General features: G+C 32.1%; 3 protein-coding genes and 1 long non-coding RNA gene across 4 annotated transcripts; 1 reads left to right on the forward strand and 3 right to left on the reverse strand.

Moving 5' to 3' along the window:
- Window positions 1–19,820: 19,820 nt before the first annotated feature.
- Window positions 19,821–29,930, reverse strand: LOC114374702. The gene is made up of 5 exons (XR_003658612.1): window positions 29,574–29,930; window positions 25,873–26,006; window positions 20,704–20,993; window positions 20,393–20,605; window positions 19,821–20,299 (listed from the first exon to the last, which is right to left on the reverse strand). It is a non-coding gene; the product is annotated as an uncharacterized LOC114374702 (long non-coding RNA).
- Window positions 29,931–40,703: 10,773 nt separating this feature from the next.
- On the forward strand, window positions 40,704–44,949 carry LOC114374701 (receptor protein kinase TMK1-like). Its single transcript, XM_028332374.1, has 2 exons — window positions 40,704–43,564; window positions 44,155–44,949. Exons 1-2 carry the CDS (start codon window positions 41,164–41,166, stop codon window positions 44,658–44,660), a joined length of 2,907 nt encoding a protein of 968 aa, XP_028188175.1. The 5' UTR covers window positions 40,704–41,163; the 3' UTR covers window positions 44,661–44,949.
- A 5,434-nt stretch (window positions 44,950–50,383) lies between these two features.
- On the reverse strand, window positions 50,384–53,771 carry LOC114376216 (apoptosis-inducing factor homolog A-like). Its single transcript, XM_028334208.1, has 4 exons — window positions 53,592–53,771; window positions 52,742–52,998; window positions 51,752–52,203; window positions 50,384–50,928 (listed from the first exon to the last, which is right to left on the reverse strand). The coding sequence occupies exons 1-4, from the start codon at window positions 53,687–53,689 to the stop codon at window positions 50,653–50,655; spliced, it is 1,083 nt and encodes a 360-aa protein (XP_028190009.1). The 5' UTR covers window positions 53,690–53,771; the 3' UTR covers window positions 50,384–50,652.
- Window positions 53,772–56,629: 2,858 nt separating this feature from the next.
- LOC114373450 (apoptosis-inducing factor homolog A-like) lies at window positions 56,630–59,756 on the reverse strand. The gene is made up of 5 exons (XM_028330913.1): window positions 59,738–59,756; window positions 59,501–59,654; window positions 58,815–59,071; window positions 57,783–58,234; window positions 56,630–57,198 (listed from the first exon to the last, which is right to left on the reverse strand). Exons 2-5 carry the CDS (start codon window positions 59,602–59,604, stop codon window positions 56,932–56,934), a joined length of 1,080 nt encoding a protein of 359 aa, XP_028186714.1. The 5' UTR covers window positions 59,605–59,654; window positions 59,738–59,756; the 3' UTR covers window positions 56,630–56,931.
- Window positions 59,757–72,089: the final 12,333 nt, after the last annotated feature.

Raw genomic sequence — 72,089 nt, forward strand, 5'->3', positions numbered from 1 at the left:
AGTCTACTTCATATAAAAATAATAACAAAATATGTATAAATAACATACTAATTAAACATTTTAACAATATAATAAAACAAAATAGTAAATCATAATGTTCAGAATATTTAAATAGCCAAGTCTAGTAATAATACATCACTACCAGATAATAACTTGCAGAGGTTATAGTAGTGGTAGATCATTCTCATCGAGAGTTTGATGTTATTAGAGAACAAAGGTTTGATATTATTAAAGGTGAGAATTTTGTATTTGAGAATAATATACTAAATGAAGGTATGATGAATGCTATAAAGACAAAAAACTAAAAAACATTACTTACATTTTGGTCTAATTTTTTTAACTTGCTAACTCGTTAACTCGGTGTTAAACTCGAGAGTCTACTGAGTTTACTTAGAGTTTACCCAGAGTCTACTAAAAAAAGAGTTTACTAAAGAGTCAAATCGCAAAAGACAAGTAGACTCGTAAACTCGTAAGAGTTAACGCGTTAATTCGAGAGTTTGATAATCATACTTGCATTGTAATAAGAAAAATAGCTAGCATTTTTTTTACCCAGTACATCAATGCGAAATATCCACCATCTTTATCTTTGTCAAAAATATGGTTGGTCACTTTTAATGGCGTCTCATCCTCCACTCATATGATTTTCATCCTTAATGCTCAAAGCTGAGATATTATTTAAGAAAATCAAGTCCAGTATCATTCAAATTAATAATTTATTGGTGAATAACTAGCGAGCATCCTCAATGATATATTTTAATTTAAATAAAATAAAATTATTGATATTTTAGTTTAGTAAAAATGTTTTATTGGATTAAATACGAATATATTTTAAAAGTAATATTTTAAAATGAAGATAAAATTATAAAAAAAATATATTTTTTGGGTGAACAAAAAAATTGTTTAAACCAAGGCATATCTTTTTTATTAATATGGTGTGTGAAGATTATAACTTTAATAATCAAATTTAAACTATAAGTACTTAAGATTATAAAATTATAAAATTTAATTTATTTAAAATGATAGATAAATATTTTGGTTAGTAAATGATAGATATGATTTGATATATTATATTAAAATTTGAAATTCAAATTGAATTTAAATAATTATTTTTTTGAAGAATAAAAGATTATAAGTAAACAAAATTAAATACAAATTTGTTCAATCAACTGATAAGAAAAAGTAAATTTGCACATTTTTGTTTGCTGACATTTATAGTAATTACTTTATTTATATATATATATATATATATATATATATATATATATATATATATATTATTCTTTAAATTTAATTTCGTTTCGATTTTTTTAAATTTAAAAATATAAATATATATTTTTTAATTCTTTGGTTATGTTGAAAATATTTGATTTTGTCTCAGGTTTTATGGTTCATTTTAAAGTAAAAAGTAAATTATTTAAGAAATACATAAATATGAATGCGACTTGTGCTTATGCACGTGCTAATAGGAAAATTAACAGATTGAAGCTAAAGTAAAGGTCGGTTTTAGAGTTAGACACACCAAGACTAGTTCTGTTGCCCGCTTCACCTGTTGTGCTTGAATCTGAACTGAAGTTTGGCACTTGCTATTTACAGCTCCAATTTTGCTTAGTACACCCAACAGCCACCTTTTTATATTTAAATTGTCCATTATATCCTTTTTCCTTAAAGAGACACACCCCTTGAAAAACCTCTTTTATTTTCTGAAAATATCTTTTCAAAATAATATATACCTATATCAGTTTCAAAAATACATTTTTAGAATAGGTATATATTATTCAAGAAAAGAAAATTTATCTTTGAACCTATTCTCATTTTCATTTTATCTTTGTTATTATATACATGTAATATATACTTCATTATATAATGAATATGAGGTACAAAATTAGGGTTTAAAGAAAAATAAATAGAGGATGATAGAAATATTTTAGAGAGTTTGAATATCACTAATGATACGATCAAAATAAGACTAAAAACCATAGAAATGTAAGATGAACATTCATTTTTATAATACTAGAAATATCTTTTTGGAATAATATATACTCATTTTAGAAATGTATTTCTAGAACAATGTATCATAGTTCTAGAAATATATTTCCAAAATAGGTATATATTATTCTGAAAAGAAATTTCTAGAAAAAAAAAGTTTTCAAGGGGTGTATCTCTTTAAGGAAAAAGGTATAATGGACAATTAAAATATAAAAAGGGGAAGCAGGGGTGTTCTTAGCCAAAATGGAGGTGTAAACTGTAAGTAACCTAATCTTTCAACTAAAATGCAAAGAGGCTCAAAGTTAAAAAATCCACGACAAGAAGCGAAAACAATTCAATGCTACTACCTAATAAGAGATAAGAGAGGCATGAAGTGTTGATAAAAAAAAACACACCAGAGACATGAAAGTACAAACTACAAACTAGACAACTTGCTTGTTCACGGACAGAATCTAGGACAAAATCCAACAAATATCCATCCAACTAAGAATACGAAAAAGGAACGGTAGACCTTTAAAAGAGCAAGCTACACCAAGGATTATGGGTGTTTATTATATGTCCCCTCTTATTATGTTGGCTCGGTTTGAAGGGAGTTTTGACAGATTTGAGTTTATGAAATTAGACTTGGTGCTTTTTGAGAATGAGTTCAAGTTGTCTTTTAGGTTGTTCTAACTCAATCCATTGTTATATATTATTTTAAGAAAATATTTTTTTCATACAAATATGTAAAACTAATACAATTTCTTAACTTAATGAATAATATTTTATTTATATTGTAAAATACCTTAATTGTATTTTTGTATTTTTAAAATTTTACGATTTAATTACGTATAATCTTAAGATTGACATATTATATCAATAAAATCAGGTTGACTCAATTTTTTCCCATATAATTGTATCAAAATTTTCAAAATATGGACTGTATCGAAATTTCAGAGTCAAGTATAAACCCAAGTAAACGTGTCCCACAAACACTTCTACCAAGGACCGACCACAAGAAAGTACAAACTAAAAAGTATTGCATTTGAAATTGGGTTTAAGTCCTTGTTTGTGAGCTATATATATCTTAAAAGAAAAGGGCTTGATTTAAAACCCAAAAATGGCTCACCGATGTTGCCCTTCAGATAGCGGGCTGCATAGTTCCAAGACAATTGTTATTTGTACCTCCCTTTTTTATTATCTAAAATACCCTTTTATTCACACCTCCCCTAATTTTTATTCAAACTTTTTGCCCGTGCGTTACTAACGGCCAAGGCAAGGATAAACTCTCACACGTCAACTCTAGCGAACATACTATGCAATCAACACCCACACCTTCCTTGTATTTGAACAACCCCACACAATACAATAACATCACAAGACAATCATCAAAAACTATACAAAAATCTGCAAACAATAATAAAGTATATATGCTTGTTATCAAGTTCCCTTGTTTCATTTACAAAAGATTATAAATATTATTAGTAATATTTATTTGTTAGAGAAGTTCCAATTGTGTTGGTATCAAGTAGCAGAAATCTATAAGAAAAACAAAGGGAAAAATTGAAACAAGAGTGAGGTGATTCTAGAAAAGGTAGCACAAACAAAATGAGAAAGCGAGAGCTCTCATCATTGTTCAAAATTGTCTCCGCCTCCGTCTCTCTAATCTTGATTGTGTATGTGTCTGTCTCACTCTGAACCCTAAACCTTATATATGTGTGCTTGACAATCTTCATACTGAGTGTGTGAGAGTTCATCCTTAACTTCACCATTAGTAACGTGCAACGACAAATATTTGGATAATTGGGGGAGGTATGAATAAAAAAGGGCATTTTAGATCATGAAAAAAAAGGGGTATTTTGATTAATTAAGAGAGGTGTGAATAACATTTGTTGTTCCCAAAGTTCTCCAGCCCTAGGAATTGCAAGACGTTGCTAGGTCCACCAGTATTATTGCTTGTCTACCCAGTAATAAAATTTAATTTCGAAAATGCCCTTATTGCTTTCTTCTTCCTTTTAAGTTGCTTTTTTTACACTAACGTTTTCATTCCTTCGGTTTCTCAATTTTCTCTTGGTTTTCAATGTTGTGAGAGGTGCATTGTGCCGCTTTGGTCGAAGTGAAAGTGTTATGGAGGTACGTCGGTGGTGGTTGATTTGATTGTTAACGAAGATACGTCGGAGGTACGTCGTCATTATTTTTTTTGTTTGTGTAACATACGGATTAAAGAATCCGTAAGTTATATAAAACTTACGGATTGATGAATACGTAAGTTTTATTATAAGTCATACGGATTAGTTAATTCCTGTGAATTATATGGATTTAAAAAAAAATTAAAATTAAAATAAATATTAAAATTTTAAATTATAAATATGTTAGTATGATTGTTAAAAATAATAAATTAATGTGTAAAAAAATTTATTTGTTTATTTCAAATGTAATTCGTATTATTATTTTGAATATTTTTAAAAAAGTGTATATTGATAATTAATTTGTAATTAGTTATTTTTATATTTTGGAAATGGTATTAATTGTAAGATAATTTACTCTTGTAATTTATGGATAATTTATTTGAGTTGTTGTGGTCTAAAGTTGATTGTTTTGTGTGGTCATAATTTCATGATTTAGAATTAAGTTCAATAAAATAATTTATTTTACTACATAATTTTTTTTATGTATTATATGGTTATGAATCATAAGTAGAAAAAATTGATGTTATTGGTTTTTAATATATAAGGTTATCAATTTTAATATTTTTTAATATTATATGCAATCAAAAATTACATAGGGTTTTGTGTGATAATATATGTATGGTGCGGTTAGAGGTTATTTGTTTGTGATATTCAAACTTTTGAATGTGTTGTTAAGATGAACGAAGATCAATAAATGTATGACATTATAATGTCTGGAGAAGTTGATATGAATGAACAAAATGAAGATGAAGCTGGTGTGAATGAAGAACATATTGATTGTTCTAATGTGTTCAATACTTCTCAAATATTAATATGATTTATTGTTCTTAAATTAATAAAATGAATATCCCATTGAAGACTAAACTTGTGTGGATTGCATTGTAGGTGTTTGCTACCCGAGATGATGTTTTGCAGTGGACTCAATCTGTTGCTTATGAAATTGAATTTGTGGCGGTGATTATGAGGTCAGACATAAACGCTGGTATGAGAGGAGAGGAAGGACTTCATTTGTCTTAATTGGTTGTAAAAAGAGTGGTCAGTATAGGTCTAGGAAGAAAATTTTTGTAAGAAGAGATACTGACAATAGGAAATGTAGGTGTCCCTTTAAGCTTCATGGGAAACCAGTGGTTAGAGGCCAATGATGGATGGTGAAGTTGATGTGTGTGAGTCACAATCATGAAATGACAAAGTCATTAGTTGGACATCCATACGTTGGTCGATTGACTAAGGATGAAAAAATAATTATTACTGATATGACAAAGTCAATGGTAAAACCAAGAAATATTTTACTAACGCTGAAGGAGCACAATGCTAATAGTTGTACAACAATCAAACAAATATACAATGCAAGAAGTGCATACCGTTCTTCCATAAGAGGCAATGATACTGAAATGCAACATCTAATGAAGCTTTTTGAACGAGATCAGTATATTCATTGACATAGTTTAAAGGATAAAGATGTTGTACATGATATCTTCTAGTGTCATCCTAATGTAATGGAGTTATGCAATGCCTGTAATTTGGTATTTTTGATAGATAGTACCTATAAAACAAACAAACACAGGCTCTCGTTACTTGACTTTGTTGGTGTCATACCAACGAGGATGACATTCTCTGTTGGTTTTGCCTATTTGGAGGGAGAACGTCTAAATAATGTGGTCTGGGCTCTAGAACGATTTCAAGGTCTTTTTCTAAGATGTGATGCCCTCTCTGGAGTTATTGTTATCGACAGAGGCCTATCATTGATGAATGCAATGAAAAATGTATTCTCTGAGTGTATCAACTTGTTGTGTAGGTTTCACATTGATAAGAATGTCAAGGCAAAATGTAAATCCCTAATTGGTCAAAAAAATGCATGGGATTATATCATGAATGCCTGAAGGAGTTTGGTTGATTGTCCTTTTAAGCATCAATTTGATGATTGCCTTAAGAAGTTTGAAATTGCTTGTTCACCATCGCCAATGCTTGTTGACTATGTCAACCAAACATGGATAATTCCCCACAAAGAAAAATTTCTTAAAGCCTAGACAAATAAGGTGATGCACTTAGGAAACACAACAACAAACAGGTATAAAAATTTTCATTTTTTATTAGGGTTTAGGAATTAATGGATTTTAATTCTTGTATTTGTTTATTGTTTTTTGTGTATTTCAAATGCAGGGTTGAATTTACTCATTGAGCTTTAAAAAGACTATTACAGAATAGCCTTGAAGACCTATGTAGTGTTTGGGAAGCCATGAACAACATGATTACGCTGCAACACACTAAAATTAAGGCATCCTTTGAGACAAGTACACATGTGGTTGGACATGTTTTTAAAGTTACCTTATGCAAGAGGCTACTTGGCTTGGTATCAAGGTATGCTTTAAATAAGATTTTTGTTGAGTTTGAGCGTGTACATTATGCTGGCAAAACCCTTTCTCGTTGTGGATGTGTCATGAGAACTACTCACGATCTTCCATGTGCATGTGAGCTATCCAAATATGTTCTTGGTACCATACCACTTGAGACAATCCATATGTTTTGGCACAGGCTAAGTTTTTCAGACCAAGAGTTATCTAAGCCCCAAGTGACCATAACCGAAGAGATGAAAACCATATCCAAGTGATTTGAAGAGCTTGATGTTTGTGGCAAAGTTACTCTAAAGAGTAAACTCCGGGAAATTGCCTACCCTGATCTAAACTTTATGTGTCCTCCTCCAGAAAAGGTCAACACCAAAGGTGCTCAGAAGAAACTGATGACCAAATATCAAAGATCAACAAAGCGTGATCTGTCTTACTGGGAATATGTTAATGTTTTACATTCTGTGCAAAATAGTAATTCTTCAGTCAAATGTAGTACATCATTATCTGACCAGGCAATTCTGAGAAGGATTATGCTGATGTTGGATCAATTTCATCCATTCATTCACGATTTCATTGAAAACATTGTCGATGTCAAAGTTGACGGTAACTATGGATATCGTGCGATTGCTGCCTTATTAGGTATGGGTGAAGATTCATGGTCGTTGGTTCGCAACCATTTGCTTAAAGAACTTGCAAAATGGTCTGATGAGTATATCAACCTCCTTGGTGGCATAGACAAATTTGAGGAATTAAAAAGGTCCCTACTTGTTGATGGATTATCCATGGTATGTAATTTATGTTTTGTTTTTTATTTAAATTTTAGTTTAAATAAATGTAATTCATATAACTTGTTCATGCAGGTTACTATGGATAAGTGGATGGATATAACCAACATGAGATATGTCATTGCATCAAGGTATAATGTTATCCTTGTATTGTTGTCTTTGCAACAAAGCATGACGTTTTTTCGTCTTAGAAGTCAGCCACCAACAGATTCTTTTGTGCATCGCGTAATATGTATTGGTCACATCTATGACAATCATTTTGTTTAGGTATATTCATTATAATCATGTTTTTAAATTTATGAAATTAATTTTGTTATCATAACTTGAAATTGTTTATGCATATGTAACAGGTTTATTTAAGAGATTGTTGTCCTTTACCGCCTCTAACTTTGTTATGGTCTAGGAATTGTCATCCTTAAGCAAAGCAGTGACCAACTCCATATATTACTAGAATGCAACAATACAAAAATTTGATGATGTTGAAAAGAGACTATGTTGATTTAAGTGAACAGTGAACATTTAGGTACCTATGACATTGTGATGTACTACAATAATACATAGTTGTTTCATTGGAAATTCATATAATTATGTATTATACCTTACGCTGAAATGGTTTAAGGTTACTATAATACTTAGGGTTTAGTGTTGCGTGCATTGTTAGAGTTAACTATGACATGAAAACCAAGGTTTAGTAGAACATCAAAAACTAGGGATTTTGCAAACTAGGGTTTAGTGTTATGCTTTAGGGTTAATTCGAAAGTTATTAAAAAAAAATTAACGTGTGGAAAATAAGGTTTGTGGTTTAACTTACGTGTGTTGATCTAAGTGGTTGTTAAATAACTTACATTTGTCAATAGTAATATAAAAAAATTCAAATAAAATTGCTAAAAGAAAAATGTTGTCAAATAAAATAAAATGATAAACATAGTCTATAAATTTTTCTAAAAAATTCTAAATGTCTTCATGTGTGATCTGTGCGTCGCCTTCGTCGCGACCGCACATATACATTGCGATCCACAGTGACACTTCTAGTGATCCTTAGGCAGTCTTGCATGACATTGTATGTTTCTACGCCTTCAGTCACTATCATTAGGTTGAGCAACCACTCCAACCTTTCACCTATTGCTCGACAAGCCTCCTGTGACATTCACAGCAACGGATAAGGTATAATCATATTGCATATTTAAATTAAATGAAATTAAGCGTAAGATGAATATATATGTTACCACTGCATGTCTAGGCTACTCCACATCAGAAGGTGCATGTGCTGGTGCTTCCTCCATAGCTGCTGTCGCCATCGGGTACTAAGGCACATCTGGTTCGACATATGTGTCATCTTGCACGACATGTGGATGTCTGTGTGGATCTCCGGGATGTGTCGGCCTCATGGATGGATGCAAAATCATGAAGAAGCAATCCATGTAATCCGGTGCACATTGTCGAGGCACAACACAAATCTGGTCCACTGGTAGTAAGAGAAATACATCCATCTGTCGTCAATATCTTCCAAGCATAATCTTGAACCTGAAGAGTGTGGAGGAATCATTTGAACATACCCAAATTCTGCACAACCCTCTCTGGTTGGTGTATGACAACAACAGGACCTCATCGGATATGTCCAGAAAAACATGAAATTAGGTCAAAGTCTCTAAGTGCACGGTGGTCACAGTAAGGCATCCAGCAAACATCACCAGTTTTCAGTCAATCTAGACACTTGCAATATGTCAACGCTTGTAATGCCTTCGTAAAGGCCTTTGTAGAGGTCCAGCAGTAGGCACGTGGTGACCTTTCATCATAGTCTTCATCCGTAAAAGCCTCAACAATAGATGGAAAATGGTCATAAATCCAACACTACACAAATTTTTCAAAACAAAAAATATATCAAATCAACACATTAGAAAAATATTAAAAAATATTAAATAGCATTCAATGACAATTACCTGTAATAGTGTGATATATCCAGTAAGTTGTCTGCCGCCGCTCTTACAAGTATCATTCAAATTATCGTACATATGCACTAGGGCAGCAACTCCCTTTGCGTAGCTTCCACTTTGACTGAGGTCTCGAAAGGCATCCAAGAACACCACATGCACGTGTGTTATGTAACGACCCGCCTCGTCGCTACGGTATCCACACTCTAATATTCGATGATTTCAATTTTTTTTATATAAAAAGAACTTCCTTAATTTTTGATTATGAAAATAGAAGTGATTTTGTCACAACATAAATTCATCCAACAACACGTCATTACTTAAGTGAAAATGCATAATTACATAGAAACAATAATTCGGTACACGTCATACACATAACGAAAATTAAATCTGTTCATAGATATAATTAAAATCCCAGTTTTACATCTTTAACTCAACAAAATAAAACTTAAAAACCAACTACGGAGGAGTTGATTACAAAACACAACTCTCTCCCAAAATAACGCCAACGTCATCAAGTCGGCTCGGCGGCTCCTCATTAGAATCTTACTCCCTGCACCCTGTCACTGTCATTCTGCTCCCACGAACAAGGTTCGTGATCATCACAGGTATCAACCACATGATACAAAATTGCAAAGGTGAGTTTATTATAAAAAGAACCAATACCAATTCCAAATAACCATAATTAGCAAGGAGCATAGGCAAACATGATGAGCATACACAACAATCATTATTTAACACTCATATCCAACAAATATTCATCATTCACATCCAACAATTACTCATGATCCATCCATGGACCCAATCAAGACTGCACATAATGATGCATGCACCTGACTCAACACTCAGATGCAATGTGATACGTACCAACAACAACCAAATCTCAGGAAATAGCCTAAGCGTGTCCACATGACATTCTCACTTAGGGAACTGTGCTGAGTTTGTCGAGACCACCCGGTTGTGCACGTAACAGCCCCCCTCCCATAGGTGATCAGCCTGGGAGCCCAAAGGTGTTCCCTACTAGGTGACAAACCCCCTAGTACAAAGTACACTTGACCACAGTTACTCTATTTCCTGTGTCGTATGAGCTATGATCACGGCCAAAAGTAAGTGCCAAAGACCATGGACCAATTAAAGTGCCTAAGCATCCCCTCAGAAATGCTTAGATTCTCTAACCACGCTAGTTACCCACGTCTGGGCCATCTGACAAGGTCAGTGCACTCTACCCCCCATGACATACACTCCATATGACTTATGATTGTGGCCAAAAGCTAGTGCCAAAGACCCTGGAAGGTCAATGCACAGTGCCCCCCACGAACATACACAACATGCACATGCCAATGCATTTCCAACATCAATCAACATTCCATTTCCATGTCATTCACAACATAAATATCATCTCATCTCAATGACGTTATCAACAACAACAACAACCTCATTTTATATTCACATATTCATCAATAATAACAATTCATGTTGACATAGTCTTTATTAACAACGTCATCTCAAATCAATATCATCATAATTATCATTATCATCACATATCAATTAAAATCCTTAATAGCGACATCAACAACAAATCGCATTTCGCACACACACACACACACACACACACACACACATATATATTGTGTGTGTGTGTGTGTGTGTGTGTATCACATCCCATTAGTTAAAATGTAATTTTTTTTGAAGAAAAATCAGCATGCAACAAGGATAGGCAAATATCCTCATAGCTAGGTTCCCTGACCCTAACCATGGTGTTAAAATGGTAAATTTTATAATAAACTCCCCTTACCTATCGTGAGGTACCCTGCGGATTCCTCGTCGCGTCACTTGAAGATTCCTTTTTGTCCTTGCTCGCCGATTCCACGCAAGCTTCTACCATGCCAAAATGAAGGAGACTTAGTATGGATTTCAGAAAACATAACTAGTAACAGTGCTCTGGGTCAAACACCCACATCACTACATGAAAGAGCTGAGAGCATTTCGGGTTTTACAAAGGAACATCATTTGGAAATTCCGACCACGCCAATGTGACCAGGGTTTAGTGTAGGTTACGAAAATAACATGCATTTCATGAAAGGATAACGTTTACAAAGTCTCTTTCTCTAAGGTTTTTCAAAGGAAGCATAAGACATGCAATGGCGGTTCCAAAGTCAGGAAAGATTCAAAGACAAGATGAAACTAACAAGAAACAAGCGTAGAACCATGGTTATCTCGAAAGAAAACGAAAGGTCAGATTAGGGTTTCGTTCTCTACCGAAACCGCAAGCCAAGTTGGAAGATTCTGCTTCGGTTGAAAGGTTCCTCTCGGTGTGGGGTTTCAATGGAGAACAAAGATGGTTTGTGGTGGCTAATGGTGGCTGTGGGTGATGGAGAAAATGCTTTGAACTTTAGAAATGGCTTTGGAAGAAAGAAAGAAGAAGAAATGACGTTTTTCCTAAGCTACACGAAAGCAAAGGCTGAAGTGCTTAAATAAGAAATGCTCTCGGGAACGGAAGCATCGAGCACACTCCGGACATATTCTCAAAGATCCTGACGGTCAGATCATGGATAAGTGTCTTGTGAAGCTGCAGACCAAATTTTGAGAAGATCCAACGGTTAACAAAGGCTGGGCAGCATTTTTATCGAGGCAACTTCATGTAGCTTCCTCAAGAAGCTTCATTAAGAGGCTTCTTCAAGAAGCTTCCCCATGGCTTCTTTGAGAAGCTTTCTCAAGAGGCTTCTTTGAGAAGCTAGATCCTTATCTACCCACACCCTTCTATTAACTAAATTAACCTCCTTGAATATAATTACGGATAAAAATAATATAACAAATAATCAAACATCAAACATAATTACTAATATATATATATATATATATATATATATATATATATATATATATATATATATATATATATATATATATATATATATATATATATATATATCAGGGTGCTACATGTTACACTTTTGTTAGCAAAAAAAATGCAACCTAGCAAATGCAGCAGATAAGCTTGAGCTGTTACAGTCCAATGTCCGGCCTCACATTTGGTATGATAAATCTCTTGTAGCCATGATAGTTGTACATATGCCCCATGACACTATATTGTCTTAGCTCTGGCTTCATCTCCACTGACTTCAAGTAACTCCACTAACATCAACACTGTTTCGTTGACATAAAGAGTCTCGAAGGTGTGGAATGCGCCTATGATGGGCAAATGAAGCAAAGAGGCCACATCATCGAGGGTGATGGTGACCTCTCCTACTGGAAGATGGAATCTGCTAGTTTCCTTATGCCACCTCTCCATAAAAGTCGATATAAGTCCCTGATCGCTAGTGTCCAATGAACATGCAATCAAAGGACTTAATCCTGTGACAGCGACTAACCCTTCGATCTCAGCAGTAGGCCTCCCGAATTTCTGAACCTCCCTTCCATGGGAGGATAGCTTCAATTCAGGACATTCCTAAAAAAAATTAAATAATTTTAATAATTTAATAAATACTTATCGAAATAGAATTTATTTAAAACTATAAATATCTCTCCATTCCAAACAATGACTCCAACATGATCAGCATAGGCAATCAGAACTGATATGTCACGCGACCTGCCTGAAAAACCCTAGCCATCAACAACTGCTTCTTTAGGCTGTTGGAAGACCTCTTCAGTTGTGTCATCCACGTGAGGATGTTCCTTAGCAACAACGACAACTTCCTGTTGTCTACATGCGGATGCTATGAGCCTTCATCGTTGGGAAGCTTCATCTAAATCTCGATTATCTTCTCTCTTCAGGGTTCTTCCTATAACTTTGCCTAAAGTATGACCTAAACTTCTAGTTCTAACCATAATATGCAAATTTAGACATACATACAAGCTTACGTTAAAATTCAAACAATACTTCAATCAATTACAATAAAATCATTCGTAAATAAAAAAATTATTTGTATTTAAAAAACAAACAATAGCTATTTTAAAAAAATAAAATTAATATATTTACAATTAAAAAATAACTATTTAAAAACATAAAATAATAGCTTTTTCAAAACAAAAATGAAAATAATCTATTTTTTATTAAAATATATTAACTATTTCAAAACAAAATTCTAAATAATATATATCTATATATAATTAAAAAAATACAATAACTATTTAAAAACACAATTCAAAATGAATTATTTTTGTTTAAAAAACAAACAATAGCTATTTAAAAACAAAAATAAAATTAATATATTTACAATTATAAAAAATAACTATTTAAAAACATAAAACAATTGCTTTTTCAAAACAAAAATGAAAATAATGTATTTTTTATTAAAATATATTTATAATTAAAAAATAAAATAACTATTTAAAATGTAATTCAAAATAATATTTTTTATTTAAAAAATAAAAAATAGCTATTTAAAAAAATGAAATTAATATACTTACAATTTTAAAAAAATTACTTTCTAAAAACATAATTCAAAATCAAATTATTTTATTTAAAAAAAATATATATATTTAAAAATAAAAATAAAATTTATATATTTACAATTAAAAAAATAACTATTCAAAAACATAATTAAAAATAAACTATTTTTATTAAAATATAAACAAAACCTATTTAAAACAAAAATAAAATTAATATATTGCAATTAAAAATAATTCACTATTTAAAAACGTAATTCAAAATAAACTTTTTTTATTTAAAAAACAAACAATATCTATTTAAAAACATAATTGTGAATAATCTATTTTTATTTTTTAAAATAAACAATAACTATTTACAAACAAAAAATAAATTAATATATTTATATTTAATAAACAAAATAACTATTTAAAAACAAAAATCAAAATAATACTTTTTATAAATAAAAAAACATTTACTATTTAAACAAATAAATAAAATTAATTTATTAATAATTTTAAAAAAATTACAGATTACATAATCCGTATGAATTATACGGATTACGTAATTCGTATAACACGTACGGATTAGGTAATCCGTATATGTTATACGAATTAAGTCATCCTTATAACCCATAATCTATATACATTATACGGATTACTTTATCCATATAATGCATACGGATTATGTAGTCCATATCTCGTTACACAGATACAAAGGCGCTAGTGAACAAGGAAAACAAAAAAGAAACTTACCTCGACAATGGAATACCACGACAATGGTGTGGACGACCTCAACGGAGCCAATGGAGGCTGGTAATGGTGGCAACACGGAAAGAAAGACGCAAACACAAAGGAGGACAAAGATGCGAGGAAGATGAGAGAGAGAGGGATTTTAAAATTTAAGTGAAGGATATTTTTGCTACTTCACTTAAATGGGTGGTGCACAAATAATAATGCTACCTACACCTAGCAACAACCGACAATGCAAGATGTTGAAGCCCATGGAATTTTGAGAGCATTGCTTTCAAAATAAAATAAAATAAAAACTTTGGGCCAATCTTATAAGAGTACTTGTGTAAAGAAATGTCATTAAAAAGTTGTAGTTATATTTGGTTTTTTTACTTGCTGCTTTTCTAAATAAACCTATCTTACTTCGCCATTTGCTGCCATTTTAAACTATTTTTGACATAGTTATGTATATTCCATAAAAATAAAGAAGACATTTGTTATATATATATATATATATATATGAAGTGAAATATTATTTTAGTTTCAACAAGACTGATTGTCTTATAATTTATTTGACTTGTCTATTTTTTCAAACGACATCATATTATTAATCATTTTTAGGTTTTAATACATAGGTAATCCTTATATTGGTTATTATTGGTGTAATTAATTTTTAACACTCAAATTTTACTATTTTTATTTATTTCATTAGACGATTTATTTTTTATCTGATAAAATAATGTAGACTTTACTAAAAAATATATAATTAAATAAAAATTCATGTTGTAATATCTACGTAAGATATATCTATAATGTATTTTCTTACATGTTCAGAAAACTTTTGCGACACGATATCGTAACTTTTTTTTTATAAATAAAATTAAAAATACAGTTAATAATTAAATTTATAATTTTATTTTCAGTATTATTTTTTTAAAAAAAACTTTCAATGATAAAATTAAAATATAATACAGTAAAATTTATACACAATTGAGAAAAAATATTTAAATAGTATTGTATACCAATGTATATTTTTGCTGCACTTAGATTTAATATATATTTTTTAATTTATTAAAAAATAACATACTATTTATTCAAAATTGTTAGAAAAATTAATAGCCACCAAACAAATCTAAAATTCTGGAAATGATTAAAAGTAAAAATATAAAAAAAATTCAATGGAAAAGAATGCCTTAAAATAATTAAAAAGTTAAAATTTTAAAAATATCGGTATTTTTTTTTCAAAATGTATAAACAAATAACATATAAGTTCTTCAATATAAAATATTAGACTCAGAAGAAAACGAACCTATAGCTAGCAGCCACCATTTTTCTAGTGGCAAAGTAGACAAGATTTGTCCATATGAATCATCGAAGATATGTCATATGTTTCAATAATTAATCATGTCTAATAATGGTCCTTTGGACTCTTTTGCTTCGGAAAAGGATTATCTCAAGGTCTCCACCACGTTTTATGTAGTAAGTTATAATTGTAAATATGATGATGAACATGTGAGAAAGACAAGGTAGTCCAAACTTCAATATTAACAGAAATTATTATGGCATGTTACATATATATATATATATAGTATGGGGTATCTTTTTGTAACACTCCAAAAAATAATTCAATAATTATTTAGATAAAGATATCTAAATACTTTTTTATAAAGAAAAAGATAAATTAAATTGTTTTAAAATATTATATTAGATTGGTTAAAGATAATTATAATTAAAGATAATAAAAATAATAGATAAAGAAAGATCGGTTAAACAAATTTTAAATATGTACAATTTTTACACAATTCTTTTTCCTAAAATCATACACATAATTGGTCTCTTTTGATATTAGTGGGTTGCTGAGGAACTGAGAAAAAGAAAAAAAATGAAGAAATTCTTTCGACGTAATTGGTAGAAGAGAAAAAGAATAATGAAGAGCATGAATTTCTTACTTCAAGAGATGAGTAAAATTATACTATTTAGAGTTCACAAAATACACATGATACCCTACATGACACTCCAAAATACATGTCTATCTTCTATGTCAGTCTTATCATAGGAGCATGAACGTCACGTTTAGGAGTTGGGCTCCGCAACTAACAGATAATCTCTAATATTTTATTATTTGAGTCATGTCCACCTTGACGTGTCTTAACTTTGAATTTTGATAAGTACAAAAATAATATTTTTTTCCTAAACTTCCATGATATAGTTTTTAAAGAAAGTGTTATGTATTCTTTCATAAAAAAATTCCTTAGGCATAATTATTAGCAAATAAATTATACAAGGCCTGCTATGGGGAAATTTAATTTTCTGCATATTAGTAAATTGCACTGACGACACTGCTTTCTTTTCTTGTGTTCGAATGCAAAAATTTGGAAGACAGAGATACGCGTTACGATGTTTTAGGTGACAAATAGAATAATGAAGGAAAATTCGTGTGGCACTAATTCAATTGAAATTGTTAAATGAGCTTTTAAATATAAAATTTATGGGTACTGAACTCCTTTCCTTTTGAAACATTGTGCTACTTATATATATATATATATATATATATATATATATATATATATATATATATGGATGCATTTAGTCTAATATTAGAATGTATTTGTAAGCTAAAGTACATTTAGATTCACAGTAGCAAGGAAAAATTGCACAAATAGTATATATACGTTTATGTAAATTGAATTTATTTTATGATATTTTCTTTTCAGTGCCTTCTATTTGAATGATTGAATATGGTTTGTTTTTAAATGATATCTCCATTTAAGATAATGATAAAATTTATGAGACACTTTCATTTGAAATAATGACAAAATTTATCATACTTATCTATAGTTGGGATGAGAAAAATATTATGAATATCTTCATCTATGATAAGAATGACAATGTAATGTTATTACGTGAAATATGAATTTAATTATAATTATTTTAGTTTGATTAGTATTCTAGTGTAAGACGTTAAATGTGGTCACTTTGGTTATATTTTTTGTTTATTTAGTTTAGATACTAGTATTTTAAGGATAACTTTTTTACTTATATAAAAATTTATTTATTTAATTTTATTTATTATACAAGAGATATTTTCATACTATTCTAACTTTGAGATTTTATAATAAGAGAGTAAGGGAGGAAGCCATAATCTAGCATAACCTTTCCAAATTAAATATTAGCAAAACCTAAACCTCTGTCGCATAGTCTCCTTTTAAGAAATGATTACGTAAAGTTCTTCAATACTACAGCATTTTTAGTGAAAGAATATATTTTAGATTTTTGGATCATTTTATTGGGTTTCATAATGTCACATAAAATGCAAGAACTTTTGTCATTTTTTTATTTTAATAATAGAACCCAATTTGGGTTCTTAAATTTTACTTACATATAAAAAAAAATCTTTTTGAAAAGAGATAAGTTCTTGGGAGGTTTTTCCCCGAAATCCAACTCCAGCATGAAAAACTATTAAGCAAAAACAATGATAGATCTGATGGACAGAGGTCTTAAACTGAGGAACTCAACTCAAAAATCCCATTAAAAATGCTCTAATATAAAAAAAATTAGAATATTAGAATTAATTATGAACGGAAGAAATAAGTGATTAAAAAACTCGATATTTGTTTCATTTTTTTTTGGATCAGTAAATATTAGTAGTTAATTGTTAGATTTTTGTTAGTGGGAGGAGTTAAATCCATAATCTTTTCCTTTCTTCCTTCTTCTTTTACCATCAAATCAATCATATAACTCCATTTGTTTCATTGTTGATGTCAACAAAGCTCTATATATTTAGTTACATAGTTACTTATGATACATCCGTATGTGCTATTAGTTTAAACTGAAGGGAAGGAATGTTATTCTTGACAATAAATTGGTAATATAGAAAGAGAATATTAGGTAGTAGTCTATGATCTTGTAATTGGACACACTTATATATAATTGTCAAGGAAGGAGGCATCATGTCACATATTCAACATAATATGTCTACATGCAACGATCTTAACCTAACATTTGTTGTATAAGTTAGAGAAGCCATTGAAAATTCTCAAAATGGCAAAATGTCAAAAATTGATGTTGAATTTTAAGCTATTTCGGACAACTTTTGTTAGGAGTGTTTATTAGTTTGGATCAACCTAACGATCCAAACTAAACTAATTAAATTGGTTTGAATTTCTTGCTAGTTCAAGTCTAACCCGAACCAAACCAATTAGAACTGAGGAATTGGTTCGGGTATCAGATTGGGAATTTTTAAATCTGAACAAACCCGAACCAAATCAAATATATATTATTAATTTTTTTAAGAAATATTAAAGTTACTTATATTTTATGTTATTTTGTATATCTCTTTTGCATTTTATGTCTATCACACACACTCACATAGACTCACTTTGATACTTTCATTTTTCTTTCTCACAATCTAAAAGGATGCCACACATGCACACTAACAAAGCCTCCTCCATCTAGTGTTCTGCCTCTTAATGACGACAGTCATTGACGTCGTTGAGCCTTCTCTGAACCTTCACCTAATTGGCATTGGTAGTACAAATTTGACCTAGACCTCCTAACAATGGATTTGATTAATTTGGTATATGTCACACAGGATTATCTATTTGATTAATTTGGTATATGTCACACAGGATTATCAGTTAATTTTAGGATAAAATTGTTATTTTATATTTTTTTTCAAAATAATTTTTTTTATATTTTGATTGGGTATTCAATGATCCCAAGTGAACCAACCCATTCAACATTGATTCAGTTTGTTTTGGATTAGGTAAAAAAAAAAAACATCTAAAATCCAAATCAATCGATTCAAATTTCATTTTCTTTCACCCCTACCTTTCTTTGACCGAGAAACTAAGGTAGCTATTATGAGCATAGGTCTTTTCAAGGCCTCTCTGCAAGACAAATCCATCCATCTTTTTCAAGTGTAATTGGCATATTGTGGGAAGCTCTATCTGCCATCTTGACAAACCTTCGAGGAAAAGTTTGTATAAAATCAAGGATAAACCATTATTTTAGTATTTTGAAAGTAGAAAACACTAATTGTGACATTAGCTTATGAAAATAAGGAAGTTTAAAATAAGTTTTTATATTATCATTTTTGTTTCTAAACTTAACAATTTGTTATTATTTTAATTCCTAAACTTAATTAATTATTGTCACTTTAGGCCTTAAAAATATGTTAATATTAGCATTTAGTTCGTACTGACTTTTTTAATATTTGGACTAAAGTGAGTGACACATTAAACTTTTAGATACCTTTTTCGAATTTTATTACTTTCAAGAACTAAAGTCACAACATCTCACACTTTTTTGTCCAATTTGGATATTAACCCTAAAATCAAAGACATCAATAGCATCATTGTAGTTCTAATTTCGAAAATGTCTAACCCGACGCCTATCCCAATATTGGTCTATCAATTTCTTTGACATTCTGTACAAAGAATATCACTAAGCTAATGCCTCTCATCTCAAGAAGGTTATGGACTGCTTCGTTTTGGAGAGACATAGTTTGATTAATAACATTATCTATCCAAGAATTTTTTACACGATGCATGCATATTAAGAAGAGCAAGAAAGGCTTCAATTCGTTGCTATTAAAGTTGATATGAAAATAACTTATGATAGAATTAGATGGGACTTTGTGATTGAAACCATTAAAGAGGTGGGCTTGGACACTTACTTTTATGATGTGGTCATGAATTGTATGAACTTAGCTTCATGCAGTAGTTAATATTCAATGGGGGAGAAAACAGTCATTCTATCTGCCCATATCGCTTAGTGCATGCCAACTTCCACTTAACATGTCTTTCAATGGGAGATGGAGGGTCCTTAATTTGTGGTGTATTCTCAGTCATCATTGTGTCATGTTGTCTTTTCTTCATTTTCTCGTCTAATAGCTTCTTTTCAAGCAAATCATATCCCCCGCAAGAAAATAAATGGGGACAGTCATTGTATTTTTGAATTTCCTGCATCATCTTCCTGATTCCCTGTCATGTACCATATAGTATTCGAATCAAACAAATTAAATTGCCTTTATAATGAGAAATACACATTAGAATTCAAACACATGAACATCTAACCTGCCAGTTAGGGGTTTTGCGACTTGTGGAAAATTCCTCTCGAGTTTGTGGATCTAGGCCATATTTGATTGAAGGATCATGTTTATGTTGTCCCTCAGAGTTAGCATAGATAAATTTAGTGGTGAGGGATGATTTAAACTGCCTCCATCTAGTGGCCATAGTGGACATGACCTTTTTCTTTGCATTCGACGCTTTTAGGATATCAAATTTCGCCTACAAGACAAATTGTTTAGTAATACTTGCATAATTTGAAAGATTTCCACTTTTTTGACCACATAAAGAAAATACCAGTTCATCATAACGTCACTTACCAAAATGTCATCCCATACTAGGTCCTTTAGTGAGTCTGGTACATCTTTCCAAGTGTTATGTACAATTGGAATTTTTTTCTCTAGCTACGACCCCTAGATAGCTGTGGAATTTCTCTTTATGTGGGCCCAATCTTCTACCAGTTGCAGCATCAACGTTTACAGTTGGTCTAAGCTGATCTAAGGTTCATAGAGTCAACCTCCTTAGCTGTGTGGATTGTCTAGTATTCCTAGACATGACCTCTGACTGCATATCTGACTGCAGAGGGGATGCTGGTGGTGTTCCCATGATCCTGTCAAATAAAACAAATATGTTAACAACAAGGACTTACAAATACCATATACTTAGGTAAATTGAAATATGAACATTAATAAATTACAAACCACAAAAGGAATAAGCTTTTTACATTACTCTCATACGGTTAAGTTAAGTCACAATGTTTTCCCATAGTCCTTCATCATGATCATTACGATTTACGTGTACATCATCAGCGTAGTGTGACTCATTGATAGAAGGCATTTTTGTCGAAAAAGGTGGTGTCTCACAAATGTCAATTGTGGAATCATCATGTGAGTCATTTAAACCACTTGGTCTTCCTTGTAGAACCACTGAATATCTTGAATCGCAAGGATTTTGGACGTAAAACACTTGTCTTACTTGTTGGGTCATAATGAAAGGTTCGTCCTAATAAGCCACCTAATTTAGGTCTACTAAGGTAAATCTGAATTCATCTTGACAGACACCGGTATTGCCATTGACCCACTTACACTTAAACACAAGCGCTCTAAATTCACTATAATCAAGTTCCCAGATTTCTTAACCTTTTTTGCACCATTTTAAATATTGATTAGTCTTAATTGTCAAATTTATTAGGCAGTTTTATTATTTGGGTCCATTCAACTAATTTGATGTTTTTAATCTAATTTCAGGAATTAATGAAGCATTGGGCTTGAATCTAGCATTGGGCTTGGACTTGAAGAGGGCAGACTAATTTATTCTACAAAATTAGATCTTATCTTATCTAGATATTATTTAGATTTGATCTCATCTAGATATTATTTCATCTAGATATTATCTTATCTTATCTAGATTTGATTTGATTTTACTTATGGGCTTGGATTTAAAACAGATTTGTAAGCTTTGGGGCTGAAAAAACTATATAACAGCACCAAGATTCTAGTTTAGCTCTCTCTCTTCTATTTTTCGTTTTTAGTTTTAGTCTCTCTTCTCTTTCTCTTTTATTTTCATTTTTTTACAATTCCAGTTCAGACTTTTAGTTTTATCAATAAAATTTCGTTCTCTATTTGATTAATGGAAGGCTAAGTCCGCAGCGTTGTTTTCTCTTGAGGATTAAACACAGTTCTCTTTGAGGTTCTATTATTATTGTTAAATTCTGTTCAATTTTTCCTTTTCACTAATTACTCTGAATTTGTTGCTATTAATTCATGCATGCTTAGTGCTTGATTAATTGTCTTTGCGCTTAATTTGCATTCATGCTTAATGATCGTTTATGAGTAATTGGTGTGTGTGATGCTTAATCACATAATGAATGCTCTATGTTAAATTTCGCTTAGTAATTTAATTTAGGGTTAGATTAAGTGGTTGAACTGATAAAGGATAAATTCTCGCAACCTAGGATAAGAGACTTGTTTGTGAATCAAGGGGAAGCAACGTATTTTAATTCTGATAATTTCTAATTCAATTTTACTCGCTGTTTAATTTACAAAAGCAAACACCCCCCCCCCCCAATTTGTTACTATTTCCTTCTATCTGTTATGAACATTTGGTGTATCATTACTCGTTGGGAAATGACCTAGGATCACTTCCTAGTTACTACATTTTAATATTTATTTGATTTGGATACGGCCTCGATCAAAGGTATGGATGCTTGAATCAGATTGTTGTTTGATGCACTAGAAAAGTGATCGAAATCAGCATCAACAGTCACACCACTATTCTGCATTGAGCTTTTGTCATCTTGGGACTTGGTGTAGAAGGAATAATTGTTGATATCATACCCTTTCCAAGTCGGTACATTCAGATTTGGCCCAACAACTAACAATCTTAATGTTTTGGAAGCACCGTCATCAGCAAATATTGTTTCTCTGAACTAGATAATGAAAGCTCTATTATGCTCTTGCAAAATCCTCATCATGTTCATTTTTGGGTTCATTGCGGTGAGCTTTTTTTTGTGAGCATCTATGTATGGAATGACATCTGCTGTATTGTTTAATACATATAGATGCGCTTGTGAAACCTTGTGTCGAGTTATTGTTACAACATTGTATCCTCGTGTACCCTTACCCCCCAGTGTTCGACCATGACGAGTTTCAGGAAGGTTGACGGATTTACCACCTTCAATGTACTGGGAGCAAAACTTGATACACTCTTCAGCAAGATACCTTTCGACAATCGAAGCTTCCGGTCGGTGTTAATTCTTGGTATACCCCTTTAACACTTTCATGTAATGCTCAATTGGATACATCCACCGTAAAAAAAATAGGACCATGCATTCGGATTTCCCGCACTAGATGAACAATTAAATGAACCATTGTGTCGAAAAATGATGGAGGAAAATACATCTCCATTTGACCAAGGACAATGGCAGCCTCGTTCTCCAATTCATCTAATCTTCCAGGATCAATGACTTTGCTACAGATAGCATTAAAAACAAAGCACAGACAAGTTATGGCAACCCGAACTTTGTCAGGCAAGATTCCCCGAATCGCTACAGGCAATAGTTGTTGCATTAATATATGACAATCATTAGATTTCAAGCCAACCAATTTCAAATCATTGACAAACACAAGATTCTTGATATTTGAAGAGTATCCTTGTGGGACTTTTACATTATGCAAACAATGACAAAAACTCCTCTTCTCGTTTGTTGACATTGTGTGACATGCCGGGGGTAGATATGTTCGCGGACCTTGTGAGATTGGATGCAACTACTCTTGTATACCCATTTCAACCAAGTCCTGGCGACACTTCAAACCATCCTTTGTTTTGCCTTTAATGTTAAGAAGGGTTCCAATTAAACTATCATAAACATTTTTCTCCACATGCATGACGTCTATACAATGTCTAACATCAAGATCAGACCAATATGGAAGATCAAAGAATATGGACCTTTTCTTCCATATGTTTGTCTCAGTTGTAGATTTTTTTTGTGTCTTTCCAAAGATAGTTATGATATCCTTGACACGATCATAAACTTCTTTGTCATCTAATGGTTATGGCGCAGTTTCATTTTCCTGAGATCCATTAAAAGCTTTCTTCAATCGTCGATACAGATGATACTGTTTGAGAAATCTTCAGTGCCTTGTGTATACTGTCTTCTTTCCATGTTTTAGTTGGAAGAAGCTAGTATTTTTCTCACATATAGAACATGTGTGATGGCCTTTCACACTATAACCACTTAAATTGCCATATGCTGGATAGTCATTAATGATACAGAAAACCATTGCACGCAACCTAAACGTCTGTCGTAGATTACCATCCCACACATCAACCCCGTCCCACAATTTTGTCAAGTCTTCGATCAACGGAGTCAGATAGACATCAATGTCATTCCTTAGCTGTCTTGGACCCGCTATCATCATGCAAAGCATTATGTATTTTTGCTTCATGGACAACCAAGGAGGGAGGTTGTAAAACATTAGCAAAACAAGCCATGAACTGTAATTGGTGCTTAAGTTACCAAAAGGATTTATTCCATCCGAAGAAAGACTAAGCCTTAGATTTCTTGCCTCATTCCCAAAATTAAGATACAAATAATCAAATTCCTTCCATTACGGACTATTAGCCGGATGTCGGAGCAATCCATCACTTTTTCTCCCTTCTGCATGCCACGTCAAGTGTTTTGCATCATGTCCATTAGCAAACAATCGCTTAAACCTTGGTATTATTGGAAGATACCAATAGACCTTTGCTGGATGACTCTTGTTTGCGGTTGCATCATCATTGCATTCGTCATTGTTGACCTTGTAGCGTGATACACCATATGTATTGCAATTGCGTATTTCTGCAAACTGATTTCTATACAAAATGCAATCATTTGGACATGCATGGATTTTCTGGTACTCCATTCCCACTAGACATAAAATCTTCTTCGCCTCGTATTGATTCTTCGACAACAGGTTATCTTGAGGAAGTAATTTTTTCAATAGAATAAGCAATTCAATAAAGCTTTTGTCACTCCAACCAAATTGTGCCTTCAAGTTGACCAAACCTAACACCGCTGACAACCTTGTGAAAGCTGTGCACCCAGGATACAAAGGCATTTTTGAATCATTTTCTATTTTCTGATACAGAGGTGCACGTGCTTGTTGAAATCCGTCTTGCCCCAGATCGCAAATCATGTCTTCTATACGGTATCCCATGCCTACATTAACTGACTCAGTGTGAGAGACTAATGGCTTGTCTGGTAATTCCCCATGCCATACCCATTTTGTGTAATTTGGAATGATCCTGTGACATATAAGATGTGATCTTATGTCATGTATTGACTAGTGTCTCCCATTCCCATATTTCACACATGGACAGAAAAATTTACCACGCAAAGATGGTGCATTCAGTTCACTAAATTGGAGGAATTGTTCAACCCCATTCACATACTCGTCATTGATGCGTGATGCTTGCATCCAACTTTGATCTATGTTTTCCCTTTGCTGTAAGACTTTATCAAGTTATCTAACATGCATGTAAACCTCACTTTTTTCATTAAAGGTGTGGCCCTATCTCTTTCAAGAAGACTTTTTTTTTTATAGTAGATTCAATACTACATGTTAATTGTCTTTTCATCTCGTGTACTACATGTTAATAGTACACGAGATGAAAGTGGTGGCATGTCTTCATCCATCACTTTCAACTATGCACTCGGAGAACAAAGTGAAATGAAGTATACCGAAATGTTAACAAATTTAAGAAAAGACAATTAACATATACATATTAATCTACTATAAAAAAAAATGAGTCTTCTCAAACTGTCCAAATGGACAATTCAAGATTCCATATATCGATTAATGCAAACTTTCTGTATTAATCGTTGTATAGAATCTCAAACGGGAAACTAAGGTTCACTCACAATGCACATAATTGCTTATATAATAAAAAATTCATATATAAAAAACCATGTAATTATCATTGGTGTGAGTCAAACAAATACATACCTCAAAAATACGATCAATAACAACAGCTATGAGTAGGATCAAAGCAGTGGCAAACCAGACACAACAGTCTAGAGTGAAGTCCGACACTTGTGAAACAAGAATTTACTTCGTAAGTTTTTGTCTCAACCTAGTACCTACAACCAAAAAACACATTCTTAGATATTCAAACGCATTCTCAGTAATTCAAGTTGGATTCTAGTTGTTTGAAAAAAAAACATAAAAATGGAAGCAACAAAATTAATAAGGGGCCTTAAGTTTCAAGAAATGACATGTGTGTAGCGCAATGCAATGATGTAACATAAGTATGAATGAGGAATAATGAAGAGGAAATGGACATTTGGGTGTACAACACAACCTTCCAAAAGTGCAGATGTACTGTAGTGAAACATGAGGAAATGGGATAAAGTAAGCTAGTCTGCGCCCATCACTTTCCTCTTCCAGCTTTGCATTCATTCATTTATTTTTCCTCACACAAATTACCTTTGCCATGAAGCTGCACTCACTAACCCAACCTCTTCCCAAACCCCAAACAGAAAAAAATACAACACCTTTAATTACTCTCTTCCTAAATTTTTTTTTGCACCTCACCCCCTCTTATGTGGTGCATTTGTCACAACCAACATATGAATGTTGTTTGACAAATTATTTTAACTTAAATAAACATATTTGGAAAAATAGTTTTCATTCAATAAATTTAGCATGTTTTTGTCCTGTTGAAGTTTCAGAGGTTAAATTCTTCAGAGTTTGTCAGTAAAATATGTTTACTAGTATTACTGCTGCTCCCTGTTGGTTTCAATTTTTCTACAGTTGTATCATTGGGCTTTGGCCACCTGCGGCCTCAAGTTCAATATATTTTTCTTTGGGCACCCTCGACCATGACAATATCAGTTTCCCATTCACTAAAATAGAATGCTCAGACTGTGGCTTATTACCCATTAGCAATTGTGATGATCCATGTAAGCTCAAAATGATCCAATTACACAAAAATGGAGTATTGTTTCAGCTTGTACGCGTTGCTCAGCTTTTCAGTAGTCCTACTACTCCTTTCACAACTTTTCAATTTACAGACAAAAATCTGTATGATCTTCTACAGAACAAAAGTTGTGAAGCATTTTTTAACAATTATACTCTTCCTTTTCCTCACAGCTTTGACTTTGCTTCTTTTCATTTCAAATACAACACAGCTCTGTTTAGGTGCAACCGCAGCCTACATGTCAGCCCTCCCACAAGCATGTATCATTATACAAAGTGCCCTGATTACGATCTCTACTACAATAACATCACCACACCTGAAGATGCGTCTTTGACAACATATACAAAGGTCCTGCTTCCAATTAAAGACGTGTCTGACGCTAACAACCCATTCACATTCGTAACTACAGATATCTTGACTAAAGTAGAATTAACTGATGAATGTGCAGCTTGCCACTATCGTAGAGGAGGGCAGTGTCAACTTGACAGTAGAGAGATATTTTGTTGTAGCAATGCTACACTACAACAAAATCTCGGTAAACACCCATGAATGCAATGCACTAACACTTGTTTCTTTTATTAGTTTTTCACATTTTAGGTTCTTAAATGTTTCCTTCACAATTTGTGAAATTGTCTACTTTTGTGTCAATGCCCTAGCCCAGTTCCTTCTCGTACATCCTAAACAGAATCAAAATAGCTCAAGTGACATTGATGTGCCTAATTTGTGTTCTCTCCTTGTCTTAAAATTTCAAATCTACAATTTACTACACTGCCAAGGTTTGAGTTGCTTTGATTGATTGTCTAATGTCTAATATTATTGGTGCAACTCTCATAATTAGCATGCCATATTTTTCTCTGCATAACTTTATCTTCACATTTCAAATCTGTTTTGTTTGCTTTTGGTTTCTTCTAATTGTTGCAGTTATAAAAAAAAAAGGTCCAGTTTGAAACTGTGTATAGGTAATCTACTGTTTACATAACTTGATATTCCTTTTGAACATATGACTTCAAAATCACTAATCCTCAGTGTGTTGAATTCAGAGGGTCTGCTGATTTCTTTTCTTTTAATTCCCTAATTTCCCCCCTCAAAAAACATGAGAACTTCTTTAAAAAAAGTGTATAACTCTACTATGTCTCTATCAATGGTCATTGTTATCTATCATGAAAGTAGCAGCAGTCATGCACTCTGTTATTTCTCATAGTATCTTCAACCGATATTTTCTCTTGGCCCATTTCCACTGATTTAGGTATTGGAAACCCAACCATGTTGGAAATTAGATTGTTGTTTCTCTTTGTACTCTACAAACTAAAATATGCTACCTCAGGCGGACAATTGGAGTCAAGAGATTCTTATTCTGATTCCTCCTGAAATCATCATCGAGAAACTAGTAGCGAGTACTTTGGAGTTCCACTTTTCTTGTATGAGCAGCTTAAAGAAGCAACAAATAAATTCGACCATATTAAAGAACTTAGTGATAGAGGCTTAGGTACTGTCTACCATGCTAGGATACTTAAACACTACAGTATTAGTTGACAGTTTGACACACAACATTACTCTCTATTGTTCAAGAAATTATTGTATGGTTTGGAACTACTACATGCTCATTGGTCCTAGTCAATCTTCACGTATCCATGGTCTGGAACTACTATGTGTCTATGGTTTGGTCAATTTCTATAACACACATACCAGTGTATACACTATGCAAGTTAAGAAGAACTCTCACTTACCATAATTAGTATGCTCAAACTCAACTAATAATGGAGAAACCAGAAAGCTGAATTCACCTGCCTCCTTGAAATTAGATAGAACACGATAATGTAGTGACCCCACAACCCCAATGAGTAGCTCCACTATGATATTTACTCAGGAAAAGAAAGGGGACACATTGGCTTTCTCAAGGTCTAAAGCTTAAATAGCACTATAATAGCTTGTTTGTATCCTTTCAACTCTACATGGACCACCGAATTTGTATGGTTCATGCATTCAAATTCCTAGATTACTTTTTACTTTATTCCAATAATAAAAACCAATAGCTTATACACCCACTTTTGAGTGCCTTCTCTGTGTATATATATAGTAGCTAATTTGCAGTGTTTTTAAAACTATTTTTCGTTTCCAACATGTTCTTTTCTAACCTGATAATGCTATTGTAAATGTTCAACTTTATACTACTGGATGCCTTCAGTATTTAAGTATACAAGAAAGTCTATTCTCAAAACATTACTAAACTCAAAAAAGGATACAATTCTTATTTCCTAACACGCACATTCTTCTCCTAAATGTGTCAACCCCAACCTGTTTGCCATTCAAAGCAAATCATCCCCAATTGATCCACAACAAACAAAAATGAACAAAGGAAAAAAAAAACCATTGTAGCTCTACGTATAAGTCCAGAGACAAAAGTTTCATTAGCAACTAGGATAAAATGACTGCCATATGTTTGTTCATTAATTATTTCAAAGGATACGAAGCTGGTACAATTTCATGTTCATACGAAGTTGGGCACAAATGTACAAGCACAAGAAATTAAAATGCTAAGAATAAAAGTCGTAACCCTTATGATTTTAACTTATTTTTCTTGAAATCCTTTTCACATACATTCAAACATGACTTTGTGAGGGCCACTCAAGAATTCCACAAAAAATTATAACATTCCAACTTAAGTGAACCCTTAATCAACTAACTTCTTCAAGACCAAATAAGAAAAGAAAAAGATTGAGAAGCTTACCTTCACAAACACTTGCAGGGCACGATAACTAAAGGGCATGATGCGCCGAGGTTATGGTGGTGCGAACAACACGCGACACGAAGGTCAGGGATGCGCGACAATGTAGGGTTCCTTTTGCAGAGTTCATGGTGGTGCGAGGAAGAGTCAGGCCAACACGCAACACCAGTTGAATGCAGAATTTTCAGAGAGGGATTTGGAGGTACGTTCAATGAGCGCGCAACAGGGGAGATTAACATTCAAACAGAATGTTAACGACGGTATATATGTAAACCCGTCTTTGTATCTCGCTATTTCTACGATGGTGTTAGAAGTAAACGTCGTTGTAGACGTCACGCGTCGTAAAAATGTAATATTTACATAAATGTCACTGCTCAGTCTATTACGACGGGTTTGTTGCGACCGACCTCGAAGGTGCATCATAAAAATGACTTTTTTTAATAGTTTTATATTTTCCTCTTTCTTTGTTTGGTTTAGAATAGATAATTAAATAGAGTAAATAGAAATAGAAGATAATTTCAAAAAACAGAAATAAAATGATTTATTGTGTTATATGATTTAAGCGAAACACTTGAAAATATTGTGTTAAAAGAAGTTGATTTTTTGTCTTAAAAATCAATTTTTTCCCTCTAAAACCCAAAGAAAATCGATTTTTGGGTCTAAAAAATCAATTTTTTTTACAAAAAAAATTAATTTTACTGCAATTGAAAAAAAATTATAACTTTACTTCCAATAAAATCACACGAATCAAAAGTATCATCCCTATTTTTGTCTTCAGTAACTTATTTCACACTTTTGAACCAAACACAACTAATTAAGTGTTACATAACATACTAGATGTTGAACAAACATTTTCCTTTTAAAATCAACACAGCACTTAAACATGATCCTCCACCTACCTTGCGAACGGTCACTTCACATGGCTCCACAAAGAAAAATGTAAAGATATGTTACTTATAAAAATGCCTTGCCGACACTGCTACGTACATGAAAATGGCTTTTCACTTTTAATCCATAAATAAACTAACCTAATTTTTCTTAAATTTTAGTTAAATTAGTTTTAAACTATTAACTATATCAAAATATAAAAAACATTAATATTATTACGGTAATCAAAGTAAAATAGAGTTCAAAGAAGGATTTAAAGTTCGAGAGTCTTGTGGAAAAAAAGACATAATTAAAAGAAAAAAATCTTATTAAAGAATAAATACTATGTTTTTCTTAACAGAAGTTAAATATCATAAAAAATAATTAATACTTCACACCTATGATATGCTAACATATTAAAAACTCTATAATATATATATATATATATATATATATATATATATATTATAGTTGCAAATTGACATTAATTTTACTTATAAACTAAATAATTAAATATTTCTCAACTTACAATCATGTAATGGGATTTCAAAAATTAATTTGCACTTCATTAATTTTAATTAAGGAATAACCAGCTAGCACTTTTGTGCGACTACTATTGTTGTTAACCAACAGTTGCGAGGTTATATATAGTTCATTCTAATGGAAATTTTGTATCAAAGATAACGTAGCCGATTATTCTGCAATGCCAGCAAGTCTTTTTCTTCTGTGTGATTCCAAAGTGGCAACTAAGTAAAGAGAATTGGCAGTTGAGGAGGAATCAGGATCTGTGAGGTTGGCGACTTGACGTTGCTACTTCTGTTTTTGTCCCCTTATCCTCCAATTAGCCCTATGTTTTCTATGGGGGTTGGGGAAGCAAGGGAAAAGTTATCATCACTTTGATGCTTGTCATTTCACAAAAATATTGGTCAAAAGAAAGATCCAATCATAACTCTAACAACACTAACAAAAAAAGGGGATGAAAGGGCATTTTTGTGACAACCCCCAGGCACTTTTTGGTGGTGTGGAGTAGTTTTAACTTAATTGAGAGCATACTTGAGAATTTATTATAAAATTAGGTTTGAGATAAAAAATAATTTTATCATCGGATTAAGATTTTTGTTCTAGTTTTAATTTGTTGTATTTGCATTGAAATATGATCACAGCATTCTTACTTATAAACTAAACATTCACTAAGTGAACCGAAGATAAGTTACTCTAAAGTTTAATCAATCCCATATTTTTTTTTTGTTTTTTCAGTTATGTTTCTCCATCTACATCTTATATTCTTTTAATCAGTATCGGCCAAATCAACCTTATATATACTGTAATGTTATCATCTTCTATGGTTCATGATCAAATTTGGTTGGACAAAAAGCAGGACCGAAAGAAAGTTTTAATAGCCTTTGGTAGTGTGAGTATTATCACATTTGTGTTAAATTTTTTAAAATTAAACAATAATAAAAAATAATCAAATGATTTATATTTTAATATATTTTAAAATATTTATATTAACTTGATTTTAATATATATGAAAAAGATAATAAATAATTTTATATTAATATGAAATTTTGCATGCTTAATTTATGTTAAAAAAAATTTAATCCAACAATAATTTTATAAAAATATTATACACTTAAAATTTATAAAATAATATAATAATTATCAAAATTATATTAATATAATTTTATTCCTCCTCTCTTTATTTATATATATATATACTCACGCGCGCGCGCATGTCTCGTTTGGCAAGGAGCATACTGCATCGATCAGTGCTAAAGCGGCCACTCATACCATTTGGATATACTTGGTCTATTTTGGACAGGGAATTTCCAAATCCAATTACAATTTGATTTAATTGTCACAGCTTGGATTGTAATATTGTACTATATATACTCATAATGACATCAAATTAATTATCATTTTATTCGGAATAGGATTAAACAAACTACGGTTATGCAAATGCTAGATGAGATCCCTTTAAGTAATTAATTAAATTAAATACATACCTAAAGTTACTTGGAATGCCAAAGTAAAGTTGAAGTAATTAAGCAGTAACACGTTGAAGTAAACTTTCACTACGTGATTTATAATTTGGAAATCCTACATATGATTTTTCCAACCTCCAAAAGTTGCAATAAAGATTTGTGTAAATATGGGGAGCCTCAAGCATTCCTCTTTTATTGTTTTGGCGCCAAAACATTTCTTTCATTTTCCATAATTGTATCGTATCGTTGTGTAATCGCTTTCTGTAAGCATGCGTATGTATGTATGTCTTTATTCTTAGGGAGTAGAAATAGAGTAGGACTGAATTAAGCTTTTAATATTTGAACATCATTTCATTTGTACGTCTTGTAAATTTAAGGCTCAAGTATGGTTATTTACTTTATATGAATCATTTTGTAAGGTTTGATTTGGCTGTAAGGTTGTTTAAAAGCTTATCATCTTTATTGTAAGGATTTGTGAATTCATATTGTCGTATTTTTTTAATATTTTTTATTTATATTAAAATAATTAACGATATCTTTATTTTGATATCATATATTTTTTCCTTATAATGATTTTAAAATAAAATAATAGAGGAGTGTATACTATATATATATATATATATATATATATATATATATATATATATATAACATAACAACTTTAGGGATGTGTTGATGATTGAGGTTCGTCGGAAAACCATGAATACTAATAATGACGTGTTGTCTCTGAATCTAAGCATCATGAATCATTAATCCCCACCGTCCCGGTCCCGAGGGCTGAATTGGATCCACATAACACATTCATTTCCCACCGTCCGAAAAGTGTGAGACGATTCCCTGAAATAATGATAAATTAATCTTATAAATAATTTGATAAATTAGTATATAGTATGGTAGATAATTTAGTTATTGAATATATAAAAAATATGATAAATTAGTCTTGTAGATAATTTAGTAATAAATTGGTCACTAAATATTACAATTTAATAACAAATTGATCATAAAAAATATAATATATTATCTAATTGATCATTAAATATTATTTTTCTCTGATCTCAAATTTAAGAATAAAAAATATGACACACTAAGAAAGTAGTTAATCATGTTTAATTGCATTAATTTTAATTAAAAAATATTTTTTTCTCAACTTACTCTCTTCACTAGAATTTAGTATTAAGGATAAGAAAGAGTCATTGAAACTATAACCTCAATTAAATAAAAGATATTTTTTAGATAGTAAATTAAATAAGATAGAGTTAATTGAAATTTTCCTATATTTAACACAAAGAAAAATGTGTTTTTTCCTTATATTTGAGACCAGTGGGAGTATGATAAAATGATTTCACAAATTTAACAAATGTAACACCATGATGAATCATACCAAAAAAAAATGGTCTAGAGGTTATACAAGTGTGAGGCTATATAGTTGATGATGATTTAAATGAATTAATTAGTATTACCTATATCAATAAGACGTATCTACTTTTCCAGTAGCTTACCACTTAATAATTCAACAATTAAGCGTGTTGGACTTGAAATAGTTATGGTAAGGGTGACTACCTAGGAAATTTCCCAAAAAACATGTAAGTGAGGACAAAATACGTTGAAAAGTGTCTTGTTGGTTTGTAGCGATAATTATTGATTCTGGAAGCAGTCAAAATAGATTGTCAAGGTCTTGGAAATGACTAACTACGGATGGTTCTAATCGGTGGAAGGTTCTAACCAACAAGGATGTTAGGTGAGTTGTCACTTTGTGAAGTGTCATAGTGTGTGAGTCATTGAGAAGTCAACAATTAGGAGCGTTATAAATAGTATGACTAATTTATCACACTTTTTATATATTCAGGGACTAAATTTGTATTTTTATCTTTCAAGAATCAATTTATCATTGCATCATACTTTTAGGGACAAATTTTTTTATTTATCGTAAACTATTTGCTAAAATATATGAACTTAAAAGATATTTAAATAACTTTTTATTTTCATTAAAAATATTTTTATTTTTGACGACTTTTGGAAACTTATGTTTGACTTGAATTCTTTCTTTATCCCTCGTTTATTTAGGTAGAAATAGAGGGGGAGAAAAAGGGAGAGGGGGGAGTGACATATCATTAAGTGCCATATAATTGGACAATTTGGTTCATAGAAGGGGTAATGGGTACTTGCATATGTTTGGTCATAGAAGATATTAGTGTATACAAATTAGTCCTCTGATTGTGATAACTTCTTTACACTTACACTGTTCCTTTTGTGATTGTTAATTAAGTATGATAAAATTGCAGCATAGGAGTTAATAGATTTAAGGACTAATTTGTACCATCATTACTTTCATAGATCAAATCTATACAAACTTCTATTCTTAGAGACCAATTTACTTAATCACATTACACTTGGTATATGTTATTGTTGTAGTTAATGTTATTATAAAATTTGACTCAAATTGGGCGGTTGAATATATCTAACCTGGAATGTGACACCCTCTACCCACACATAAATGCACTAATAATAAAAAGAATAAGAAATCAAAATTAATTAAAAGTTTTTGAAACACATTTAAATAAAAGCATTTCAAAAGGGTAAAAGGCTTACATTCATTTTTCTAACATCATAATATAACTTGTCCAATAAATAATAAAATCATCTTGGCTCGAAACAAGGTCGTTCAAGACTTCATGCAATTAATATAGAAACTTATGTCCCAATGTCACATCCTATCAGAGCATTGTGTCTCGACGTCCTTCAGCATAAGGTTTCTTAAAGCAATTCACCTAGTCATTTGCTCCCACGAACATAAAGTTCGAGATCATCACAGGATCCAAAATACAAACAACACATGGGGAGTGAGTTATCACATTCCTAACTAATAGAGAGAAACAAGACAACACGTAGATATACATATCATATAAATGAGATATAACTTACTTAAACATACTCACGTCATTCCACCACTTTGTCGCATAACATCACATCACAACATGTCTCATTCATTTTTACGTCATTCATGTACTCAAGGATCAAAATACAATATCACTAAATCAATCAATATTGATCAATACACAAGCGTTATGCAACCAATGCACTAAGACTCAATCCTATATGCAATGTGGTACCATGTTACTGAAAAACCTCATCGGGCGCCTAGGAGTACATGACAAGATAAACCACACACTAGTAAGTTAGGTCACTCTCACTAGGTAAAATCATAGGGAGACCAATTAGGGTCACGCTGTTTTGCGAGAATACTTCAACCATGTGGAATCGGCATAGACTTAAAGGAGCACTCAAACTGGGTGTATTTACCCCCGAGGTCTACACTCCGAAGAGTCCGTCAGAGCCTCTCCCTCCTGATTCAGGTCTAACTCAAAAAACATTTTAGCACATATACTTTATTTATGAACTGTACAAAGCACACGACTCCTCAATAGTTCTCAAAATAATTTTATCTCGTCGCGCTTGTGATTAAACTTGTTGGGTCGCCACAGTGGTTCCCATCATAATACTTGTCACACATTAACTCGTCGCCCTTAAAGGATCTTATAGTCGTGTGATTGTATGATTTATAGCTCACAACTCAATGCACACAACATCTCAATGCACATATATATTACAAGTCAATACATAACTCAATTTATCACATACATTCGGTCTCAATCACAATGGTATAATCTCAATTTAACATGTTATCACACCTCATGAATCATATACACTTTACCTATGAATTATGCAATACACACAACTACTCAATTATTTTCAAAATCATTTTGACTCGTCGCGCCTCAGAGTATTCAACACGTCGAGTTACCATAGTGGATCCCATTATAATACTCATCGCGCAAAAACTCATCGCCCTTAAAGGGTCTTAAAATTGTGTGACTGCACAGTTCATAGTTCATAACTCAATACATATAACATCTCAATACAGATATCATTAATCACAGATTCGATTTGTCACTTACTCATAATTTGAGTCATCATTTCATAATCTCACTATAACAATTTATACAAAATGCTTCTCACAACATGGGGAGTAAAATCCCTTAAACAATTCCACACAATCATATTAAAATTAATGAATCAAAATCATAGGTCAAAACACGAAAACATCAAGAATACTCAAGTTTATCAACCAATTCTCATCAGAACATCAATTGGTACGTCAAATTCAACAATATTGTATTTATAATCATAGAGGAAAAATTATAATTTAATAAACATCCCAAAATAAACCCCAATTTAATTCTTCAAGGATCCCTACACATGTTCATTATAACCCCAATTGCGATAAACTCATCATTTACCTCTAAGCGGGCTCACGTGTGTATTTTGACAATGATAGCGGTATCTCTAGCGGTTTTCCTGTGATTCCTCAAGCTTTTCCTTTGATTGTTCTGCTAGGGTTTCTAAGCATTAGAGAGAAGGAGAAATTGAAGCCTTCATTCCACTGTCTGCGTGTGATGAGTATTTTTCCCTCCCCAGACATTAAATTGAAAATCCCAACAGTGAAGATATGCAAAAATGAATTGCGAGCCTAGTGTATTTCACAATGATCCAACGGTTAATGAGTCGGAATCATAGTTTTACCCAGACAAGTTTTGGGTGTCTAGGGAAAAAGAAAAGCTCAATGCGAGGGACATTTCTTCCACCGAAGACTTTATCTTCAAAATCCCAATGGTGGTTCTGTGAGGAAATAAGTTTCAAACCTCGTGTATAAATTTCACAATGATCCAGCGGTTAGCGAGTCCGGAATCATTATTTTACCGAGACAGGTTTGAGTGTATGCGAGTAAAGAGAGGATTTTGGGAAAGAAAAAAGGGAAAACAAATTTGAGAGAAAAAGATAACGTAAAAATGAATCATCAGTTTGAAAACTGACCTAATATATCTCTATTTATAGTTAGGATACTCTCAGCCTATTATTTACTCTATTTTATTTCCTATCAAATGAATAAATAAAATATCTTTTTTATTTTTTCTTAAACAATTATTTTAATTAATAAAATTATTTTTTCTTATTTATTTAATTATAAAAACTTTATCATTTTTCTAAAATTTTATTTATTTATAAATAATAATTCTTTTTTATTTATTTACAAAAATGAGATTACACGGAAACCAACTTTTGATTGAGTTGATTTAATTATTATAAATTTTGACTTCAACTGGCCGGTTGGACTAATTTAATCAGGAAATGAACTTTTGACTGGGTTGGTCTAATTATTGAATTAGCTGTGCAACAAATCCAATAGTGACTTTGACTGGATTAAATTGGTGTAATCAATTCTAATATGCTTAGTTAATGCATTGGTGAGTAACTCGGTGATTTATATAGTGATTCGATGGTTAGAGTTATTGACCTGACCTTATACATAACTCACGGTGCCACAAAATTGACCGTGTATATTACCACTATTCCATCATAGTTACTTATTAAATACATGCCAATATATACTAATGACCCACTAATTCTTCAATATAGACTCAGTTAATAACCAATTAGGTTCTTAATGTGCTACATCAAAAAGTTTGTTAAACTATATTTATTCACTATTGATAAAAAGAAGAAATTGTAAAGGTGTATATTCATTTTGATTCATGATAAATTAATTCTTACCAAAGATAAAAATTTTAATTTAGTTACTGAATATATAAAAAATGTGATAAATTAATTTTGTAGATAATTTAATGATGGATTAAATACTAAATTTTATAACTTAATGTCAAATTGATTATCAAAATATATAATTCATTATCATATTGATCATTAAATATTACAACTTAATGAAAATTTGATCTCACAAATTTAGATCAATTTGTTGTATTTTTATTTTTTTTATATTTGGAAACTAAAATTTAAATTTTTTATCTTTTAAAGACTAATTTATTACCATCTCACATTTTCATATATGAAAATGAGTATTTGCCTAATTGTAAATAGGTTGAGAAGTTAAAAGATTAAATAATAGACATGAACACTTTTTTTGTTTGGATGATATGTGAAGGGAGATATCGGAAAGAAACGAAAAAAATAAATAAATTGAGAAAGAAAATTAGGAGGGATTTTTTTTAAAAAAGATTTGTCCATTATTTATTTATTTTTATCAAAAAAATATTCTTTCCCGTTTTCTTTTCTCTATCTAAAGTCTAAACATAGGGTAAGGGTATGAAGGATTAAAACTAAACAAGTGTTACTTTTTTTTTTTGGTGAAGTTCTGTTTACTAAGCAAGTACTGTTACTTTCAAAGAATAAACTTATGTATTTATTCAAAAAAATAAATTTCTTATTTTATTCAATATCTTTTATTTTTCCACCGACGAGGAATTGTTAAGAATGTCACTGGTATAATATACATTTTTTAGATTTAATAATACCCATGGAACGGGTGATGTGGCATAGTTGTGACATGTGTTGTTCACGAAATCAATTTACACAATTTTTTTTCCATCGGCTGAGTCAGCTGCTTTTTACGATATTAAATTTTTTTAACATGTGTGAAACTATATTAACATCACAATTAATCATAAATAATAATAATTTTTTAAGCTAAATAATTGTTGTCCCATAATGTATGTGTAGAGTGCTTATAAATTTGTTTCCAAAAAATAAAAATTCAAATTTTAGTTCTTAAAAGTGAAAAAAAAATGCAATAAATTCATCCATCCACTTAATTTCTGTGTCCGTGAGCCTACGTAACATATTCAAGGATAAATTTGTTAGTGTACTACACATCCAAGAGCAAAAATAGCTATTTATAAAAATATAATTTAATCTTTATCTTCTCTCATTTTTAATGGTTACAAGCATAACTTTACAATAAATATTTAAAAAAAATAAGAAAACAAGTATAAGTTAGATCAAATATAATAATAAGTATAAGATTGATTAATAAGCATAACTTGTATGTTATTTCAAATTTTTGCTGTGACTAGGTAGTAATACAATCAAGTTAAGTATTATTTTTTTGTAAGGATTAACTTTACATTTATACTTGAGTTTCATACTTTGGACAAGTTAGTGTCACATTAGACATTTCAAAGCAATAAACAGAATAGATTTATTAATTAATATTTACTTATTATTATGTTTGTTCTAACTTATGCTTGATTTCTTATTTTTTAAATGTTTATTATAATGTTATACTTGCAACAATTAAAAAAGGAAAAAAATAAAAATTATATTATATTTTGGATAAATAATCATTTTCATTATTGAATGTGAAGAAAGTTAACAAATTTTTTATCCTTAAATATATCAAATAGACTCTTTCATTAACGATAATAAACAAAATGAACAGATGAATAAATTTATTATACTTTTAAAATTTATCCGTAACCTAGATATTTAAAAATAAAAATGACTTTTTTTTTCATGCATCTCGTAAACTTAGTTCATATATTTATCACAAGTTAAGTCCGGTCAACACTTCCTTAATTACAAATATACCTCTGGTAAAAAAAAATTGTGTAAATTATCATTATTATATCACATCAAATAAATGAAACACAAGGTGGCAAATTGACCCGTTGAGGCTCCTTTTAGAAACTTATTCTCAAAAGGGGCTGTTTCGAAACTTTTTTCAGAGGGGGGCTATTTTTGGAGGAAACTCGCTAATGGGGTTGGTGAGTTGGACACGTGGCAGCACCTGATGGACTCGCCAGTGGAGATGGCGAGACACTGTCCACGTGACGGATCTCGCCATTCGTAACGGCGAAATGCTTTTTTACGGACTTTTTTTTTAACTTCAAACAGGTATAACTTTTGATAGGAATGTCCGTTTGAGGCCCATAATATGTCAAAATGCTCGAAATTGAATGAAGAATCCCCTAACAAATTTCCAAAGGGGATTTGGTCAACTCATTTTTCCAAAAAATGCCTCTAAGTAGCTCAAAAATAGGATTTAAGATTAAAGAAATGGGTGGTTGAATCTTAAATCCATTTTTTGGAAAAATGAATTGACCAAATCCCCTTCAGGAATTCGTCAGGGGATTCTTCATTCAATTTCGAGCATTTTGACATATTATGGACTTTAAACGAATATTCCTATTAAAAGTTATACCCGTTTGAAGTTAAAATTTTTTTTTTCTGTAAAAAGCATTTCTCCATTACAAATGACGGGCCCGCCACGTGTACAGTGTCTTGCCATCTCGACTGACAAGTCCATCGGATGTTACCACGTGTCCAACTCGCCAACCCCATTGACATATTTCCTCCAAAAATAGCCCCCCTCTAAAAAAAGTTTGAAACAACCCATTTTAAAAATAAGTCTGGTCAATTTGTCACACAAGGTACATAAAAGGAGGCAGAAAATGAAAGAGCTGGAAGTTCTGAACAGAGACGGTCATGGTGGACTAATCAGACTGAACAAGAGTGTGATAGAGAAACTCGCTTTTATTATGCCTTAGCTTCCTTTCTTCATTGATTAAAAAGAGTATAATACTCTTTTAAATCTCACATTCCCCTCCTTAGTTACATCAAAATTTCCCCGCTTTCATTCTCTTCTCCCTTTCTTCATTCAACAACATCTCTCTCAATTAAAATTCCCTGTTTTTTTTCTCTCTCTTTTTTTTTTTGTTCTCGGTAACACACATTTATACTCACGTGTTCTGTTCTTTTCATCTGGGTCTGTTGTTGCTGTCTCATTCTGTTCCTAGGACTCAGATGTCGATCTTTGACACAAATGGGGTTGAGTTTTCCGGGAAAGTTTCTACCTTGATTGTTGTTTTCTCTGTAGGGTTAAGGTAACCATGATGGGTATGATGAAAATTTGCGTCTTTGTGTATTTCACCCTGATGATCACAATGGGTTGTTATGGTGTCACAAACCCGAATGATCTCAAAATTCTAAATGATTTCAGAAAAAGGATGAAGAATCCAGAGCTTCTCAAATGGCCAGACAACGGAAATGACCCTTGTGGCCCTCCTTCGTGGCCTTATGTGTACTGTTCTGGAGGGAGAGTCACTCAGATTCAGACCCAGAATCTAGGTCTTGAAGGATCATTGCCTCCAAACTTTAACCAGCTCTCAGAGCTTACGAATTTGGGTCTTCAACGCAACAACCTTAGTGGAACATTGCCTACTTTCAGTGGATTGTCCAATTTGGAATATGCTTTCTTGGATTACAATGAGTTTGATAAAATCCCATCTGATTTCTTCAATGGACTCAACAACATCAAGTTCTTGTCTTTGGAGGTAAACCCTTTGAATGCTACCACAGGGTGGTATTTTCCTAAGGACTTGGAAAATTCAGTGCAATTGACCAATCTTTCTCTGGTGAATTGTAATTTGGTAGGAACATTGCCTGATTTCCTAGGCACATTGCCCTCTCTAAAAAATCTGAGGCTTTCAGGCAACAGATTGACTGGTACAATTCCATCTAGTTTTAATCAGTCTTTAATCCAGGTTTTGTGGTTGAATGATCAAAAAGGAGGTGGGATGACAGGTCCTATTGATGTCATTGCTTCAATGACTTTCCTCAGACAGGTTTGGCTTCATGGAAACCAATTCAGTGGGACAATTCCACAGAACATTGGAAATCTAACTTCCTTGCAGGAGCTCAACCTCAATAGCAATCAACTTGTTGGCTTGATTCCAGATTCCTTGGCAAATATGGACCTTCAGATACTGGTATTAAACAATAACGGTTTCATGGGTCCAATACCTAAGTTCAAGGCTGCCAAAATATCTTATGATTCCAATTTATTTTGTCAGTCCAAGCCTGGGCTTGAATGTGCCCCTGAAGTTACTGCACTCCTGGATTTTCTCAATAATCTGAATTACCCTTCAGGTCTTGCTTCTAAATGGTCAGGCAATGATCCATGTGGAGAATCGTGGTTCGGATTGAGCTGCGGTCAGAATTCAAAGGTATCTATAATCAATTTGCCAAGACAACAGCTGAATGGTACACTGAGTCCCTCACTGGCTAAGTTAGATTCACTCCTTGAAATTAGGCTTGCAGAGAATAGTATTACCGGCAAAGTTCCGAGTAATTTTACTCAATTGAAATCTTTGAGGTTGTTGGATTTAAGTGATAACAATTTTGAGCCACCACTGCCAAACTTTCATAGTGGTGTGAAGGTTATTATTGAGGGTAACCTTCGTCTTGGCAATCAACCTGTAAGTAGTCCCAGTCCCATGCCTATTACAAGCACACCACCTTCAAGTGCACAGCCTTCACCGCACAACCCGTCGCGGTCACTGTCCCCGCCATCCTCCCATATGCAACCTTCTCAAAGGCAGAGTCCAAGCTCGAATTCGAATCAGTTTAGTCCTGTTCGGTCAAAACCCCAGTCAAATGGCTTCAAAAGATTCAAAACAGTAGCTATAGTTGCTGGAGCTGCAATCTTTGCATTTGTAGCTCTTTTGGTTACTTCTCTCTTCTTATGTTGCTTGAAGAAGGAAAAAGCCTCCAATGTTGTGGTTCACACAAAAGATCCATCTTATCCAGAAAAGATGATTAAAGTTGCAGTTATGGATAGCACCACTGAAAGCTTATCAACAAAGACAGGGATAAGTTTTCTGACCAACATTAGTGGTGAAACTGAGAACTCTCATGTAATTGAGGATGGAAACATTGCCATCTCTATTCAAGATCTACGCAAGGTCACCAACAACTTTGCTTCAGAAAATGAGCTAGGCCATGGTGGGTTTGGAACTGTTTACAAAGGTGAGCTAGAGAATGGCATAAAAATAGCAGTGAAGAGAATGGAGTGTGGAGCTGTTAGCAGTAGAGCACTGGAGGAGTTTCATGCTGAAATAGCTGTTCTTTCCAAGGTCCGGCACCGGCATTTGGTATCCCTGCTAGGCTATTCCATTGAAGGAAATGAAAGACTTTTGGTTTATGAATATATGCCTATGGGTGCTCTAAGCAGGCATCTTTTTAATTGGAAAACCTTGAAATTGGAGCCATTGTCTCTGTCACATAGGCTTACAATAGCGCTTGATGTTGCTAGAGCGATGGAATATCTTCATGGTCTTGCACGCCAAACCTTCATCCATAGAGACCTCAAGTCTTCTAATATTCTACTGGGTGATGATTATCGTGCAAAAGTTTCTGATTTTGGTCTGGTGAAACTTGCCCCGGATGGCGAGAAGTCTGTGGCAACAAAGCTTGCTGGAACATTTGGATACCTTGCCCCTGAATATGCAGGTATGTCTTTTCTGTAACCTTGAAGCAGTTGTTGAAATTGACCCTGATAGCATGTTTTGGTGGCAATGACCTTGTTGATCTCTCGGTAGTTATTGGTTTATTTCAGTTAGGATATCTTTAAAATAAAATACGTCCAAGTATAAAGTGTACAAATAAGAGGTCAAGTTTTCATTGTTTGTTCATTTTTTTAGGAATATGCAGATTAATTTAATAGTGCTGTAGTAACATGTTGTTTGGTCTTTTCTATGTTGTCAGGCATGTTCTGTTCCTTCAGTTGCTAAAAGCATAAAACTGATTTTTCAAGCCCCAAGGCAAACTAATTACTTAAAATATGCTGTTTTGTATTTATCTATTCTGCAAGTAGTGTTTGCACACATTATTTTAATCAGTTAAGAAGAAAATGATGTCTAACAAGAAAATATGTGTTTAGATGTGAGTTCAATACTACAGAATTTGTAAGCAATATGATCTTCAAATCCTTGTATAAATATAAATGTGATTGAATTGAATCTCTACACTTGTTGAACTTCTCTGGTATAAGTTTGATGCATCTAGCTTCCCACACTAACATAAGCTTCTGTGAGTTGCAGTGATGGGGAAAATCACCACTAAAGTTGACGTTTTCAGCTACGGTGTGGTCTTGATGGAACTTTTGACCGGACTAATGGCTCTTGACGAGAGACGGTCAGAGGAAAGCCGATACCTAGCGGAATGGTTTTGGCAAATCAAATCGAGCAAAGAAACACTTATGGCTGCCATTGATCCAGCTCTTGAAGCAAGTGGAGAGACTTTTGAGAGCATTTCCATTGTGGCCGAACTTGCTGGACACTGCACTTCCAGGGATGCAAGTCACAGGCCTGATATGAGCCATGCAGTTGGCGTGCTATCCGCATTAGTGGAGAAATGGCGACCGGTTGATGAAGAATTTGATTATGGCTCCGGCATTGACCTCACTCAACCACTTCCCCAGTTGCTGAAAGCTTGGAAGGAATCAGAAGGCAAAGAATCAAGCTATACAAGTGCACACAGTGAAGGAAGCATGCCAGCTAGGCCTACTGGTTTTGCAGACTCTTTTACTTCTGCTGATGCAAGATGATTTGGATTGTAGGTAACTCCAGTGCAATTTGTGGATCTTGTTACTTGGTCTTAACTAATCAAATTCACTTTATATTGGCCATTTCTGTGTTGGCAGCATATAATTTATTTGTTTCCAAGTTTTAGTCTCTGGACTTTTAGAGAATACAAGTATGGAGATGTAGATAAAGAAATATTATTTTTATTCTTTTTATGTTTGTGTGTCTATATACAAATTCTAAAATCTATAACGAATCTTAGCTACACGGTACGTTAATATTCATCAATAATGCTACATGTGTTATTCATGTTATACGTGTTATCCATGTTGTACGAGGCCAATTATTGTATTAAAAATGTTTGGCAATAGCATAAATTACAAATGTACTACCAAGTACCAAATGAAATTGTCTAGTCAAAGAGTTTGGTTGCATAAATTTATTGTAACCCTTTTATATTTATTTCACAACATGGCCATAGATGAAGAAGTGAACACATTAGCGAATTTGGGTGGTGAAAAGTAAAGGTGCAAAGCAAAGTCTGAACACGAGAATGTCACATGCACATGCACTCTTTTTAGTGCAAGTCTGTGAAGTGTTGACGCTATTTAGCCTTGTGTTGGACCACTCTTATTGAATTGGTTGAAGATGAAAGTTGGTGGATCGGGGGCAACCCAACATGATCACTCATATATATATATATATATATTGATTGTTGGAGTATAAGTGTGAGGTGAAGTCCCACATGAGTAGAAGTGAAAAAATTCAGTATCATATAAGTGAGGAGAAGACCCATAAACCTGAACCTTAAGGTTTTGGGTTAAAGTGTGATGTCAAGTTCCCTTATGTGGTTGTTCATGGTTCATTAATGTAAATTTCTCCCGTGTTTATTTCCCTCAATTTCCCAACAATTGGTATTAGAGCTGGTTTGATTTGGTGACCGGTTCAGACAAGTAAGATGACAACAATGAATTGTTAAACTTGAGAATTCCTTTTATATATATATATATATATATATATATATATATATATATATATATTTTCATGGGGAGCTATGCTTTATTGATCTTATTTAAGTTCCTGTCTCAAGATTTAAACCCTTAAATCCGTGGTGTGGGACTTGAAAGGTACAATGGTTAGTTTGGAATTAAAACACCTCAACTTTAGGTGCTATGTTTTGGCTTGATAAGTCTTCAAGTAGCTCTTCGTAAGGTCCTTTTTGGAATGAATACAAGGATTTAAACTTTGAAGCTGAATAAGTTCACTAAGAGGTAAGATAGGGTTCAGTGTATGAGCCGTGTGATAATGAGCATTCTGCTCATTGATATCATATAGGGTAAATTAATTATGTGGTCCTCTAGAAGAGACATTAATATATGATAGAGAATGTGTCTAAAGCCAGATGAGGTGGTTTTTTTTAGGGTCATTGCTTGTAAGACTCCTTAAGACGTGTTGAGCTCAAGAAAATTCCAATTATGTGAGCTCTTTTATGACAACATATATGCAATTAGTTAATAAACTGAACTGTTTATCAATTACTAAACTCAGACGTTATTATCATTTATCAATGGCAAAGATAATACTATTAATTTTTCAATTCTAACTCCACTACATTATTATGTGTACCGTGTACATACATAACTAGGATGTGGAATTTAAACACGAAAACTCTACTAAACTTTAATAACTTGATTCGAGACAAAGCTGTGGAAAAAAGTCATGACCGATAAGCCAACTCAGTTCTTAATCCTGTCTCACAAATATACATTGCTCTTTTACGTAGTTCACCCAGTCTGTTTATTTTCTCAGGCCAATTCTATGGTGAGTTAGTTAGGTCAATTTGTGAGTTTTTTTTATTACTAAATAATATTTAAAATTACAGCAAAAGATATTAAAATTTAAACTATTCAACTTTTAGTTTTTATTTTATGTTTGTTATTTTTCTGTTTTTTTTTAACTTATTTTGGTTCAAGCTATGTATCTTGATCACGAGTCTATCTTATTGACATCCAGTACCACACTTATTCTTTTTCACTTGAATCCCATCTCCTGTCAATCAGGATTAAAAATAGTTGAATTGTTGAAAGAAAATAATTTGTTACATAAAAAATTTGGTCCCACCCTGGTCGGACCGGTTCAACTGAAATCCAGTGGTATAACCAGGTCAGTTTGATTATTGGACTGGTCATGCGTCCAACTTGAAATGATCTGATGAGTTTGGGGTACGAACTCGTTTTTAAGATCCAAAAAAAAATCAGGACTTAGTATAATTGTGTTCTTGAATTATTATTTGTAGACTTGTGCTATCAACTTTAATTATTTTAGATTTTGGAGTATAAATGAACATTTCTTAATCAAATAAAGTTAGTTATATACTTATATATAATAGATATATATATATTTTTAATTTTTTTAATATATATCGGGTCAAATTGGATTAATTACTGACCTATTGATTGGACCACTGACTCACCACCCTCAATCGAGTCAATTACCGGACCCAACTTCTTAACTTTGGTTTGTTAGATAGGAAAAAACTTGAGAGAAGGGATATAGGAGAGAGAAATTTGTATCTTATTTTATTTTAAAAATAAGACTAATTTACTAAAATAACCTTACTAATAAATTTTGTTTGAACAGTAGTAAATTAAACTAAAAGTTGGGTTGAATATGTGTGTGTCATATTAAGAGAGAAGTTGATTATTAGATCTTATTTAAATAATTAAGATTAATAAATAAATATATATAACTTTTAAGTAGTCATTTAATTGCTAGAGAATTTTTAAATTTAATTATTCTGTATGATTATATTGTCTAAATTCATAGTTTTTAATATTTTTTAAAATGGGAACAATAAATATTGATCTTTAAATATGATTTAAATTGTCAAAATTAAAAGGTAAAAATATTTATTCATTTTTATATAATCAAGTGAACACTTAATAATTTAAAATTTTGATATTATAATCAAATTTAATGAAGTAAAATATTAATTAATTTTTAAATTATGTAATTTTTTATTAATGAAGATTTTTAAGAGATATAATTTTACCAATACTTATATACAAGTCTTGTGTCATTGCAGCAATATTATAATTTTATCAATACTTATATACAAGAAATAGAGAGAGGTTAATGCATAGTAAGAAGTAATAATTGAAGTTAGTGGAAAAATAAAAAAAGGGTGCTGGGTGGAATATTTTCATCTTATGGCTCATTATTTCAACTCTTGCAATTATGCCAATAAAAGGAATAACAAGGTGAAAGAAAGACTGATTGGTGTGTGTTTGGTTATAATTTTGTTTAATTAGATTTTTCTTGGGTGGAAATTGGCACATGCATATTTTTGGGACATTTGAATCTTCCGCCTTTTATTTTATTTGGAGGAACTCGGTTAGAGAAACTTGCTTCAACTTCTTCCCAGGATGAGGATGGAAAGATTAGAGACACTACACGAAAGTACGTTTTTATGCAATTTCATTCATTAATAACTAATAAGATACCAGTATAAATGCACAAATTGGCACAGGTCATTGCTATTTTCATGGTTATTTAAAATATATTTGTTTATAAATTAAATATTTTTATTGAGATGAATTAACTAATTAAGTTTTTCAAAACAAAAAAGTAAGAGAATATTCAGGTAGAGAACATATATTTGATTATATAGTATCACATAATTTCTTATTTTTAAAACTTATACAATTTTTTTTATTTTATAAATAAATTACACTTAAACTTAAACATTTTACCTTTTATCATAAAATTAAATAATATTTTATTATATATTTTGGCTCGTTACAAATTTTTAGATATTTTACAAAATTTTATATGCTTTATTTATTTATATATTACACTTGAATATTTATATGATAGTAAAAATTTAAAATTACTGAATACTAACTAATTCAATAATAATTATGTATTCTTAATGAATTAGTTGATTGAATCTTATAAAAAAATAAAATAAAAGGAGTAATAAAGTGTTCTAAAAGCTACACATTAAAAAGCCCTCTAACTTTATTTGGAAAATAAAACAAGAAATATAAGAATAAAAGAGTTTAATTTAATTGATTGAGTAAGGTACGTGAATGTTATAAATCCTTTTTGTACTATATTCAATTCTTATGGATAAAAAAAAATATAAGAAAAAGGAACACTAAAGACGGCGTGTTTGTGTTAGTTTTGGTAAAACTAATTTTAAATAAAATTGATTTTGTCAAAATAATTTTGATTCAAATTGATTTTGAGTAATGTGAATTATCTTTGAGTGTTTTTATTTTAAAAGTGGGTTACTAGCAAAATTCAATATAATTTTTTTTATTTCATGTCCTTTATAGTGAATATGGATCATAGATATTTGTAATTACAATCATTTTTTATTTTGGGGAGGAATTTATTTTATTACTACAAATATGGATTATTTAAAAGAATAAGACATTTGGATTCCTGATAGATACAACTCTTATTTGAACGAAGTGGGAAAAATGTGATTTTTATGGTCTAATAAAACAAACACGAATACCTTAATTGAGTAGGCCAAGATTAAATCTATTTATTAAAGTACTTCTGCGATTGCTCAAGACATTTCTTTTCAATTGAGAAAGAAAACAAGATCATTTGGTTCCATTTTTAGTAGAATAGTGAAGAATATTCCATTAGTAATGAAAAAAGGGGCATAAGTTTCCTAAAAAAGTTTCAATCCTATCAATTCTATACCCAAAATTAAATTTTGTAGAGGTGTTCATGGGTTTGGGTCAACCCATAACCAATCCAACTCAATTATATTGATTTGAATTTTTAAGCATTTGTATCAAACCTGATCCAATTCAATTAAGATCCAATCAAATACGGATTGGATAACGGGTTGTATTTTTTTAACCTAACTCAACTCCTTCTAACTCATATCATATAATTAGATTTATTATTATATATAAAGTAATTATTAAATATAAAACACATTAATTTTTAACTCATATAGTTTATTAAATTATTAAATTAAATCACCGTGATTTTTTTTCTTTTTTAACTTTTTTTTTATTTTTGTCTTGATTTCATTTATTTTCTCATGTTAATATAATACTTTATTTCAATATAAAATAAAAATATCAAATTAGCATTAAAATCATTAATTCTTTAATAAAAAAATTGTCACAATTTAATCTCTTTTGAGTGCATTTAGTCATTATATACTTAAAAAAAGTTTAATTCTTACAAAATAAAAATTAATTTTTAAATATTGAGACGTGATTAACGAAATCTAACCCAACTCATTTATGATTAGGTTGACTATGAAAAAAAAAATTGTACAAATCCAACACGAAAATTTTTTGATCGGATTGAGTAAAAAAATTTAATCAAACCTATCCCAATCTAACCTGCCAACTCTCCTAAAATTTATAACCTGAAATCAAAAAATTTTAATCGGATTGAATAAAAAAATTTAATCAAACCTATCCCAATCTAACCTGCCAACTCTCCTAAAATTTATAACCTGAAATCAAATATGTAAAAATTATTGTATTATGTATTCCACTATTACATAATATACTTTCCATTATATTTCAAAAAATTCATTTCAGGATGCAAAAAAGTTCATTCTGAAATGGACTTTCCGGAATACAATCAGAAATGCAAGATGCAATAGTGAGAGTACATGAAATAAATGCTCTTGTAAAATTGTACCTAAAATCACGTTAACTTCTATTTCAACGGGATTCTGAAAAAGTCAATGCAAAACCAAAGATACACAGTATAAAACCGAAAGTAAATTGTCCAATGAATAACACTCTAACTCATTCTGCTTCTGACTCCAATCCCATATCTCAAGAGACAACACCGACAACATCAAAATCATTAAGAAACATTACAGATACAAAGTAATTTGTTGAATACAATAGGAAAGTAAACACATACAATCAACTTACACATGCACAACAATGACAAGGAAGAAAAAGAGTTGAAGAAGTGTATATACACAATTACACACCACAACACTCACTCAATATACCAAATTTAAGATTTTTTAACATTAGGTTCGAGTCCTAATTCCTTTCTGGTTTTCCCAACAAACAAATCCCCTGACTTGATCATGCCAGGAAGCCTTCCAAGCACAGTCATGAATGGGAACTGTGCAACAGCTATTTTCCTTCCAAGTGAAACTATAGATATTGGTGGCTGTGCCTTGTATGTTCCCAACTTACGCTCTTTGCCTCCTCCCTCTATCAATAGCTTCAGGTTCTTGGCAACCACTTGAGCATGAGCACTTGCATACATCCCTTGTTTGATTTCCTGTCACATTGATTAAACATTCTTGCATCAATAAGGATTGCTTGTAAAGAACCATGTTATTGGCACATCAAAGATCCTCATATTATTTCCTGGGGGAGATTAGTCATCAACTAATGAATACTCCACACCAATGTCAATGTCATAGTGACCCAAAAAGATCCTCATATTATTAGCAGAGTAAGATAGAAACTAATAAACATTAAGCACATGTTGTTTAAAGATTTTGGATCCTTTTCACCTAGCTAAATTGATAGGGGAAAATTAAGGTTCATGAATTTGCTTAAATCATGTTAACAAATACTTTAGGCCTGTTTATAAGTAAATAGGTAAAATGATTTCTTATTTTTTCAAAGCTCTCTGTAATTACTAGTAAGTAAAACTTAAGCACAGTTGAACAAACCAGAAAAAAAAAACAAATAATTCATACAGGGAATGGATCCTCTTCAGTAGAAAAACAAATTGACACAACTATTAACTAAGTGTCATGATCTTAGTGTTCCTTTTTTAAACCTCAACTTCAAAATAGGAATATATTATATTGATAAAAATCATTGAAGGATTAGGATTTCATGTAGTGGTAAAGTCAATGCACAGGATCCATTCCCCCTATTTCGTAACCAATTGACAATCGTTGACTACGACACACATGGCATGTGGATAATGCATATTATAGGATGTGGGGGAAAACTAAGAAAATAGAATATCTTGTTGAATTTGTTATAAATGGTTTGATTAGGTAGAAATATCTAATGGCAGGGGAAATGGGGATATAAACATCCTGCTAAAAGCCAAAAATGACTTGGTTTTGGTTAGTAACACTTACTTGAACATCTGTAATATCTCCAATTGCAAAAATGTTGCTCTTGCCCTTCACTCTCAAGTGCTCATCGACCTTGATCCTTCCATCAGCATCCAAGTCATTCTTTAGAAGAGTTTCTCTAATCCATGTTGAACCAAGTGGTTTCCCTGTGCATAGAAAATGAAGATCTGCTTTTATAGTCTCTCCATTTGAAGTTTGATATGTCTTATTTTCTTCAGAAGAGGAGCTCAAATCGACCGATTGTTCTAGTTTCACATCAATTTTCTTTGATTTGAGCCACTTTAAAGTCTTGCTTGAAGCTTTTGTCCCAATGTATTCAAGCAACCTCGTTCCTTTATGCACTATGGTGACCTTCTTATCAGGAAAATCAACAGCAATCTCTGCTGCAAGCTCAACACCAGTTGGACCTCCCCCAACAATCAAAACTGAACTTGCAGATTTGATCTTTGCATTTTCTGCCATGGAAAATCCTCCTCATAAGTCAAATGATATAAATACATTGAAAATCACTAGCCTCAAAATCCAAAACAGGCCATAGCAATTTTTTATATACAATGGAACTTTGACTAGAAATACACAACCTAGGCGTTGTTCGGAAGCATCTATAAACACTTGTTGGAAAACAAAAATGAATTGAACTTCTCTCATAAGTTAAAATCACCTTGTGCGCATAACTTTTATAGAAGCTCTTTTATCTAACTTTTCTAAAAGTTGAAGTGCATAAGTTGATTTTAACTTACAAGAAAATTCAATTCATTTTATTTTCTTATTTTCTCCACTCCTAAATATTTATGAAAAAAGCTCATCCAAACAAAGTCATATACTACTCCTTATAATCTAGCCTCGAACTATTATATTCAAACCTACAAAGGGAAATCATCTTAAATTCACAGTAGATGAATCATGAATCATGAAAAATCAAAAGTGATTGATATTCCATTAATTTGAATTTAGATATTTCTTTGTTTGCTTTGCTTCAACTTAAAGTCTTACCTCCTTTGTATTGGTCAAGTCTTTCACTCCTGGTTTTGGGGATTGGTTCTGTGTGTCCAGTGGCAATAACAAGATAGTCATAGGCAATCTGCTGGCCATCTTCAGTCACCACTGCAGTTTCAGTTATGTTGACAGCACTGGATACAACAAGGTTACCCTTTTTGAAGTACTCTCTATGGTTGATTACTATCCTTTCAGCAAAAGTTGGCTCAACCAATCCCCTCAAACTTGCCCATGGAATCTCAAAATATTCCTTCCTGTGTTCAACACCTCTCAGTCAATCCAACCACATACATAACAAGCTCTTTGTGAGCAAACAGAACATCAAATATTTCTCAAACAAATTATCACTCTACATGAAACATGATAAAATCTTAGTCCTCTCTCAAATTTTGGGTGTGTTTGAAAAATGTTCTAAACTTATTTTTTTGGTCCACCCCATGTATCGTTTTTTTAAAGTCAATCCTGTTCCAGGAACTGTCATACACTATAAATGGACACCTCTTCCTACTGAGCTTAAATCTTAGTCATCAAGTTGTGAAGATTAGCCCCTTCTGTTAGATTCAATCCCTATAGGTAAGGTTATAAGCTTATTTTGAACTTACCAAAGCAGAATAAGCTTTTTCACTTCTAATAAACTTCTAGAGGTAATTTATTAAAATAAATTTTCTTTTTAACTTATTTCAATAAACTTTATAATTAAACTCTTAAGTAACAACTAACAAACACTTAAATATTGTTTGAAGTGAACCATAAAAATTCAATTAAACATAGAAAAGAACATGAATTAAACTACAAAGAGACTATGGTATAGCAGCTACAAATAGAGAGAGAGAGAGAGAGAGCTCACGGATCAATAAGGGTGACGTTGGCTTGATGTTGTATAGTTTTTGCAAGGTTGGCACCGGCAACACCACCTCCTAGGATCACCACTTTCTTCTCCGCCATTTTTTGTGCTTGAAATTTTCTCTCTCCCTTGATTACAAGTTGAAGTTTGCGTTGTAATAATGATTGTTATGTTCTCACAAGATAAGGCATCAACATAAATAGATGTTGTTTCGTACGTCATTGCATGTATCATCAAATTAAGTCCAAATGTCAAATTATGAATTTGGACATAAAAAAGATTAAAGCCAAATGGAAGCTGTAGCTTCTGTCAACTTGGCAGTTCCCACCTTCCCAGTACACAAACCAGAAAGCGGTATTGTAACTTCTCTCTGTCCAATTTCTTAATAAAAATATTATTCTAACAGAATGAAAAGACTCCACTATTAATATGTCATTGAAACTCTTGGTTCAACAACGTGGATGAATTATTTGTAAATATTCTGATATTATTTTCAATTCTTAAGAAAAAAAAAAGACACCATTATAATATGAAAAGTTATACTTATGTAACAAACTTGTATATTTTATTTTATAATTAAAAGAAATAAAAAAATGAAATAAAATTGTTGATGTAATAGAAAGATAAAAAAATTAATATTTTATTTATTCGTAAAAATCAAAGACTTATATCAATAAGTTTATGATAATTTATGTATCATGTTGAACTAATTAAGTTAAACCTCCTTAAAAAGAAAAAAATAAAATTAACATCACAAAAAGTATTATTAAAATTATTTTATGAATAGTATAAAATTTAATTAGAATGTAATTACATTATAAAGATTATTTTTATATTTTCATTTAATCATAATTCATAATAATTTCTGACTAATCAAAAGTTTAAAAATCTTTAGAGCACATAATAAAAATTTAAATTCACAATAATACAATTCCTATGGTATTCATGAGTCATCACAATGATGGCTGCTTAGAAAAATTCCTTAAAAAGGTCTAGGTGCCAGGCTGCATAAGACGTAGCTTGCTTGTTCAGAATTCTTAGACAAAATTATTAAAATGTAAAAGCTTAAAATAAAATCATAATAGAAGATATTTTATTTTAATTTATTTTTCTTTTCCGTGATTGGTGAGTTGGGAGAATGAGCTGGAGTTCCAAGTGGGATCCGCAGATTAAGCGCGTTGTGATTGCATGCTGGCGTCAAGTTTCTAGGACCTTCTTAGCATAATAGATTAAGAACTAAGCGTTTGATATAGTCTTGATTCCTTAGTTTAAGATAAGGTTTTATCTGTTACTTTCATCAACTTTTGACTAATTGGGTAAAGAATTGACTTTTCTCTTCCATTCCATCTAGATGATTTCGGCTTTAGATTCTTCTCCCTCTCCCTCTTTAAATTCTTATCTCTCAAGTTATTCTTTTTTTACTAAGTTGTATAATATTATACACCTTTCATCCTGAACTTACAACATATATACTCCCGGAGAACTAATAGTTACAGAACCCAGGTTAGTTTGGCCCAAAAGGAATAGTTTTTTTTTTTTTTGTTTATTCTTATTCTTTTTTTTTCTTTGGAAGATATTAGTTTCTTATTTCTTTGCTGAACTATTTTGGCAAATTTTTAGTCTTTTAGCTAATGATTCTAGTAATTCAACATTTGATAACATGCAATCTTGAATGCAACAATGCTCTCTAATGAAATACATTTTCCCATTATAATCCTATTATTATAGCCTTTCTACCACCCTGCACTACTACATTTATTTTATACCATACTCAAGATTGATAGTTACTGTTATCACATGCAATAGGCTTGACCAATTTTTAGACAGATGATTCGTTATGGTGGGTTGGATTGCTTCCACTCCAGACAAGATTGAGCAATACTCTTTTGAAAGAAACATTCTAACTTTTCATGGCAAATGGGTCCTTGATCCTTTTTTCTTGTCCCACGTAGTTTGAAATGTAAAACCATTGATCGATCTCAAAACTGATATTGTCTTTGAAAATAGTGATGAAATTAAAAAGGGGTGAAATAGTGTGAAACAACCAGCCAGGAAGGACTATATATTTTTTTACAAGATTTGCTGGCGAAGCACCATCATATCAAATTCAAATCGCATTTTCAACTATACGCATAGTCTATTTATTTTCTAATAACTATGTACCAACAACCATTATACCTATATGACAATACTTACTCAACTAAGATGTGTTATATGGATTAAACAACATTATTGTGTTCTGTCATGAAACAAGAAATCTGATATCCGTTAACATCTAAGTATTTTTAAATAGTCTCACCTAAAGTTTTTCTTGTCCTATCTTGGCCAACATGTCAAAGCAAAAACCATTCCCGATTATGAATGCACACTTAGAGAAGTAAACAGATCCACTTTTAGGGAGTTAGTGGGTGATGATGACACAAAATATGACTAAGATAAACTGATTGGCAAATTTGGTTTTGGGTGTCCTTGTTTCGGGTAGGATTTACTCATGGTTAAGATAAGTTTGCACCTTGCACTAAAGGCACTTTCTTTAGCTACCAATAAAAGCAGAATATGCATTTCTTGTTTGTCAATTCACATAGGCCTATTGAGTTTTTGAAGTTTGAATATGTCAAAGCTCATACTTGAAGATACTATAACAACGTTTCCCTCTTATTTGTCTTTGTATATTTTATGTTTCTGTCATTACCACAATTATTAATACAAAATTATTCGTACTTTAAATATTACAACGTATTACTAATGACTCTATCTAAAACTTTATAATTTAATACAGCACACGCAATCCCCTAGGCCACGGAAGTCAACAGTCTAACATGCTGAACAGAGAACAGTTTTATACCCATCTGAGTTTAGTTAGGTCAGGTTGGTAACAGAACATATGAGGAAACCATGGCTTGATCTCCATCGAAATGGTGCAACAAAAAAAATAAAAATAAAAAAACAATAACAATAACAAAAGTCTTGTCTCATTAGGGAAAGCCAGCTATTATCTGCCGAGGTATTATCTGGTGCAGAAAAATTCAGAAAAGAAATGGTGCAGAAAAGAAAACTTCATATAGTATATCAAACACTCTGCAGACAAACCAACGAAGCATCCAATCAATTTGATCAAAACCACATATGTCAATGATACAATGATTCCATGGTAACATCAGCATCCTGCTTCTGACTCGGTTACATTTCATGATTTCAAGAAACACCACTTAAGCATAAAGATATTTTATATATGGTACAGATGCATTCTTTAAAAAACCAATTGAAAACACACCAATATACCACACAAACAATGAAACAGATCGGTTTTGTAATTTATATACACTCTGTGCACGATATCCAGTCAAGCTTGTACAGGATTGAGTCCCATTTGTTTTCTTGTTTTACCAACAAACAAATCTCCAGACTTGATGAATCCTGGAATTCTTCCACTGATTGTCAAGAATGGTAACTGTGCTACAGCATCTTTCCTCCCGAGTGAAACTATTGCTATTGCTGAATGTGGCTTGTAAGTTTCCATCCTACATTCTCTTCCTCCCTCTATTGTCACCTTCAAGTTCTTCACAACCACTTCAGCCTGCTGCTGTGCCAAAAACCCTTGCTTGATTTCCTGTTGTTTGGATTTCCATTAAAAACCCTCCTATTAGGTGGCTTGTAGAGAGATTTAAATGCCACAGATTATAGCATCTAACCAATTTATATTGGACAAAATCAAAGAGACTCCTATATAACAAGCCCAAGTAATACTAATACAATCACATAAATCTATAGGAAATTATGCATATAGGTCCACTTCTAAAATTTGATATCACATGCTAAACTTTTGTCTTTGAATTCAAGGATTCAAACACTTTCCCAACAAAATCACTGAAAAGACCTAAAGAACAATAATGAAAGATATGGGCAGGTAGTAAAGCCTCTACTCAACTACTCAAGACAAATAGAATTTGAGGAATACTAGTTTCATTAGCTTATAATATACTCATCCATTTTGCATAAATATTTTCATTACCAGTAAGAAGAAACTAAATTCTGGCCAAAACCCAGGCAATAAACCATGACCTTAGTGTAGCTCATGAGAATAATACAAAACAGCACAAGACTTAGTAACTTATTGAGTTTGTTATAAAAGAAGGTAACTACAATATATAATTGTGAAAAGCTGAATAAAAGTTAGTAATGGCAAGCACTTACTGGAATGTCTGTAATATCTCCAATTGCAAAAATGTTGTTCCGGCCCTTGACCCTCAATCTTTCATCTACCTTGATCCTACCTTGACCATCCAAGTCATTCTTCAACACAGTTTCCTTAAGCCATGCTGAAGCAAGTGGTTTCCCTATACATAAGAAATGACAATCTGCCTCAATGGTCTCTCCATTTGAAGTTTGATATATCTTCTGTCCATCTGTGAATGCGTTCATGTCAACTGATTGCTCTAGCTTCACCACAACATTCTTTGATTTCAACCAATTTAGAGTCTTATCCCCGGCTTTTGCCCCTACGAATTCCAGAAGCCTTGCTCCTTTGTGCACTAGTGTAAGCTTCTTATCCGGAAAATCAACAGCTATCTCTCCAGCAAGTTCCACACCAGTGGGACCTCCTCCAATAATCAGAATGGACTGAGCAGATTTTATCTCTTGATTGTCTGCCAGAGAAAATGAACTTCACGACTCGAGATTTCAAACACTGACTACAAAAATTTATTACACAGTTGAACCTATTCTAGAAAAAACATTCACAGAATCACAAAAACATTATGCTAAAATGACCCATGTCAATGCATGATTCAATTTACTCAAAAACAACAGTACAAAAGAATCCCCGACAGCTTTAAACAAGTTCAACGATATAGATAACAACATACTCAGAATTTAACCAGCTATTATGTGTTATAATATTTCTTCCATGGTAGTTTAAGAGGTCCATAGTCCTTTTATTTTTTTAAAGAACACTTAAACCATATACTGCTTCATTTCATGCCACGTGAAGAAGACCTTGCAGCTACTTTGTAATAACCAGGCCTACTTGAGTCCAATGGCAGCAACCTACTCTCCTCAAAGATTAACTTAGCAATTGTAATATTAATTATCAAAAAAACTAAAATTTGGTTTATATTTGGCCCAATTTATTCAGCATCTGATTAAAATCAAATTCATAATATTTTTGTTCCCCATCTAAGTAATTTGAACTGATCATCAAAGGCAAAGATATATGTTCAAATTCACCTTCTTTGAACTGATTAAGTCTTTCCCTCCTACTTTTGGGGAGAGGATCTGCATGACCAGTGGCAATAACAAGATAGTCATAGCCAATTCGATGGCCATCTGCAGTCAAAACTTCAGTTTCTGTAACATTGACGGCATTGGACGTAATGATGTCGCCATTGGTTAAGTAATCTCTGTGATTGATCAGTGATCTCTCTGCAAAAGATGGCTCAACCATACACCTCAAACTTGCCCATGTAATCTCAAAATATTCCTTCCTGCCTCAATCAGGAGAAAGAGCACACAATGACAAGTTTGACAACAGCAACAATAACATCATGTGCATACAAAGTTAAACACTTCAATGCCAATGTAGTATCTTGAACACCACCACCACTTCAACCCCCCAACATATTTCCTAATGGCAAACACTTCCAAAAACACACTTTTCAACCACAAAATTGAAACTTGGAAACTTGGGAAGTTGCAAAAAGCGACAAGGTTTCCAAAAATTGACAAGGGTATGATAAAATGCCCACTATGCATTAACCAAAAAACACAGTACATAAACTTCAACCCATTAACCTTATGAATTAAATACAGAAATTGGGTGTCTCAATTAGCCAAATCCAAATTAAAAAAATTCTGCTCGAATAATTAAACATAAAAATAAAAAATAAAAAAGTAGCAGAGAATGTTTTGATTACGGATCAACGAGTGTGACATGGGCATGGAATTGAAGAGATTTAGCCACGACGGATCCCGCAACGCCACCTCCTAGGATCACCACTCTCTTTCCATCTTTTTCCATTTCGGTCCTTTACTTCGTTTCTTCCAAATTTACATTTTCTACTTCAATTGCTATATATATGTCTGGTATTATTTATTAATAAATTTAAAAAGAATTAGCAAATAAGTAAGTAAATAGATAAATAGAATCTAACATAGTTGGGTATACGCATATAGGCTGGCAAGACAACGCTGGTGATGCTCTTGCTTTTCTGTTTCGAGAACAATAAGATAAAATGAGAAAATTAATTGTTTCTTTATAAACTCTTATTCGAACTAGTATAATTTTAGAATGCTTTGATTTGTTTTTTATTCTCGCTTTTTTGTGATAAAAAAGAATTAAAAAAATAATAATTGGTAATTATTATAAAGAAGATATTTTATTTTTAGAATTTATTTTAAGTTTTTTTATGAATTAATAATGATGCATGAATAATATAAAACAAATTTATATTTCCATTTAATCACAAATCACTATTAGACTATTGATATCATTTTTAAAGTTATTATTATAAAACTCAACACAATTTTTATAAATGATGACAATGATTATTTTATATGGTTGGTATATAATCTATCCTTTTCTTTTTTTATTTATGATTTTTAAAATATTTTATTTTAATTTATATTTTTATATTTAAAAGATAAAAAACATTTCAAATTAAAATCAGACAATGATAATAATAATTAAAATTTAAAATAAAAACTTAAAAATGCTTAATGATTTTTTTGTTGGAAAAAAGCTTAATGAAATCATATATTATTAAATATAAATTTTTTATTGAAATTATTTAATTAGAATGTTAGTTATTAAATATTTGGCCAAACTTAATTATCACCATTTTGCAAAAAATTTTAATTCAGAATTTTATTTTTTTCTCATATTTTAAGAATGTTGATATGTCACTAAACAATAAAAAAAAATGATATTGAATGTACAGAAAAAAAAATTAGATGATAAATTTTGTAAAAATATGCCATTTATGTCTAAATATTTAATAAACACATGGTTTGCCACATAAACAATCACATGACATATTTTCACTTTTTAGTTTTAGTATTCATAAAATTCAAACTTTGATTTTTATTTTCTTTAATTATTATTATCTCTTAGGCCATGTTTGATAAGATATTTTAGTTAATTTTTAACTTTTTTTACTAACAGAAAAATTTATTAGATTGTTGTGTAAATAAGATTTTTTCAATAGCTTCCAGTGTTTTAGGCTTATACAATTGATTTCTTAATTATTATTAAAAGTTCAATTAAGTCCCTCAATTATTAAAAAATTCAATCATGTCCTCCAATTGTTTAAGAACACTTCATTTGGATCCAGGTTAAACCAGGTCTTTAAATTGTTTAAAAACACTACAGTTATACCATTTTCTATCAACTTTGTTAGTTTGATCGACGAAAGTAGTGTAAATAAATATTTTTATATCAATTATATTGACAACAAATGTAAAAATATTTATTTTTATCGATATAACTAAGGTAGACGTAGTAGAGGGGGAAAATGTATGATTGTAATGTTTATAAAATAATTAGAGGATGTGATTGAACCTTTTAAAATTTGAAGATCCAATTGAAGTGTTTTAAAACAATTGGAAGACCTGGTTGAACTTTTTAATAATTGAGGTATCCAATTGAACATTTAATTATAATTAAGGGATCAATCGTATAATTAAGCCTTTTGAAACCCTACTTGAAGTAACGTTTTTTTAAAATGTTAACTTTTAACTTCTAGCTTTTTACATTTCATTTCCTTTTTATCCTTGATATATTTATCAAATTTCCTGATTGTCCTTTTTCAATAAATCATGGTTTAATTTTTTTTCCTGTTATTTTACACTTTTAGCTATTTCAACAGCTAATTCTACTATAAACATGATTTAATAAGCTACATTTTTCAGCCTCTATCGACTAGCTTTTAGTTAGTTTTGTCGAACATAACCTTAGTTTAAATTTTTCTCTCTCTAAATCTTTAATCTCTTCTTTATTTACTTTTACTTATATCTTACAAATATAAATACATAAAGTTCTTTTGATTTGTTAAGAATTATAGTACTAGACAAGATAAGAAGAAAAACACAAGACAAAAAGCTATCTAAAAAAAAAAACTAATTGATAGCTAAAAGCTGACAACTGAAAAACTACCTTATTAAGGATATGTTTGGCAAAACTAACTGAAAGCTAGTTGGTAGCTAGAAAGCTAGCTTATTAAATTGCAAGTGTTCGTTAAAGTAGTTGTTGATGTAGCTTTAAAGTATAAAATGATAGAAAAATAATAAAATAATGATTTATTTAAAAAGGGAATCAGAAAATTTGATAAATATATTAAGGATTAAAAGGGAAAAAAACAAAAAAAAACTAGCGTTTTAAAAAAGCTACTTTAAGTAATGTCAAAAAACACTAGAAGTTATTAAAAAACTATTAAAAAGTTTATTTACCGAACAATCAAACAATTTTTTCAGCTAGTAAAAAAAGTTAGAATCTAGCTTAAATTCTTTATCAAACATAACTTAAATAAATAGTGTTTGGTAAAATTAATTGTTGAAATAGTTGAAAAGTGTAAAAAACAGAAAAATACTAAAACCATGATTTATTTAAAAAGAGTAATAAGGAAATTGGATAAATATATTAAGTATAAAAAGAAAAGAAAATATAAAAAGTTAGAAACTAGTGTTTTTAAAAAAAATACTTAAAGTAACGTTTAAAAAAATACCAAAATCTACTAAAATAATTTGTTTATTGAATAATCAAACAAATTTTTCAGCTAATAAAAAAATTAGAAACTAGCTGAAATGTCTTTCTGAATATAGTAAAAGATACAAGTTACATGAGAATTTTATATCATGTACATTGTTTGATGAATCATGGACAACACAAGTAAAATAATATAAAAATTTACCAAAATACATAGTATTAATTATCTTAATGCAACTTATATCAAATGTAATGTGTTTATTGAAAAAAAAAACAGAGAGATTAGAATAAAAAAAATTCAATGTTTCCTTTTAAAATAATTATGTTGATTAGTTACTATTTTTCGGTTATTAAGAGATAAAAATAAGAATGTGTGTTTTTTCAATACTTTGTACCTAAGATAAAAAGTTGTGATTTTCTTAATAACAAAAAATTAGAAATTTTGTCATGTTTTCATATCCTTGATTTGTGTTATCCCTTAATCCCTATTCAAATCAAATGTAAAACAAAAATATTTATCCTCTTCAATATCATAATTTTTAACGAATCAAATGAATTTATTCTTATCCTTGTAACTATTGTTATGAATTGAGAGGAAAGGAAGAAGATTTTTATTTTGTATTTTCTAGAAAGATAGAAGTTAAGTCATGTGTCATGCTCTAATTTCAAACAATTGACCCGAATCCTGTTAAGTTTGGTTGCGTCCAAGTCACATTGAACTGTATCAAATAATTAAATCCCCAAGGTTTTGATGTTAACAAAGTATAAATTTTATGTACTACCTTTTCATGCTTAAGCTATAGGTTCATTTATCTTTATGAGATACAAGGAGAAAAACATGAACAAAAAGGCTCTGGATGATAACCAAAGTATCAGTCATTGGACGATACTGTTTCAATATCCTATTTTGAAAAACAAGTACTTTAGCACTTGGCTCATAGTACAAAAGCAATGGAACAGTTACACGATCCTCAAGTATTAAAAACAATCATAAAAAAGTAACGTCTATAAGTACACTGGGAAACTTGTGCCATAGCGCACAAAAGGGAATATTTAAATTATTTTGTCTTGACATTATCAATTTTTTTCTTATGTTGTTAACGTTTCTTTCGATTTGTACACTAAAATTTAGCTTTGAGCATTAGACGACACTAACAGATTGTACTTTTATGAAGATTTGCTGCAGAAAGTGTTTGTGGTCTAGTCCCCACTCTTTCTACATAGTACTGGCTTTGTGTCAAGCGTCAAAGCTATTAGACAACGACATAGTTCGAAGCTCTGAAGTCTATATAAAGGTTGAAGATGTTTGTGTTAAAGTTTGTCAAATCATAAGAGAATATTCTAAGAAAAAATGAACAAGTGATGCAAGTTGTCAATTTACTGGGCGAAGGAAACTTAAGCAAATTGAGTGAATCTTAGCTTTGCTAAGTTAGCGAGTTTCATTGTATTCGAGCTAATTGTGTAAACACTCTTTGAGTCATTAAGAATACATTTTCTATCAAACATATATTGTTTATGAAAGCTAGGAATGACTTAGAGACAAAGAATACTTGAGTCTTAATCTCAGGGGGAGATTAAGTGTAGTGCTAAGAGTGGTCTAGAGAGTACTTGTTGTAGCTAGAAGTGACATAGAGAATACTTGGTTGCAATCAAAGAATTGATTAGTGGAGCCCCTCAAGGTTTGAAGGAGAATTGTACGTAGCTCAAGAGTTGAGGTGAACTAGTATAAAACCTCTGTATTTTCTTTACCGCTTCTATATAATTAGTTATTTTCTATAAATTACTCTTATGCTACTGTATCCAAGTTTTGTGAACTGGTTTTCTAAGCACAACGTGATTTCAAACCCCTTGGATGAAACTCATTGTTCATTGATATTTGTTTGAGAAAAGCTTTTAAAAGTTTCAAAAGACTAAGTTTTTATCCATCACACTATTGAACCCCATTTCTAGTGTGTTTTAGGTACTTCAGTTGGTATTAGAGCTTGGCCTCTAGGTTGAGCTCTTGACAGAGTAGAGGAAAGAAAACTCCTGAAATGATGGAAGAAGGATTTGCTGTGAACAAGTCTCTTATGTTCAAGGGAGCCAACTACGACAACTGGAAGGAAAGAATGATTGCCTTCTTTGAATCCACTCACATCAATATGTGGGACGTTGTAGAGAAAGGTAACCAAATTCCTTTAGACGCTCATAAGAACGAGATACCTAGGGACAGTGGACGAATCAACATATGTCCATATTTCTTTTCAACTCTCGTGCAAGAAATTCTCTGTTGTGTGCTCTATCTCAAGAAGAATATTCCAAAGTTCACAACTTCAAAAGTGCTAAACAGATGTGGTACACCTTAGCCATTACCTATGAAGGGTCCTCTTAGGTAAAATGTAACAAGTTGAGCCTTCTAACAAGTTAGTATGAACTCTTTAGTATGAAAGAGGGAGAAGATATCCAAACCATGTTTGGACGCTTCCAAACCATTCTGAACAAGCTTCGCTCTCTAGGTAGACATTATGATCACAATGATAAAATCTTGCGAAGTTTATCTAGAAAATGGAGACTGCAGGTTACAACATTAAGAACCATCAAGAATCTTAATTCAATGACTCTTGAAGATCTTGTCGGAATTCTAAAGGTCTATGAAAAAAAGCTTGCTCAAGATGAAGGAACAAAAAAAGGGAAATCATTAGCCCTTACAGTTCAAAGACCAAATCACAACTATGTGTCCAAAGAGACATCATCCAAAGCCCTTGCTATTAATGATGCTTCAGAAGAAGAATCTAATGATGATGAATTTGATGAAGAAGATAATGAGCTAAGTTTGATCACAAGAAAGATTTGGAAAATAAGAACTTCAGGTTTAACGAATCGTCAAAAAGATACTTTCACAAGAAAGAGAAAATTCCAATCATCTGCTATGAATGTAAGAAGCTAGGGCACTTCAAGTCAAAGTGTTCTAACCTTGAAAAGCCAAAGAATAAGAAGAAAAAATTCTCCAAGTCCAAAAAGAAGAGCCTCATGAGGGCTTGGAAGAAAGGGTGAAATCCAGTGGACGCAAAGCTCTTCTTAAGGATTTTCAAGACTTGGAAGAAAGGGTGAAATCCTTAACCACAACTTATGTGATCCTTATTAGAAACAGATCGCTTGGTACAGGTCACGAAATTAGATGACGCTACTTCCAGAGATGAAAGATAAGTTTGGGGTAGATGTCACAAGGGTTCAACCTTGATAAGTCCATAATTGGTTCGACAAGGAATCCAGAGAGAAGCTCTCACAAAATACACAAGTATTTTCTGAAATAGTCCAAAGGTCCCTTCCTTAAAAAAGAGTTGAATACATATAGTGTAGCATTAACTGAAATTGGTGCAACTAAAAAGGCATAGGATTCAGCCACCAATTTATTTAATTACAATTACAAAAATAAAAAATATTGGATAAATTAGTTTGGGCCTTTAGCAATCAAGATTCTTGGGAATGACTCTGGGCCTTCGTCCTTCTCCACTTAGGTATTGTCAAGTATGGCTGCTACCATTTGTTAGAGGATATCCTCAGACTGTTTGGTTCAACCCCTAGTCATAGGTCCATGTATTTGGGCAGCTTTGGGATTCTCATCATTCCCTCCTTCTTGGAAAGTATTAGCCCTCAAATCTTCAAAATCACCATCCGCAAAAAATGGAGTCAAGTCAGCAACATTAAAAGAGGAACTTACTCCATACTCACCTGGAATATCGATCTTGTAAGCATTGTCACTTATCTTTTCTAGTACTTGGAAAGGTTCGTCTCCTCTATGTTGAAGTTTAGGCTTCCTTTGTTCAAGAAACCTTTCCTTTCTCATGTGTAACCAAACCCAATCACTTGGTTCAAGTACCACTTTCTTCCTGCTCTTGTTGGCGTGCTTGTCATAGCTTTCATTCTTCTTTGGAATTTGAGTCTTCACTTGCTCATGCAATCTTTTCACATATTCAACTTTATCCTATGCATCCTTATGCTTAAAATCACAAATTTTAGGCAATGGTAACAAATCAAGAGGAGTCAAGGGGTTAAAACCATACACTACTTCAAATGGAGAGTGTTTTGTAGTGCTATGTATGACCCTATTGTATGCAAACTCAACATGAGACATACATTCTTCCCAACTCTTTATATTCTTTTTAATCACAACTCTAAAAAGAGAAGTCAAAGTTTTGTTTACTACCTTAGTTTAGCCATCGGTTTGAGGATGGCATGTGGTGGAAAAGAGAAGCTTTGTTCCAACCTTACCCCATAATGTTCTCCAAAAGTGACTGAGGAACTTGGTGTCTCGGTCCGAAACGATGTTTCTTGGTAGACTACACCACTTCCTTGAAAAATAATTCAGCAACATGGCATGCATCATCATTTTTCTTACATGGTATGAAATGTGCCATTTTTTAGAACCTGTCAACCACAACAAAAATGGAGTCCTTACCATTCCTCGTCCGAGGCAAACCTAAAACAAAATCCATAGATAAATCAGTCCAAGGATATTCAGGAATCGGTAAAGGAGAATAAAGACCATGAGACATGACGCTAGATTTTGACTGCTTACAAACAATGCAGTGTTCACAAAACTTATGCACATCATGTTTCATATGTGGCCAATAGAAATGCTCTTGTAACATGTCTACAGTCTTTTGAACCCCAAAATGCCCCATTAATCCCCCCTCGTGGGCTTCTTTCACAAGTACTCTTCTTATGGATCCTTTAGGCACACATAATCTTTTTTATTTGAACAGATAGTCATTATGCCGAAAGAAACCATTTTGAGTAGTATGTTCGCATGCAGAATATTTAGAAGCAAAATCTGGATCATGGTTATACAATTCTTTAATGTGCTCAAACCCAATGAATTTAGTTTCAAGAGTAGAGAATAAAGCACACCTTCTTGAAAGTGCATCAGCAACTACATTCGACTTACCTTTCTTATGCTTGATCACATATTGGAATTGTTCAAGAAACTCCACCCACCTGGCATGTATCTTGATTAGTTTGCTTTGTCCCTTAAGATGCTTCAAGGATTCATGGTCACTATGTATGACAAATTGTTTGGGTAAAAGGTAATGCTGCCAAGTTTGTAATGCCCTTACCAACGCATACAACTCCTTATCATATGTGGAATAATTAAGGACAACCCCATTCAGTTTTTCACTAAAGTAGGCAATGGGATGTCCCTCTTGCATTAAAACAGCCCCTATCCCAACCCCAGACACATCACACTCAATTTCAAAGGATTTGCCAAAATTAGGTAATGCAAGAATTGGCGCATGCATCAATTTTTCTTTGAGTGCAACAAATGCATGTTCTTGTCCCCCCTATTTAAATCCTACATTTTTCTTGGAAATCCCAGTAAGAGGTGTTGCCATAGTACTAAAACCCCTAACAAATCTCCTGTAGAAACTTGCCAAACCATTAAAGCTTCATACCTCACCAACAGTTTTGGGGGTTGGCCATTCTTGAATGGCTTTCACTTTTTCTTGATCAACCTGTACTCCCTGTGAGCTAACAACAAAACAAAGAAAAACTACATGGTCCAAACAGAACACACATTTATCCATGTTAACATACAAGCTCTCACGCCTAAGGGCCTCTAAAACTCTCCTCAAATGCACAAGATGTTCATCATGGAATTTGTTGTAGATCAGGATATCATCAAAATAAACCACAACAAATTTTCCTATAAATTATCTTAACACATGGTTTATTAATCTCATGAAGGTGCTAGGAGCGTTGGTCAGTCCAAATGGCATAACCAACCATTCATACAATCCATATTTAGTTTTGAAAGTTGTTTTTCATTCATCCCCCTATCTAATCCTAATTTGATGATACCCATTTTTCAAATCAATTTTAGAGAAAGCATAAGCTTCATGCAATTCATCCAACATATCGACTAGCCTAGGAATGGGATGCCTATACTTTACCGTGATGTTGTTGATGGCTCTACAGTTTGTGCATATTCTCCAAGTTCCATCTTTCTTTGGCACTAGAATAAAGGGAACGACGCACAAACTCAAGCTTTCTTGCACCCACCCCTTTTGCATGAGGTCTTGCACTTACTTTTAAATCTCCTCAGTCTCTTGTGGATTGCTCCTGTAAGCTGGCCTGTTAGGTAATGAAGCTCCTGAAAGGAGGTCAATTTGATGTTCTATGCCTCTTAAAGGTGACAGTCCATGAGGAATTTCCCTGGGAAAGACATCTTTAAATTCTTGCAATAGAAGCTCAACATTAGGAGAAACAGAAATAGTAAACTGATTAGGATTATCATAAAAAATTTTATTATATTTGCAGTACAGTAGATAGAGTGGCTTACGAGCAAGTAACACCTTCCTCACTTCACTCGCCTTTTCTAAACAATTAAATTTTTCCTCAGGTGTTTTACTCTTCCTCTCATGTGTATCACTCTTCTTTTTCTTATTCCTTTTTGGTGTTTCAATCTTCTCTTTCTCTTGTTCTCTCTTTTCTCTCATTCTGATTTGGTCATCACAAACTTCTTTAGGGGATAGAGGTTTAAGAATAATTTTCTGGTCATGGTGCTATAAAGAAATCTTGTTGGTGAAACCATCATGTACTGCTTTGGTGTCATACTGCTATGATCTTCCTAACAATATATGAGTCACCTCCATTGGAACCACGTCACACAACACCCTATCATTGTATCTTCCAATGGTGAGACACACCTCAACCTATTGAGTCACTTTTACCTTTTCATCTTCACTAAGCCACTGAAGTCTATATGACCTAGGATGAGGTTTAGTTTCCAAATTCAGTTTGGACACTAACCTGGAACTTGCAACAATTGGTACAATTTCCTCCATCAACAATTAAAGAGCAAAGCTTACCATTAATGGCACACCTGGTGTGGAATATATTTTCTCTTTGGGTGTCATCCAGTGGTTGTATTTGACTTCCCAACAACCTTCTCACCATTATCATATCACCTTGCATAGCTTCCTCCTCAAGCTCTTCTTCCACTTCTTCACTGATTTCAGATTTGCTAGTGATTTCTCCATTTTCCTTCATGATCATGGTCCTATTAGTTGGACATTCAAAAGTAATATCTACCTAAGCATTTGAAGCATTTTATGTTTCTAGTCCCAGTGTTGGACGAGGCAGAGTTATGTTGTTTGGTTCCAGCACTCGATGTTGATAACTTTCCACGTAGGGACGCTGCTGATGGACTGGACGAGTTGCCTCCATCCTTCTTGGATCAGTTGGTCCAATTCTGGTAAGTATTGGACGAGTTCCTTCTTGATGCACTTTTCCTCCTGAGTTGTTGTTCGATTTGCACTGCCTTATGTAGTAGGTCATCCAATTCCACATACTCTTGTAATTCAACAATATCTCTAATGTCAAGATTTAGACCATTCAGAAAACAAGCCATTGTGTCCTCTATTTCCTCTTCAATGTTGGCCCTCACTAGTGCCATCTCCATATCTTTGTAGTACTCTTCCACAGTCAAAATTCCTTGGGACAACCTCTGAAGCTTCCATTGCATGGTTCTGCTATAACTAGTTGGCATATACCTCTTTCGCATAACCATTTTCATCTCAGTCCATGTATCTATCTCTTGCCCTTCCTCTCTCAGCATTTCTCTCTGATTTTTATTCCACCAAACAAGGGCATAGTCTAAGAATTCAGCTGCTGCTAACTTGACTTTTTGTTCTTCAGTATAGTCATTGCAGGAGAATACATGCTCAATTTTCATCTCCCAGTCCAAGTAGGTGTTTGGGTCACTCCTGCCTTTGAAAGGAGGTACATTGAGTTTTACTCCCTTAATTTTGTTTTGCCCCTCAATTCTATTTTGCCTCACTCCATCATTGCCCCCTCTATTCCCACCAAATGTTGCATTTGTGTAGTCATCACATCCAGTAACAAACGCCAAGCTCCGTCCAATTGATGATATTTACCACCACCATCACCAACTCCTGCCACAGTTAAGGAGCAGAAAAATTTATAGTAAATTAGATAAAGGTTTCAGGACCTTACCACACTCTACTTACATGTTTCTCTCTTTGATGGTAGTGCACTCATGTTTGATGCTCTCAAAATAGGCTTTTGTGTGATCTTTTTCACTTTTTTCTTCTACCACTCTTGTTCCTTCTTAAGTTCTTGGATGGACCAAATTGGATGCACAAGGTAGTAGAACAGGAAAGACAAATTAATTATCACACAAAGTTAATAATAGACAACTTAAGTCATAAATAGAAGACAAAATACATAGACAACACAAAAACAAGTAGAATTGAACAAAAAAATTCCTCAATTAACAGAAAAGAAGAACACAAATAGCGAAAATGACATGTAAACTTCTAATGGTCATAACTTTTGCTACAGTCGTCCATTTGAGGCCCCCTATATATCAAAATGCTCAATTGAAAGGAGAATCCTTGGGCAAATACGCATAAAAACGCCTCAACTGCTTCAAATCTGCGTTCAAAGATCAAACACCAAATTTTTTTCAAACTTTTTTTTTTACAAATCCTTATATATATATATATATATATATATATATATATATATATATATATATATATATATATATATATATATATATATATTATGTGCTCTTCACAATTCGTCCAGGATAATAGAATGTTCAATCAATTCCAGTGGTCCAGCCAATGTATTCATTCACTAGGCAATTAGGCAATTTGACCCAAACCCTAAATTTATCCAGCAAACAGAATTTGTCCCAAACAGAATTCGAATAGAACAAGGCACAAACAGACCATCCAACAAGCAGACAAAGAAATGAAAATGAATAGAATAGACAGAAAATGGAAAAACGAAAATGAGAACGAAAAACGATCAAGATTCTTGGGAGTGCCTTTGGGCCTTCGTCCTTCTCCACTTGGGCCTTGTCAAGTATGGCTACTACCATTTGTTGGAGGTTATCCTCTGACTATTTGGTCCTACCCCTGATCATAGGTCCCTGTATTTGGGAAGCTTTGGGATTTTCATCAACAACTCTTGAAGATTCAAAAGAAGGGCACAAGGAAATGCTTAAACAAAAACTATTACTTAAAAAAGAATGCGCCCTTACTAACGATGAATATGATAAGCTTAAAAAGAAAAACTCAGATCTTAAGACAGAATGTCAACATTACAAAAGGATGTCTTCTGATTTTAACTATAAGCTTAAGGGATGTGAGTTCTTGAAGGAATTAGCTCTTGAGAATGTAAAAGTCTATGGGGAGATAGAAACCTTGAGAAATAAACTTAGAAAATTTATTGGTAGTAATGAAGCCTTTAACAAAATTATTAGGGCACAAAGAAACCTAAAAGACAAATTTGGCCATGGTTTCATAGACATAAAGATTGCACATGGTGAAGAAGTCACTGTTTGCTACTTCTGTGTTAAATTGGGTCATGAAACTCATAAGTACAAGGACCTCCCTGTAAAGGGCAACCCATCGAAGGGTTCGTCTGGTGCATACCAACACCCACAAGCTAACAAGGAAAAAGGACCCAAAAAGATTTGGGTACCTAAGAATAGAATAATTCATGTTGCAGACCTCCTTTATTGTAGAAAAGAAACACCAATTATGATACCTGGACAATGGCTGCTCAAGACACATGATAGGCAAAAAGTCTATGTTCCAATGCCTATGTCTGGTGGGGTGGTCACTTTCAGAGGGAATCAGAAAGGTATGATAATTGGTGTAGGTAAAGTCTGTATTCCTCCTTCTCCGCTTATAAATAATGTTTTACTTGTTAAATGGTTGAAGCATATTATATTGAGCATAAGTCAATTATGTGATAGTGGATACAATGTCACCTTTAACAAGGATATG

Source organism: Glycine soja, chromosome 11 (genome assembly GCF_004193775.1).
Source record: "Glycine soja cultivar W05 chromosome 11, ASM419377v2, whole genome shotgun sequence".
Classification (NCBI taxonomy): domain Eukaryota; kingdom Viridiplantae; phylum Streptophyta; class Magnoliopsida; order Fabales; family Fabaceae; genus Glycine; species Glycine soja.

Excerpts from the sequence above, each read along its gene's own strand:
- LOC114374701 (XM_028332374.1), top strand. The coding sequence starts at position 41,164 with ATGATGGGTATGATGAAAATTTGCGTCTTTGTGTATTTCACCCTGATG. Across the intron at positions 43,565-44,154 it reads CCTTGCCCCTGAATATGCAG|TGATGGGGAAAATCACCACT; the intron begins GTATGTCTTTTC and ends TGTGAGTTGCAG.
- LOC114376216 (XM_028334208.1), bottom strand. The coding sequence starts at position 53,689 with ATGGCGGAGAAGAAAGTGGTGATCCTAGGAGGTGGTGTTGCCGGTGCC. Across the intron at positions 52,999-53,591 it reads AACGTCACCCTTATTGATCC|GAAGGAATATTTTGAGATTC; the intron begins GTGAGCTCTCTC and ends TGTTGAACACAG. Across the intron at positions 52,204-52,741 it reads ACTTGACCAATACAAAGGAG|AAAATGCAAAGATCAAATCT; the intron begins GTAAGACTTTAA and ends TTTCCATGGCAG.
- LOC114373450 (XM_028330913.1), bottom strand. The coding sequence starts at position 59,604 with ATGGAAAAAGATGGAAAGAGAGTGGTGATCCTAGGAGGTGGCGTTGCG. Across the intron at positions 59,072-59,500 it reads CATGTCACACTCGTTGATCC|GAAGGAATATTTTGAGATTA; the intron begins GTAATCAAAACA and ends TGATTGAGGCAG. Across the intron at positions 57,199-57,782 it reads GAGATATTACAGACATTCCA|GAAATCAAGCAAGGGTTTTT; the intron begins GTAAGTGCTTGC and ends TCCAAACAACAG.